Source organism: Narcine bancroftii, chromosome 11 (genome assembly GCF_036971445.1).
Source record: "Narcine bancroftii isolate sNarBan1 chromosome 11, sNarBan1.hap1, whole genome shotgun sequence".
In the NCBI taxonomy this organism is placed as follows: domain Eukaryota; kingdom Metazoa; phylum Chordata; class Chondrichthyes; order Torpediniformes; family Narcinidae; genus Narcine; species Narcine bancroftii.
Genome location: NC_091479.1, coordinates 22,181,023 through 22,253,111, shown reverse-complemented (window position 1 = coordinate 22,253,111; position 72,089 = coordinate 22,181,023). Strand labels below are relative to the sequence as shown.

Here is a 72,089-nt window from a genome sequence, read left to right as displayed (position 1 = left end):
ATGGAATTATGTCTCGTCCTGCTCGTCTTCCCTGGGACCCTGCTCTCGTCGAGTGTTAGAGGGGTGGACATTTCCCTGGGACACTGCTCTCGTCGATAGTTAGAGGGGTGGGGGCCCTTCCCTGGGACCCTGCTCTCATCAAAAGTTAGAGTGGTGGGGGCCCTTTCCTGGGATCCTGCTCTCATTGATATCTACAGGGATGGGGGCCCTTCCCTAGGACCCAGCTCCCGTCAATATCTACAGGGGTGAGCCGTTTCCCTGGGACCCTCCTCTCATCGATGTATACAGGTGTGGGGCCCTTCCCTTGGACCCTGCTCTCATTGATAGAGGGATGCATCTTCCCTGGGACCCTGCTCGCATCGATATCTTCAGGGATGGGGACACTTCCCTGGGACTCTGCTCTCATCGATATCTGGAAGGATGGGGGCCCTTCCCTGGGACCCTGCTCTTGTCGATATCTACAGGGGTGGGGCGTTTCCTTGGGATCCTGCTCTTGTCAATATCTATAGGGGTGGGGGCGTTTCCCTGGGACCCTGCTCGCGTCGATATCTACAGGGGTGGGGTCGCTGTAAGTTCTGCTCCCTCCATTTTCTATCACCCAGCGCAATCTTCTGTAAATTGTGACCTCAACGCAAAAAATAAGTCCGATTTGGGTTTTTGTTTTGGAGAAAATATAATTCCCTCCCAGCCGACGTCTCTGTCCGATTAATCCTTTAGAAGGTTACGATATCGGGACAAGTCGACGCAATAAATGGATTGCCATCATTTGCCTCCGCGCCAGTCTGATTAATGACTCTCCCGCTGTGTCGTGAAATCCTAAATTGTGAATAGGTGCAAGGAGACATTTGATATCCAAGTGGCAGTAAAGTGTGTCCGGGACAGGAGTGTGAGTTGGCCTTGGCAATGGTATGAATATTTAATTAATAATTAGTCATGTAATTTCACCTCAGGAGTGATTATCCCTGAAACTGGTTTGTGAATTTAATTATTATAGCAGCCTTTTTGTTTCCATGTTCCCCTCATTACTGTCAGGATTGATACAACATAAACTTCATTAAAAATTAAAGCTCAAGTCTTAATTACAAGGCTACCCTGACTGAAGTTAGAATTAGCCAACACAGTGATGTGCAAATGAGTGCATTATTTAAGAAGCATGCTGGAAGTAGTTATGTTAATTTGAAAGGTTCACAGTAGCAGACCTCTCCACTTGAAGTTGCATATTCATTAAATGCACTATGCAAATTTAATGTAGCAGCCTTACTAATGCCTTGTTAATTTATTCCGATTTATTGAGTATAACTTGCATCCAGTGCAAATTTAATTACTCTATCTCCTTGGATGTTTTAAGAAGTTAGTTGGGGTTTAGAGTGTGTAAATCTGCATTACTGTGGTTTGATCGAGAATCCGGTATCAAAGGACAAGATTTTTATAACTGTGTTTGAAAGGATGTTTGATTTACCTATGGAGTGATCTAAGAAATCACTAAAATTACACTAGCAGCTTCCCAAAAGGAAAGTAAAAAGCCTCCGTTGCATTACAGTAAAGAGCTGAGTCCACAGTCTAATGGATAATAATAGGCCAGCAGAGATGGGAAGGGTTACACACTGGCAGGCAGGGTCTTGGCTCGATTGCTCAGCGGCCGGGCCACCTTAGGTGGGAGCCCATTGCTTCAGACGCTGTCAGCAACCCTCAAGCCATGAATCCCGGTTCACAATTTGCAAAGTTCTGGGACTACGGGCAACAAACGAGAGGAGAGGTGGCGGATGCGGAAGAATGCCTGCGTGCCAGTGGTGGCGGAACGTGGGCGGAGACGCTAGATTCTTCCACGGCACTCTGACAGTTCTACGAAGAAAATCCAACCTCCGCCCTCGGTGGCTAATGAACCAACAGTCCAAATTTAAATTTAATTTGGGAGTCACTATCTTAGAGGATCTCTCCTGGGCCCAAAACACATCATGAAGAAAGCATGTCAGCGCCTCTACTTCCTCAGGAGTTTGTGGAGGTTTGCTATGACCACCGAAACCCTGGCAAATTTCTACAGAGGTGGGATGGAAAATGTGCTGACCGGCTGCATCATGGCCTGGTATGATGTCCAGGACATCACAGGCAAATCCCTCCCCACCATTGAGAACATCTACGGGGAACGCTGCCATCGGAGGGCAGTAGCAATCATCAAAGACCCACACCTACCTAGCACACGCTCTGTACTCACTGCTGCCATTAGGAAAGATGAAAGACTCGCACCCTCCAGGTTCAAGATTCAATTCATTGTCATGTAATAAAAACAGTGTCCTATTACATGAAATTTCTTTTTGCCTGCTGTAAGGCAGACAGATTCACCATCGGCAGGAATTGCCTGGAGCGCCCCCTGCAGTCAGAGAGAGAGAAGCAAAAGAGAGTTCCACCCAGAGTCACTGAGTGTCTGTAGATTCCCCTCCAGCGCTTCCGCAGCCCCTGCAGTCCACACCATTGGCGACACAAGCTCCAGATCCGAACCTCCAACACGGTCAGGTACTCTTCAGCGCCCTCAGCACCTCCTCGCATCCCAGTTTTGTTACATGGTACCCCTTCAGCGAGTCTCCAGCAGTCCACAGCCCGGTGTGAATCTCAGTCACCAGCACCCTGCAGCCCATGTGGGTTCCTCGCCTCGAGTCACCATCTGGTCCACTGCCATGGGTTGTTTCCTCTGCTTCTCCTTCTAAAATGGGTGGTGGTGTGTGGAAGAATAGTCTCCCCATGTTTTGGTGCCCTACGTCAATCCTCTGCTTCCCCAGTGTCTGCAACCCCTCGTGGCTGCTGCCGATCAGAGGTGCCACCATCTTGGGCGCAGACCCCGTGGTCGCAGGATATTAAATAAAATCACTGTCAGCTCCGTTAATGGGCCATTCAGTAACAGCTGCTACCCTCCCACCCTCAGACTATTCAACCACAAATTTAGTCGCGGACTCTTTTGAGGACTTGCACTTTTACACTTTATTGGGTTTTTTTTTCCCTCTTGGTATTGCACAGTCCACTTGTTTACATGTTTACTCATGTACACTTTTTGTTTGCCCACAGGGAAAAGAATCTCAGGGCCATCTGTGATGTCATATATGTACTCTGACAATAAATCTGAAATCTCTCCACGCTGCTTTGTAAAAGTTAAAACCTTGTGCTTTTTGATTCGTAGTTAATTTTATGCCTATCCCTTTCAGAAAAAAATTATTGTTTGTAGTGTTACCATAGTGACTATGATGTCATATGTCGTAATATCCGAGCAGACCGAGAGCTTGCATCTCGTTCTTCGAAGAATTATGAAGGGGCCGTAAGCTCGAGAAATTTTTCTTTGAATTCATCTTATTTTGTACTATATCTGTTTGAAGTTGAATATCATTATATATGCTTCGCTTATTCATCATTATGAAAATCTCAATGCAAAGTTATGCAAAATGTTTATCCATTTTATCAACGAATTAAAGCTACTTAAAGCTGCATCTGCAAAGTTTGGTTTATTGGATTAATAAGATGGTAATTCGGAATATCGTCACTTACGTTTCCTTGAAGATGAACCATTTTGACATTGGGAAATATTAAAACTTGGAAAGTGTCGTCTACACATTTCTGGGCCTGCAGATAAAAGTTACAGTGCAGCAGGGGGATGATTCAACGGTACTTGGCACAGGAACACGTCGGATGACAGTGCTGAACAGGAGCATTAGGAACGAGTTTCTGCTGGAGCGGTTCTGGCACCATTCTCCCTGAGCACGGACGTGAAGGGACAGAAATTGAACTGCACTCATCCCGGGTGAAAATCTGCTGCCCTGTCCAACCTGCAGATGAAACACTCGCGTGCAAAGGGCGTCTCAGTTAGCACAATGCCTTTACAGCGCCATTGATCGGGACCATGCTGTCTGTAAGGAGTTTATACGTTCTCCTGGTGTCTGTGTGGGTTTTCCCTGGGGCCTCCAGTTTCTTCGCACCGTTCAAAATGTTCTGGGGGTTGTAGGTCAATTGGGTGTAATTGGACGGCATGGACTTGGGGCCCGAAATGACCTGTTACTGTGCTGTAGGTCTAAACATAAAATATACTTTGTAATGTTTTAGTTATCATTTTAATATATTTAGCAATCAATAATCAAAATGTAAAACATCAAGAAAACCCCTTCGCCCATTAAACAGAGAAAGAACGAAGAAAAAGACATGATAATACCGGTGTTAAAACCTTTAAAGAGATCTATGGGCCAGTAGCAATCATAACCCTAAATTGGCGCCGGTGAAGTACCTATATTCTCTAAACAAGGCTGCCAGATTTTTAGGAAGGTGTTATATCCCTTCCTGAGATTGCATATGACCTTTTCAAGTGGGATACTACTATTCATCTCTGAATACCACCTCTCCGTGAGTAGATGAATTTAATTTGAGAATTAGTTAGTGATCTACCCACCATGGTAAAGTTCCCCAGAAGACGAAGCTCTGGATCTACTGGGAAAGTAACTCCTATGCTCTTGGTTAGGGTGTCCCGGAGGTCATACCAGAAGGGCCTCACCTTCGTGCAAAGCCAGGTAGAACATAAAAAGATACCAATCTCTACACCACCTAAACACATCTCTGATCATTTAATTTGATGTAACTTCTGTGGGGTGAGGTACAGTTGATGGAGAAAATTATAATGGACCAATCTATACCTGGCATTGATCTGGCCAGAGTTGTTTATCAATTGTTGTGTCTAAGTCTGACTCCCATCTCACCCTAGACTTGTACAATCCTGGCTTTGGGCTCTCACTCATCAATAAAATATACATTCTAGAAATAAACTTGTATACATTTCCTTCATGGAGCGGTTTCTCCTTCTCAGTGAGTCCCAGTAGAGTCATTTCAGGATCCAAGTTGGCCCTAAGGAAGGATCGTAACTGAAGGTAAGAAAAAAATGGTCTTATTGGAAGATTCATATTTCTTCATCCACTGTTCAAATGACATGAAAAGTCCTTTTTCATAACAATCTTCCAGATGTTGGTATCCCAGGTTTATGATTCCAGGTTTCCAAAATGTTATTGTTCAAAGTCATGGGTATAAGTTCATTTTCCCTTAAAGGTGTCTTCAAAGACAATCCTCTATTCAGCCACAGGTCTCACCCCATATTTTAAAATGGGGTTGTCAGACCTGCTGGCTATTGATCTGGAATTCCATTTATACATGAAATCATTATGCACCTTCTCTTTTAGAGAGTGCAATCCAATTTGTACCCAGGAGGGGGGGGGGCATTGTCCCTCTTAAAAAATTAAGAAATGAATCTTTACCATTCCAAATAAATTCCCCAACCTGCTATTTAAAGGTTTTTAAAAAGGTTTGAGGAGGTGCAATTGGCAAGGACTGAAAAGAGTACTGCAATCTCGGCAATACATTCATCTTTGCACAGTTGACCCTGCCAATTCGAGTGATGGGCAAATTCATCCGCCTACTCAAGTCTTCTTCAATTTGACTAAGTAGCGGGAGGTCATTGAGTTTGTATAAATTCTGAAGATCATCGTCCACCATTATTCCAAGGTGTTTGATGCCACCCGAGGGGCCATTGTTTGTTGGTCCTCAGTGTGCTTAAAATTTGTTCATGGATGATTTCACTTTCCCCCCCAGTTCATCTTGTATCCTGAAACTTCACCGTAGCCTTTTGATAGAATCTGTAATTTAATAAGGGAATTGAACGGATCTGTTAAATACAGGATTCCCTCGTCTGCTGAAAGATTAATTTTGTGGTTTGTCTGACCCACCATAAAATCCTTTATTTCCAGATCTTGTCTAATTGCCTCTGCTCAATAACCAAGACAAAAAAGTCCAGGCTTGATCTGCTCAGAGGAAATGGTGCTGAGAGCTGTCCAAAATATAAATTTTTAAATGTCTGTAAATCCCACCAGAGAGAGGGAAAGCAGGTGGGGGTACTCACAGAGGTGCCAGGGTAAAGGGGAAGACTAGACGGGTAAAGTCCAGCAGACCAGAGTCAGGGGGAGGGCACACCAGTGCCAACCAGAGGGGAGTCTGCAGAAGCCTAAAACCCCTGATTTTTTTAAAAATTCTATTTATTACTGTGCATTTCTGACCTCCAGTGGGTCAGACTCAGTTGGGAATCAGATTTCCAAATAATGGCTATACATTTCCTGGCTACCGCTAAAGCAAGTTTAACAAATTTCAATTGTTATTTCAACAGCCTAATTTTAGGTCTGATATCTGCTAATTTCCCCAACAAAAACAATTCTGGCACCTGAGGGTATCCAATTCTGGTCATTTGTTCCAGGAGGTTCGCCAAATCTTCCCAGAAGGATCTCATTGTAGACCATGATCAGGTCGAGTGCAAAATATCTTGACCACCTCAAAACCATCATTTGAATAATTCAGTTTTCGGGTTATTTAATTTTTGCTAAGGTACATTAAATGGGCAAAAGTTATATTACACCAGCCTATACCTTACCAGCAAAAATGGATCAATTTCTATCTGATTCCCATCTCTCTCTTGACATATCTAGCCCTTATCTCCTGAAAATTTTGACCCCACTTACTCGCCTCATCTACTCATCCACCTCCCCCTCACCCAGCCCCCTTATCCTCTCTCCCCTGCCCACCATCAGCCAGCTCCACCTCACCCATTCCCCTCACCCACCATCACTCAGTTTCCTCCCACCCACTGTACCCCACCCACTGTACCGAGCACCTCCTCACTCACTCCCCTCATCCGCGCCCACCATCACCCATTCTCCCCCTCACCCTCCCCTCATCCTCTTCTCCTCAGCGATAGCCTCCTCACCCCCTCACCCATTCTCCCCTCACCCACCCTTCATCCACTCCCCCTCACGTGCCTTCTCCGCAACCCCTCACTCACTTCCACCTCACCTATCGTCACCCACTCCCACTTACCCACCGTCACTCAATCCCCAACCATCACCTAGTGCCCCTCACCACTGTCGCCCATTGTCTGGAAACCTATTCCTATTACTGATGTTTGTTCATTGTTGTCAATGAAGACCTCGACTCCATTAGTCACTTTAAGACTGGAGGCGGTGCCTGGTCAAGCCAATTCAGGCACGAAATGCCCTAATACGTGTTGGGCAGATGTGTGTGGGCAGGGCAATTGTTGCAGTGGGTGGCTCTCGACTTGCACAGCTCGCCCTTACATTGTGCTTCAGCCATGAGCCTTGCATCATAAACTTGACAGCCCGTGTGGATAAGGCCCCACCAGGTAGGGTGGTTTTGTGCCAGCGTTTCCCAGGTGATCGTGACTATGTCGAGCGACTTCAGGGAGGCCTGTAGTGTGTCTTTGTAACGTTTCTTCTTCCCTCCATGCGAGTGTCTACCAGCTGAGAGATCCCCAAAAATGAGCTGCTGGTGTATGCACTTGTCTGACCCATGGATGACCTACCCACTGGGTCTGGGCTCGCATCAGAGGTGTGTGGACTTGCTCTAGAGGGAACTTCAGTGCCTGGTACTTTGACTTGCCATCTCCTGCTTCTGCTGTCCCTGAAACTGGACCCCCTGCAGTTCGCATATAGATCCAACCGCGGACAATGCCACTACCCTCCATCAAGCCCTCAATCCCCTTCCCCCCCCCCCCAGAAAACCAGAAAATAAGGACTTGTACGTCTGAATGCTGTTTATCGACTTCATTTCGGCCTTCAACACAATCGTACCGGGTCTAAACATTTCCCTCTGCAATTGGATTCTTGACTTCCTGTTGGGAAGCAGCAGTCTGAATTGGTAACAGCACCATCACACTGGGCATGGGGCTGTGTGCATAGCCCACTGTTGTTCACTCTGCTGCTCCAGGATTGTGCAGCTAACCACAGCTCGAACCGCGTCATCAAGTTCACTGACGACACAACCATGGTGGGCCTGATCAGTAAGAATGATGAGTCAGTGTACAGAGATGAGGTGTAGTCACTAACGGACTGGGGCAGAGCCAACAACCTGAATGTGAATGTTAAAAAAAACAAAAGAGATGGCTGTCAACTTCACGCTCCACTAGTTCAGGTCGTCAAGAGTATCAAGTTCCTTGGAGTGAACTTGGCGGAGAATCTCACCTGGTCCCTTAACACCAGCTCCATTGCCAAGAAAGCCCAGCAGTGCCTCTACTTCCTGCGAAGGCTCAGGGAAGTCCATCTCCCACCCTCCATCCTCACTACATTCTACAGAGGATGTATCAAGAGCATCCAGTGCAACTGCATCACCGCCTGGTTTGAAAGTTGAACCTCCCTGGACCGCAAGTCTCTGCAGAAGAGAGTGAAGTCAGTGGAAAAGATCACTGGGGGCTCTCTTCCTACCATGACAGTCATCTACAGCACTCGATGCAGGCGAACGGCAATGAACATTGTGAAGGGCTCCACACACCCCTCGCGTAAACTATTCTCCCCTCTGCCATCTGGTAGGAGGTACTGCAGCGCTCGGGCCTTTACGTCCAGATTGGGCAAGTTTTTTCCCCCAAACCATCAGACCCCTGTAGTCCCAGAATAAATGTGGATAGTGTACCATGGACTTTTACTGTATATTACTTAATATTTTAATATTTCAATGTGTTTAACTTCTATTTATGTAAATATGCTCCATGGTTCTGGAGAAACGTCGTCTTTACCGTAAAAGCATGGTAGGAACGATAAATAAAAGTGACTTGATTTGACTTAATGTCTAATATTCTTCTGTGAGAGGTCTTGTGAGTACCACGGCTCTGTCGCCTTTCGGTTTTGTTGTTGGACTGATTCCTCGATGTTCCCATGCAGTGTGTATCCTCCTTTGCGTGCGCGCATACACAAAACACCCACCCCTCCTGGATCATATCTCAATCCACCATGAATCAAAAAATAAATCAAGAACATTATTATTGGGAATTCGATGAAAGTTAGAGAATTTAGACATCTGAAAGAAATGCCTGTAGGAAGGTCGAATTTAACGGTTAATTGTTCAAATGAAGCAAAATTACCTCAAATTTTGATACGATGGTAAGACAGCAGGACACCAACTCATATTCAGTGGTTACAGGATATTATGTCTTGCTTGAGTATGGAGAAAATTAGATCTAATGTTAAAGAGATCAAGGTTGAATTTGACAAAATGTGGGGCCCATTCATGGGCGATTATCATAATTTGATGACTTAGGCAGGGGGTTTTCTATCTGACGTCCGAGAGCCGATTCTCGATTCTTTACAATTTATTTACTGGTGATCATGTTTAGTATGAGGGGTTAGATTAGAATGGGTTTTTTTCTTTTGTTCTTATTTTGTTTCCTTTTACAGCTAGAAGAGGTCGGTCTATTTAGATAATCAGGATGTATATCTCAGAATTAGAATATGAGGTGAAATTCTTTCTTTTTAAAATATTTTTATTGAGTTTAGCATAATAATCCATAGACCAGGTGTTAATATAGTGAAGCAATATGACAACATGAACACAGTGTATCATTAAACGCACAATATGACACGTTTTAAATTTCATCCCTAATTGTTTCGTGATTGTTTGTTAAAATAATTATGCATAAAAATCAATTAAATAATATTATAACAAACCTCATTATACCTTAATATAGTATCTAAAAAAAGAGATATCGTCCAAGATAATCATAATAAAACCCATTTAACTAAAAGAAAAAGAAAAACCCCTAAAACTAATACTGATTTACCCCCTCCCTCCTAGTCAAGGATACAAGAGAAATTCAGAGATGGATCAAGTCATGACCTCTAAAACTGGCAATTGTGATAAAATTTTATAAATTGGCCTTAAACTCCAACTTTTTATCTTTAATATTATACCTAATATTCTCTAAACTTCGATATGTCATTATATCCTGTGGCCACTGTGCATGAGTCAGTGAGAGTTCATCTTTCCACTTCATTAAAACTGCTCGTCAACATGCTAAAAGCAAAAACTTCCTCTTGAGACGCTGGTAGAAGTTTATCCGGTTCACGCAAAAAACCAAACAGGGCCCGGATCTAATTTAATCTTAAAAATCGTTGATAAATACTGAAAAACATTCTGCCAATATCCTCCTCCTAATTTAGGACATTCCCAAAACACAAGAGGTTTCAAAAAATGTTACACTTTTCACTGGAAATGGGCTAATTTGATTTTAAACGTGTGTATTCTGTGTATCACCTTAAATTGTAGTAAAGAGTGCCGTACACAGAATGAAGATTCATTGATCGAGTCAATCGAGAGAGGAAACCCAATCCTCATCTGGCAAATTTATATTAAGATTACTTTCCCAGTCCTTTTTAATCTTGGCCATTTGGGCTAATCTTAAATCCAATAGATCAATATAAATACATGACAATCAACCCACTGTGAACAAATTACAGATCATTCGAGAAAAGTGCACAATTTAGTCCGAGCAAAATAGCAAACTTGCAAATATCTAAAAACATGTCTATTCAAGGGTTTAAATTTAACTGACAAATTGTTCAAAAGTTATCTTTAAATGTTTTAATACCAATCCTTAAGACAGGATGAGATGGTTATCTATAATACAACTAGGCAGAGAAAAATCATCATCGCTAAAACAGTTCCTAAATTGAGCCCATATATGTCAATTTATGTGAAATTCTCAGAAGGATTTTTCACTTTTTATCGAGAATTATATGACAATGTAGAATTGATACCTGATTCATATTCTGTATTTATAGAAAAGCTATATAATTAATATCTAAACAATATATGCATGTGATATTCCTATCAAATTAATAAATTAGTTTAAAAAGAAAGAATATTTGACTCCTTCCATCCAATTGTAGCCCCATGGCCAGCTTTCCCCGTAATGCTCAATGCTCTCCTGGTACAGCATGTTTCCATGGCCAGCTGGGTCCACAAGCGGCTGAGAGATCAGCAGAAGGGGAAACCGATGTGATGTTTAACATAAAGAGGCCTGTTCACCATCTGTGGCACCTTCATGTTCTCGTGGCAGACGCTTTAGTGTTATCAATTTTTTTCTCAGATCAGGTTGACATAATTTGCACTCAAAGACTCCAAAAAAGCTCTTCCCGCTCTTCGGCGATCTGTCAGTCCGTTTATATTTCACACGGTGACCTAGTCCAATTCAAGGAGAACCTGAAGATCGGGGGGAAATATCCGGCTAAATAGTTTCTTCAATTGGTCAATGAAGCTAATAATTGAACGCGTCTCAGGGAAGGCTCCTGCTTCAGCAATTTAAGAGTAAATTACCCAGAAAAGGTTTAAACTGTATTCATACATTTTAAAATTCCCCGACTTACAACGTACGAGTTATGACTATCCATTCATACGACCGGAGGATACTGTATAAATTAAAAACCGGTATGTAAACATAAAAATTACGTTGGCCGACTAGTGTGGGACACTGACACGAGAGGCATCCGAACTAACGCAACATGTCAGCATCGTAATGCGATTAAACACGTTAAATTCAATCAAAGTTAATTTAATGTTTCTCCAACTTCCTGTGTGATACAGCAAAGTTGTGTTCGGCTTGAAGTTGTCTATCAAATCCCCAATCTTTCAGGAAGGAATAAAAAGGTTGTCCAGTGTAATTAAAAGGGTGGATGGTGCTTCTGTAGCTACACATGCAAGCTGGGGGGTGACACTAGGGCCAAGGTCAAAAATCATGGCTGAAATGGAGGGGTCAGGCTCCAAACCAGTGTCAATAACATGGTTGAAGAGTGACCAGCAGGCGTTGAAGAGTTTGGAGCAGGAGATGTTCATCTCTGGAACACCCCTGATGCTCCACAACAGGAGCCAAGTGCAGATGAAGATGCAGATGAGGATATCAGATAGAAAGCCCCCAGAGCCCCCCTGCCTAAGTAATTATGTGGGCTGGATCAGTGGGGGGTGTTTCAAGGGAAAGGAGGCGCAACTTTCAAAATCTGGGAACTGAGGTTCTGGTGACCTGATGCAGAGGGCAGAGGAGGGCTGAGGGAAATCACCCATGATCCTATGGACTCTTTCTATTCTTCAAATTTTTCGGAAGACTAAGGAAGTTTGCCATGTCCCTCGACAACCGTCAAAAGCAAATGACGCATACATCACCATGTGCGTGGGACGGGAGCTGCTCTGCTCAAGCTCAGAAACAACAGCAAGAAAGTGGCGAATGCGGCTCAGAACATCACGCAAGCTTCCCCTCCCCTCCACGGACTCCCAATAACATTTCCCGCTGCCCAGGAAAGTGAGCCAACCCACTGAAGCACCCATTATGTTTTGGGCATGTCTGTTTTTACGAGTCCCAAAACCCAGCAGCAATAGATATGCAAAGAGTAACTTAAACAAAAGTTGCTTTTAATTATCTTTGAACATGAGAACAGAATCAAACTTTAACTTATCTCTATTGACTTACTTAACCCCCTTCTAATGCTAAGTGCACGTGTGTGTGATGTGTATATAAGTTTTAAAAAGTTCTTTGCTTCACAGTCCAATCTCACTGGTTGCAGGCAATTCTTGTACTGTGCACAGAAGTTAGCATTAATAAAGCCCAGTGAACTTTATTAATGCTAACTTCTGTGCACAGTAGATAGATAACAGGTAAATGGTTCCCACGCAGAAGGGTTCTTGTTGGTTTTCAGAGAGAGAGAGTTTTCTCGTTCCAGGACATCCACAACTGATTCCTTTTTAATCAGCCACTCCGGGGTCTTGCTGACGAAACTTGCCCCATCAGGGTTCTCCAGATGATAACCTCTTTCTTTCAGGTCACCACAGAGTTCCTTTCTGTTTTTCCCATTCCAAGGGAAACACCAGACAGCCAGTCCTCTCCTTTGACCAGGCCGTCTTCTAAAGCTTGCCAGCTTGTCCCTCTTGAACTGAAGTCTGTGTCTCTCCTCTCTCTCACTCCCTCCCACTCTGAGAGCAAAGCTATTCTGCCTCACATGCTCTTCCAGACACCAACCTGTTTTCCCAGACAAAACTGCTGCTGTGTGTTGCTACATTGTTGCCTTTTTGCAAATAGCACTCTGCAAAACTCCTGCAAACATTCTGTTTTAAAGTGTTTGTGTGTGACCTGCTCAAACATATCTTTCCCAATTTATCTCCAAAACACCTCTATATACTCTGTCACACTGTGTACAGCTCAATGTTCTCTCACCTTAAGCAAATTTATCGATTTAACTTTCTCTCTGCTATCACGTCCTTGCAATTGGCCTCACTTAAGTCTTGAACCCATTCGTCTCTGCCTGAAACTGAAGGTCCAGGCACATCATCACCACCTCATTGCACAACATCAGGTCTTTTTTGTAGCCTGCCCTCTGGCTGGCTGCACCTGTGTTGCTGCCAAAGGCACTCTGTGAGCATCTCGGCCAGATGCACGGGATGATTTGGTTCATTGGAAGAGATGCAGAACCTGAGAGCAGGGAGGTTTACGCTCCTACTGAGCACCAGTTCTGACCACCACATTTGCAGGAAAGGCTTCACTTCGCAAAAACAGTTCAGTCTTTCCCCTCAGCTACAGGTTTCCAGTCCTTGCTGTAAACCTCCTGTGACCATCTCCGGTGCAGTCACACCTTTCTTACAACATGGTGACCAGAACTGCTTTTTTTGCAATGCCTGCCTGGATAGCACTGAAACAGAAGTTTTCACTGTCTCTCACTACAAGTGCTCTGTTGGTGGTCTGCGGCCACTTAGAACCATAGAACAGCACAGAAAAACAAGCCCTTCAGCCCTCCTGGTTTGTGCCGCACTATTATTTCTGCCTGGTCCCATTGAGCTGTGCCCAGTCCGTGGCCCTCCATACCCCTCCCATCCATTAAACTGTCTAAATTTTTCTCAACCGTTAAAATTGAACCAGCTCGTTCCACACCCCCACCGCTCACTGCGTGAAGAAAACTTTTCCCCCTTTCACTCTCAACCCAAGTTCTCTGGTTTGTACCTCACTCAATTTCAGTGGATAAAGCCTACTGTCTCTCCTCTCCCTTGGCCTCCAGCAGACGTGATCGACCATGGGAATTGCGCTTCTGGTAGTCACTGGCCTGTTTAGCAGCATCGACAGTGGCTATGAGGCCGATCCTGGAATGGCAGGCTCTGCCACATTTTGTAAACCTCTATCAAATCTCCTCTCATTCGCTCCAGGGAAGAAAGTCCTAACCTGTTTAACCTTTCCCTGGAACTCAGTTCCTCAAGTCCCATCAACATCTCAGTAAATCTTCTCCTAGTAACTCTTTCAGTCTTATTGACATCCTTCCTGTAGTTAGGCGACCAAAACTCCACCCAATACCCCAAATTTGGCCTCAACTTCACCATAATATCTATATAATACTTTGATTTATGAAGGCTAACACGCCTCTTTGCATCCCTGTGACGCCACTTTCAGAAAATGATGTATCTATAATTCCCAGACCCCCCCTGTTCTATTGTACTCTTCAGTGCCCGACCACTCACCGTGTATGTCCTACCTTGGTTTGCCCTTCCAAAATGCAACACTTCGCACTCATCTGCATTAAATTCCAGCTGCCCTTTTGCAGCCCATGTTTCTAGCTGATCCAGATCCCTCTGAAAGCTTTGAAAGTTTTCCTCGCTGTTCACAGCGCCTCCGATCTTAGTGTCATCCACAAACTTTCTGATCCAATTTGGTACAATGTTAGGCATGATGCACCAGGAACCCTCTGAATCTTTACTGGGTATTCTAACCAGTATTTGTATTGTTTCTGGGGGTGGTGAATGGAGGTGGTACAATGGACTTCATTGATTCTAAAGGTGCTTAGATAGGCATGTGGATGTAAGAAAAGCAAAGGATCATGGGTGTGAGGTAGGGAAGGTTAGATTGTTGTGGTGTACGCTTCCATAGGTCGGCACAACATTGTGGGCTGAAAGGCCTGTGGCCTGTACTGTGCTGTAATTTTCTGTGTTATGTTTTGGGCAGCCTACTATGTAAAAGCAATCCAGTTCATCTTTTCTCTGCCTGTCTCTCAGCTCCATGTTGAATCCATTTACACCCCAACCCCTGTGGTTTATTTCCAACCCCGACCACTTGCTGTGCAAGAGAAAGGCTTTCCTCCTGTCAATGTCGGCGCAGCCAACTTCACCCTATGGCCACATTGGAGGAGCGCACACCAGCTGTGGACCAGGATGGCCTTGTCGTCCCCACCCGTGGGCAGATCGTTCTGGAGGACGGGCCAAGTGTGAGGCTTGCGTTTCGGCTCTGGAACCCACTCCTGGCACTGGCAGCAAATGCAGAACGAGGGAAATAGCATTTGAAGGGGAGCTGGATCGTTATCGGAAAGTTGAAAATTTTCAGGATGTTGGGTGGGAACTGAGAAGTGGGCAAACTGGATTGGTCGCACACAGACAGTATTGAGGATAGGCTGAATGGTCTCCTATCAAGTCAAGTTGTAGTGGAACACAGAAGCGCAGGATGTGACCTCGCCAGTCTGTACAGGTTGGCCTGCCTCCAACCCGATAACTCCTCCCCATAGATTCCCAATAAAGGCTGGTAGCCCTAGTCTCCTCCCTCCATAGCAGTCTTGGATCCAGGCCAGCAGCACGTGCCTGATGTTTCTGGATATTAAAGCCTTTAATCACTCGCTTCGTGTCTGCTTGTGGTTATTGATCGCGCCACACAAGTCAGGTCAAGTTTATTGTCATCTGATTGGACAAGTACAACCCGACGAAACATCATTGGTGCAAAACACGCAGACACACAACCAGACAGAACACACAAACAATGCACATGCAGGACAAGTATTCCTGTATAGAAATAAATAACTAAATACTGTTCCATGAATATGAGAGTCTCGGACAGTCAATGTGAGCAGTTCCTTTGGTCGTTCAGCATTCTCACTGCCCGTGGGAAGAAGCTGCTCCTCAGCCTGGTGGTGCTGGCTCCGATCCTCCTGTATCTTTTTCCCCAACGGGAGCAGCTGAAAGATGCTGTGTGTGGGGTGGGTGGAAGAGGTCCTCAATGATCTTGTGCGCCCTCTTCAGCCAACAATCCTGGTAGATCACATCAATGGGCGGGGGGTGGGGGAGACCCCGATGATCCTCTCTTATAGTCCTGTTTTAGATTTGAGAATTTGTTTTCGATTGAATGAATTCACCCAGCAATTGTATCCTTTTGTTTCTTCTATAATGTGTATGCGTTAGATCAACGGTGAATGGTTTATAATGAACAAGCTTTGGGCTAGGATTTGAGAGATGAGTTGGTGACTCTGTTATCAGCAGAGCTTGATGGGGACATGGGGGGTTTACATGAGGATTTCCTCTCCCGAGTCCCATCACTCAGGGATATTAAGAACCTAACACATTGTTATTCTGTTTCTTTAAAGCCTGAGTGGTTCGTCCTTGGGCCTGTCGTGTAATAAACTAGGGCTTTAGCTGCAGTCTCTCGGAGAGGACAGGCACCTTCAGGAGAGCCCTTGACTCTGTCTGTGCAGTCTGTACCTTGCTTGGCCAAAGTGACAAAGCAATTAGTGCGACGACTTGAGCTGAGGTCAAGCAGTAAATCTACAACATTTCCAGGCCTGCGATGAGACTTCTGGGAAAAAGTCTGCAAATTATCATCAGAAATAGCCAATTCCAGGGAAGATTTCAAAGATGTGCTTCAGGCATTCTGGCAGAGCAGATTCTCGTCTGGCTGAAGGTTCAAAGGGATTTAATAAAATCCTGGATAAGACACAAACAAGAAGTTGATTTTTTAGACTGGTAGATGCCACACTCTGCAGAAGGCCTCTTGTAGGCCAAGGAGGGCAAAGCCAGAGGAAATAGCACATGGTCAGAGAGAGGAGGGAGAGCAGGCAATGAGGGAGGGAGGGAGGAGCCAGTGAAGGAGGGAGGGAGCAGAACAGTGAGGGAGGAGGAGAGCAGGCAATGAGGGAGGGAGGGAGCAGATGATGAGGGAGGGAGTGGGCGGTGATGGAGGGGGAGAGGAGGCAATGAGGGAGGGAGGAAGCGGATGATAAGGGAGGGAGTGGGCGGTGATGGAGGGGGAGCGGAGGCAATGGAGGGAGGGAGCAGACAGTGAAGGAGGGAGGGAGGGAGCAGAACAGTGAGGGAGAGGGAGTGGCTAGTGAAGGAGGGAGGGAGCAGAACAGTGAGGGAGGGGGAGTGCAGGCAATGAGGGAGGGAGGGAGCAGACGGTGAGGGAGGGAGTGGGCAGTGAGGGAAGGGGAGGCAATGAGGGAGCAGACAATGAGGGAGGGACTGGGCAGTAAGGGAGGGAGAGAGGAGGGAATGAGGGAGGGAGGGAGCGGATGGTGAGGGAGGGAGGGAGTAGAATGTGAGGGAGGGAGTGAGTGGACAGTAAGGGAGGGGGGAGGGAGCAGACAGTGAGGGAGGGACTGGGCGGAGGGAGGGAGAGAGGAGGCAATGAGGGAGGGAGTGGACGGAGAGGGAGGGAGGGAGTAGATGGTGAAAGAGGGAGGGAGTAGACAATAAGGGAGGGAGGGAGCGGACGGTGAGGGAAGAAGTGAGAGGACAATAAGGGAGGGAGCGATCAGCGAGGGAGGTGGAGATGAGGCAATGAGGGAGGAAGGGAGCAGATGGTGAGGGAGGGAGTGGGCGGTGAGGGAGGGAGGGAGTGGGCGGTGAGGGAGGGAGGGAGCAGAACAGTGAGGGAGGGGGAGAGCAGGCAATGAGGGAGGGAGCAGATGGTGAGGAAGGGAGGGAGGGAGCAGACAGTGGGGGAGGGAGGGAGCAGAGAGTGAGGGAGGGACTGGGCAGAGGGAGGGAGAGAGGAGGCAATGAGGGAGGGAGCGGACGGTAAGGGAAGGAGGGAGTAGATGGTGAGGGAAGAAGTGAGAGGACAATAAGGGAGGGAGCGATCAGCGAGGGAGGTGGAGATGAGGCAATGAGGGAGGAAGGGAGCAGATGGTGAGGGAGGGAGTGGGCGGTGAGGGAGGGAGGGAGTGGGCGGTGAGGGAGGGAGGGAGCAGAACAGTGAGGGAGGGGGAGAGCAGGCAATGAGGGAGGGAGCAGATGGTGAGGAAGGGAGGGAGGGAGCAGACAGTGGGGGAGGGAGGGAGCAGAGAGTGAGGGAGGGACTGGGCAGAGGGAGGGAGAGAGGAGGCAATGAGGGAGGGAGCGGACGGTAAGGGAAGGAGGGAGTAGATGGTGAGGGAGGGAGTGAGAGGACAATAAGGGAGGGAGCGATCAGTGAGGGAGGTGGAGATGAGGCAATGAGGGAAGGAGGGAGGGAGCGGATGGTGAGGGAGGGAGTGGGCGGTGAGGGAGGGAGGGAGTGGGCGGTGAGGGAGGGAGGGAGTGGGTGGTGAGGGAGGGAGGGAGCAGAACAGTGAGGGAGGGGGAGAGGGTGCGGCTAGTGAAGGAGGGAGGGATCAGAACAGTGAGAGAGGGGGAGAGCAGGCAATGAGGGAGGGAGCAGACGGTGAGGGAGGGAGGGAGGGAGCAGACAGTGAGGGAGGGAGCAGACGGTGAGGGAGGGAATGAATGGACAATGAGGGAGGGAGTGGACGGTGAGGGAGGGAGGGAGTGGATGGTGAGGGAGGGAGTGAGTGGACAATAAGGGAGGGAGCGGACAGTGAGGGAGGGAGTGAGTGAAAAGTGAGGAAGGGAGGGAGTGAATAGTGAGGGAGGGAGCGATCAGTGAGGGAGGGGGAGATGAGGCAATGAGGAAGGGAGGGAGCAGACTGTGAGGGAGGAAGGGAGGGAGTGGCCAGTGAGGGAGGGAGCGGCCAGTGAGGGAGGGAGCGGCCAGTGAGGGAGGGAGCGGCCAGTGAGGGAGGGAGCGGCCAGTGAGGGAGGGAGCGGCCAGTGAGGGAGGGGGAGAGGAGGCAATGAGGAAGGGAGGGAGCGGATGGTGAGGGAGGGATCAGACAGTGAAGGAGGGGAGAGCAGGCAATGAGGGAGGGTGGGAGGGATGGAGCAGACAGTGAGGGAGGGAGGGAACAGACTGAGTGAGGGAGGTAGGGAGCAGAACAGTGAGGGAGGGAGTGGACAGTGAGGGAGGAAGGGAGTGTTCGGTGTGGGAGGAAGGCTGGAAGCAGAGAAGATAAAAAACAAAATTCAACAGAAAACTAAATCAGGGAAGTTCTTTGTTTCAAATCAGGCATTTGGAATGGATGAAATGCCTCTTTCCTTGAGTCCTGAGGACGTCTGTTTAAGGTGAGTGGAGGCAAGTTGAGGAGAGATGTCAGAGGTATGTGTTTTACACTGGGAGTGGTGGGGGCCTGGAATACATCACCAAGGGAGGCTGTGGAGATTGATCTAAAAGGGACATTTAAAAGAGATAGGCACATGGATGTAAGAAAAGTGGAGGGTGATAGGTGTGGGAGTAGGTCAGCCCAACATCGTGGGCCAAAGGGCCTGTTCTGTGTTATGATATTCCATGTTATCCCTCAATTTTAAATTTAAATTAGACCTGCAGCACGGTTACGGGTCAATTCGGCCCCACAAATCAGTGCCGCCCAAATGACACCCCATTAACCTACACCCCGGTACGTTTTAGAGGGGGAGAGGAAACTGGGGCCACCAGTCAAAACCTATGCAGACACGAGGAGAACGTGCAAGCTCCTTATGGGCAGCGTGGGATTTGAACCTCAGTCCCGAGCGCTGGCGCTGTAAAGGCGTTGTGCTGACCGCCACGCCACCGGGCCGCCCCTAAAGTCTGAAATGAAAACTCTCGGCAGGTAAGGGTTAAACAAAGGTTGACTCTGTTCAAATTTATTGCGGTGATGGAGGTTGTATTGCCAGCAACCCAGCAGACATCTCAGACATAGTACAAAGAGTAAAACAGTGTAAAAAGTACAAAGTTAGAGAAAGATCGACCGGCACAGAACGAAGGGAGACTCCTCAATCAACAGCAAATATTCTGGGGTCTGATAACAGTAGGAAATACTCTGTCCTTTATTCTGCCTGATCTACTGGGCCTTTACAGCACCCTCACCCTCCGGAACTCTCTGCATGTGGGGTGGCATCCTGCTTCTCAGCTTGGCCCATTTCACTCTCACGGACCAGCAACGGCCATTGGAGCAGGACCATCCTGGCCACGAAATTTCTCCGACACAGTTCCAGAAAATGATCACCCCCTCCCCCACCACTGCCCCCTTAGACAATCCCTCACCTTTGGCTCTTTCCTCAGAAAATATCTCCGATTTAGCCCCAATGCCATTTTTCCACAAAAGTTCTCTGCAGATTTCCAGCTCCAATTTCTTTCAACTTGTGGTCTATCGTTTAATTCACTTAACATTAAACTGATGGATTCTGCCCTTGGCAACACGAGGACATTCTCTCCAGCTGAAAATATCTTCTTTAATCAGCCTGCCACTTTATTTTCCTTCCCCCAGCTTTCATTTATTCATGTGACCATTACCCCCTGCAGATTTTATAACTTTATTTTGTGTTAAGACTATAAGACATAGGAGCAGAAATAGGCTATTCAGCCCATCGAGTCTGCCCCATGAGCTGATCCATTTCCCCACTCAGCCCCTCTGCCCGGCCCTCTCCCTGTAATCTTTGATGCCTCGGCTAATCAAGAACCTGTCGATCTCTGCCTTAAATATACCCAGTGACCCAGCCTCCACAACCAGCTGTGACAACAAATTCCACAGATTTATCACCCTCTGGTTGAAGAAATTCCTCCGCGTCTCAGTTCCATGTTAACATCCTTCAATCCTGAAATTGCGCCCTCTTATCCTAGACTCTCCCACCATGAGAAACTTTTCTACATCTACTCTGTCCACGCCTTTCAACATTCAAAATGATTCAATGAGATTTCCCCACCCCTCACCCATTCTCCTAAATTCCAATGGGTACAGGCCAAGAGCTGTCAAACGCTCCTCATGTGATAACCATTTCATTCCCAGAATCACCCTTGTGAACCTCCTCTGAACCTTCTCCAACGTCAACACATCCTTTTTTAAATGAGCCAAAACTGCTCACAATTCTCCACGTGAGGTCTCATCAGTGCCTTATAAAGCTTCAACATCATATCCCTGCTCTTGTATTCTATTCCTCTTGAAATGAACATCAACGTTGCATTTGCCTTCATCACCACCAACTGAACCTGTGAGTTTACCTTCAGGCCATCTTGCACGAGGACTCCAAGGTCCCTTTGCATCTGGGTGTTTTCAATTACCTCCCATTTTAAAAATAGTTTGCCCGTTTATTATTTCTACCAAAGTGCCCAACCGCACACTTTCCAATATTGTATTTAGGGGTACACCCTCTGAACTTACTTGTCTTTATTCATTCCCTCTGTCTTCTCCCAAATAATACGTTGCCATTGGAATTGAGTGCAACTTGAAGACCAGCGTCCAGACTGCAGTCACAGACGCTACAATGCGACGCCAAACACAATCTACTGAAAGAACTCAGTGAGTTGGCATCTTAAGCTGACACCCTTCATCCAGACTGGGAATGTAGAGAAGAGAGGCTGGTGTAACGAGGACAGGGAGGGGGGAGTGTGCAGAGTCCCAGGATGGGTGACCCAGGGAGAGATGAAGCATGATGGATAGAGTCAGAAGGGGGGGGGGGGGGAAAGGGGGAGCGGTCAGTGCAACACCTTCATAGTGCCAGCAATCAGGACCAGACCGGAGTTCAAATCCCACGCTGTCCGTAAGGAGTTTGTGCGTTCTCCCCGTGTCTGTGTGGGTTTTCTCCAGGGGCTCCGGTTTCCTCCCACTGTTCAAAAATTTACCAGGGTGTAGGTTAATGAGGTGTAATTTGGCTGGGAAGGACTCGTGGGCCGAAAGGACTTGTTACCATGCTGTAGGTCTAAATTTAAATTTAAAGGAAGAGGGATTCATTACCTGAAATGAGCCAATTCTACGTTCATACCATTGGGGGTGGAATCAAAGGTGTTTTCCCTCCGGTTTTCATTGGGCCTCACTCTGGTGATGGAAAGGCCCAGGACAGACAGGCCAGAGAGGAGAGAGCATCCCTGTGGAAGGTGGAAAGGGGTGGGGAAGGGTAGATGTGTGAGGTGGTGGGGTCTAGTTGCCTGCTGGCATAAATGATGAAGGATGTTGTGTTTAATGTGGAGGTTGGTGGGGTGAAAGGCAAGGACAAGAAGAACCTTGTCCCTCTTCTGCTTGGGTGGGGGTGCATGGTGCAGAACTCTGCGAGATGGAAGAAATGTAGGAGACACCTTTATTGTGGAGGAGAAGGTGCGTTGCTTGAGAATGGAGGGCGGCCTGCAGTCGGGACACTCACAAGGGCTGCGGGCCACTGGAGACTGGCTCCTGGGAACCAGGTATGAGATTCGAGAGGGTTTGAGGGCAAGAAGGGGGACCTTGGACACTGGTGGTCGGAGGTTTGGATTTGGAGCTCGGAGTGGCTGATGGATCAAGCAGGAGTCCATGCGGTCGTAGAAGCTGCGGGAGGGCTGGAGACGAATCCACGGACATGCAGTGATTCTGAAAGGACTTCTCTTTCTCTTGCACTGTAAGGGGCACCGGGCGACACGAATGGCGGTTCTTTGTCTGCATTATGACAGGCAGGTGGCAATTTAGTGCAATATTGCATGCTCTGTTCCATTACATGATGAGAAAAGGAATCAGGAACTTGTTTGGCATAGGATGAGATGATTCTGTTAATGGCATGGGAAAGGTAACCAGAGGGTCCACGCGGTCAGAGGGAGACCATGAAAACCCATCACTGGCAGAACTCTAGGACTGGACGTTGGGGCTGTTACGATCTGCCGCACCTTTCTGCTCTCCACCATGTACAGGTGAGAACGCCATTGATGCAGCTCCTGCAGTGGGTCTGCCATGATATCCTCCTTCAACAAGTATTTAATGTGACTTCCATTTCCTTCTTTTCAGTTACACAGATATGGCCATTGTACCAACGTTAAAAGGTAAACATCATTCACTCCTGTTCGTTTCCCACATTTATTTTATACATTTTTTAGAAATTAAATTTAGACATACAGCACGGTACCAGGCCATTTCGCACACCAGTCCATCCTCCCAATTTACTCCCCATTAACCTATAAAATTGTAGCGTGTCGAATGACTCAGACTTGTAGATTCAAACCAAGGCTTTTATTACCAAAAGACTGGAGCGTAGTTCATCGAGGTCAACCAGTCCAGACTGACCTGGATCTGGTTAGGAGTAGCTCCTTGTGACCAGGCCAGTAGGTGTGGCTACAGCTCTCAGCCAATCATTAACACTCTATACAAATATATACAGAGGTGATAGGATCACATACTATCACACACCCCCAGTACTTTTTTGAAGGTTTTAATTTTACATTTTAATATTCCTTCAAAATATTTACTCTCTTTGTGTGGCTATGAATTGCTTTTCCATCTTTGCAGCACCCCCAGGTCTTCCTCCCCTCCATCGACGTGATCTACCCAGATTGTTGTCTGAAGAGGAAGTGCAAAATTATCGAGGACCCCCTTCCGCCCTGCACACGGCATCTTCCAGTTGCTCCGGTCGGGGAAGAGTGATACAGAAGGATCAGAGCCAGCACACCAGGCTGAGGAACAGCTGCTTCCCACGGGTGAGAACGCTGAACAACCAAAGAAACTGCTCACACTAACTGTCCGAGACTCCCATATGAGCACAGCGATATTTATGTATTTATTTGTACAGATGAAATATTTGTCCTGCATATGTACTGTTTGTCTGTATGTGTCTTATTTCTGGTTGTGCGACTGGAGAACATTGTTGTACATGTGCAGTCAGATGACTTGATCAGTGCTTGGTTTCGACATTTGCCTTTCCGTTTTATGTGGTTACGGATGGATAGGGAAGGTTTCGAGGACCAAATAACCAACGGTTGCCAGGACAAGTTGGCTGGAAGGGCCTGCTATGACTTGATTCAGCAGCCCTGATACTTCCACTCCATCTTGGCCCACCTGGAGAAAGATGCCGCATAAGCTCGGCATTCGACACGATCATAACACAGAGGCTGGTGGATAAAATGTGCTCGCCGGTTCCGCTCTCTGCAAACTGGACCTTGATTGAAGACAGCAGCCTGTCCAGGTTGGCAGCAAAAACTTAAGCCCAATGGCACGGAGAACTGGCACACCTCAGGGCTGCTTGCTCAGCCCATGGCTGCTCATGCTGCTGGCTCATGACTGTAGTGCCAGGCTCAGCTCTGTCAGAATCATCGTTTGCCAACGGTAGTTAGCCTCATTGGCAACAATGATGAGTCGGCTCACAGAGACGAGGTTGACAGGCTTGCACAGTGGTGCAAGAACAGCTCCCAAGTCACAAGGTGGACAGGACAAAGGAAAAGACTTCTAGCAACAAAGGACTACACTACGTATAGTCTCCATTGTCGAGAGAGTGAGGAGAGCGTAGTTCTTTGGTGTCCATTTGAAGCTTGGACCCACAATGTCTCCTCATCCATCTGGAAAGTGCAGCAGCGCCTCCACTTCCTAAGGAGGTTGAGGAGGGCAAAGCAATCGACCACCACCCCATCACCATTCTACAGGAGCACAGTGGAGAGTGTGGTAGAGTAGCTGCAAGGCATCAGATTGGAGGTCAGTGCGGAGGGTGAGAGGATCACTGGGGTCATCCTTCCCTCCATCAACAACATCGACAGGGATCAGTGTTTAAAGAGGGCTCAGAGTATCATCGAGGACCCTTGCCATCAGGCCTTTGAGACACTACCTTCAAGGAAGGGGTGCAGGAGCATCAGGCTGGGAAACAGCTTCTTCCCACAGCCGGTGAGAGTGTTAAGCATCCCATATATTGGACTGAGTGGTAGAACCCTGCGGAGGAGTGCTTTGTCTCCTCTCCTCATTCTCTGTGGGTCCACACCAGTACAACTGGTACAATTTAGGTTGGATGCAAGAACAAGAGGTCATTTACACTAATTCTTCAAGGCATGTTGTTAATGAAATACTTAGCTTTGTAAATTAATGCCAAAAAACAATTTCACTTCAGCTCTACTAATCTCCGGTTTTACCCGAAGATTGGAATGGGTGACAACATAGAACATTACTGCTGACAATGTTATCCCGACTTAAGTAAACCTACACCTCAACTTTATAACCCTTCCCAGCTACACACCAATAACCCTCTGTTTTTCTTGCAAACGTGTCCATCTAAGAGTCTTTTAACTATCTCTATTGCACCAGCCTCCACCACTTCCAGGTACCCACCACTCCCTGTGTAAAAAACTTACCTCTGACGTCTTTCCAAAACCGTCCTCCACTCACTTTAAACAGATGTCCTCTGGACATGAAGGATGCGGAATTTCATCTGTTACTAGCACCTGGTTTGAAACGTAAAGCGGTTTCCTGATTTGGTTTACATTTATTGAATTTTCTGTCTTTTTTTTAATATTCCATTGATAATTCAAAGCTTTGAGACAGTGCTTGCAGGTCTTGGCCCACTGGCTGACCTTTTATGGAGGCCATGCCAGACAAACCTGTTGGCCACCATTTTGACTGTGGCACCGATGGCATGGTGCGCCAGGTTGTGGATAGCCTCGAAAACCCAGTGTCTCATGCGGCTGGGACGATGGAACGGTAGAAACGTCACACAGCAGTGTCAGGTTACCTGGGCTGACAGGGACGACCCCCACCCTAGGACCAGAGACAGCTGTCCTGTAAGCAGGGATCTCAGGGTCTTGTTGCTATGCTTTGACGAGGGCCATGTAACTGACCCCTTGGGTCAGGGCGTCTATCAACTCAATCGCGGGGCGTGACAGAGTGTCAGCCACCACGTTGTTTTTCCCTAAGATATGTTGAATGTCAGTGGTAAATTCGGACACATGGGACAAGTGACTCTGCTGTCAGGCAGACCATGGGTCCAATACCTTATGGAAGGTGAAAGTCAGTGGCTTGTGGTCAGCGAACACCCTGAATTGCTGGCCTTCTAAAAAGTAACATAAATGTCTCACCACCAGGTACAGCCTGGTTGAAACCGCTGTATTTGAGCTCTGGGGGGCTAGAGGTGCCTTCTGAAAAAAGCCAGGGTTGCCACTGGCCCTCGATGCTTTTCTAGCATGCCCCTTGCAGTTAGAGAGGTAGGTGCCTCCGAACTGGGTGGATCAGAAGGGTGGCACTGGCCAGCTCATCTTTGGCCCTCTGGAACGCCCTGGAAGCTTCCTCATCCCAAGCAATGTCTTTTGCCTTGCTGGTCATCAGCGCAAAGAGCATCAGTGTATGATGCGTGCCACTGCTGTTATGAACCTGTGGTAAAAGTTTATCATACTGGCAAATTTCTTTTACCATGCGTGGCATAGTGAAGGGCCAGACCACTTCAACCTCCTCGGGGAGAGGTGTAGCCCCCTGTCTGTTTATCCTGTGCCCCAGGAACTCGATAGACTCCAGATTGAACAAGCACTTAGCGGGGTTGATGGTCAGCCAAACTCGCTCAGCCAGGTGTACAACCGTCTCGGGGGTGGTGTGGTCCTTGCGGCTGTGGCTGGCGATGAGGATATCATCCATATAGGTGAAGGCAAATGGGAGGTCCCAGTCCACTGCCTCCATCAGCCGCTGGAAAGTTTGTGCCGCGTTCTTTAGACTATGGGGCATGCGGAGGAATTCAAACCAAAGGGGGTAAGCATTGTGGTCTTGGGGACATCCTGGGGGTAAACTGGGATTCGGTGGTGTAGAGCACGTCAAAAGAACCAAAAACTTGTTGATCCAAACCAAGGCTTTTATTAACTAAAAGACTGGAGCACATCACAAGTAGGTTGACCAGTCCAGAATGACCTGGTCAGGCTAGGATCAATCCTTTAAGACCTGGCTACGCTCTCAGCCAATCACAGTCATCCTACACTACCATCTGTACATATACACATTGGTGATAGAATCTGAGGTCGACCTTGGACAACACCCCTGCAGGTTAGCAGCAAATTCTTGGATGTGGGGCACGGGAAATCTGTTGGGCGTGGTGGCCTCATTGAGGCAGTGGTAGTTCCTGCATGATCTCCACCCACCCCACCCCCCTGCTGATTTGGGAACTAGGTGGAGGGAAGAGGCCCAGGGACTGACAGAGCTTCACACGATCCCCAGCTGCTCCACCATTTTGAACTCCTCCTTCGTCAGGCAGAGCTTTTAGGGCAGGAGTCGGCGTGCCCTGGCGTGGAGCAGGGGCCCTTGGTCAAATGTGGTGCCTTACCCCGTGCTTTGGTTCAGCTGCGGAGAACGATGGCAGCACTATTGAGGGGAATTCCACCAGGATGTGGGCAAACTCATTGAGAATGTTATAGAGTCTGGTGGCGCTGTCCCTTGAGGTCAACCAGCAAGCAGTGGGCCCGAAGGAAATTAGCCCCCAGGAGCAGTTGCGCCACTGCTGCGAGGGTAAAGGCCCACGAAAGCAGCTGTTGCCGAAACAAAGGGGGATGGTTTGGGTCCCGAAAGTTCAAATACAAGAGCTGTTGGCTGCCCTCAGTGTTGGGCCTTGCTTGACACTGCGGGTGTGGAGGCCTGCAGGGGGTAGGATGCTAATCTCGGCGCCAGTGTCAACCAGGAAACACCAGCTTGACAAGGAGTCCCAGACGTACCACATGGGTTAGGCCCAACCGCCGCATCCATCCACAACGGTTGGTCAGGGAGTTTCCAGAAAACCCACAGGGTGGACGGCATCGTCAGGCCCCCAGCCCATCACTGGTGGCAGTAGCAGAATTGGCCCAGAGTGTTCACCTGCCTCTCCGCTGGCCTTGATCTCACCAGGGGATGTTCATGGGGCTCGCTGATGTGGTCTACGACGGTGCTGGGGTCCTTCTTTGCTCTCCAGAGCTTGTCCGCCAAGGGTTGCTGAAGTCCTCGTCCGCGAGTAAGAGCCATATATCCTCAGGCAGCTGCTGCAGGAAGATCTGCTCAAAGAGCAGGCATGGCTTGCAGCCCTTGGTTGACGCAAGCCTCTCGCTCATTAGAGCGGACGGGGCCATGTCCCCCAGTCCGTCCATATGGAGCCATCGGGCGGTGCGCTCGGGCCAAGAGAGCCCGAAAGTGTGGGTTAACAGCTCTTTGAGGGCTGATATTTGCCTTGCTCCGGAGGCTGCTGTAGGAAATCTATGACCTTTACTGCTGTGCCTTTATTGAGGGTGCTCATGACATAGAAGTAGCAGTGCCGGTGGCGGCGATGTGGTGAAGCTGGAACTGGGCCTCGGCCTGCTCAAACCACACGTGTGGCTGCAACACCCAGAACATTGGGAGCCTGAGAGAGACCGCATGGATGGTCGTTGACTCTGTTTGATCTGTCTGTCTGGACCTGCTGTTGGGTCACCAATGTACCTTTCGCACTACGGTGAGTGTGGAAGACACGCACACACGAGGAGTTGAAGTCGAAGACTGCTTTACTGAATCAGTAGCTCCACTTGTATGGGCCCCTGGCACTGACGTCAGGGCCTTGGTTCATCTCAGTGTCGACCTCGGGTTGGCCAGCGTTCCAGCCAGAGTTCCCTATCTTCCGACCATGAAGAGGTCACCTGGAGCGACAGCCAGTATCAATCACACCCCTCCCCCCCCCACAGGTCTGCGCGGTTGCCACGTTCGTCAGCCATTTTGCAGGCCGGATCGCATCTCCGTGTGCACGCCGCTACAGGGTCTTCATTTCAGTACAACCGAGAGGAGGAATATCTTCAGAAATTCAAGAACCGATGGGTGGCATGGTCAGTGTAGCGGTAAGTGCAACACCATTACAGTGCCACCGACTGGGGCTCGACTCCGCTGTCTGTAAGGAGTTTGTACAATCAACTTCTCCCCATGTCTGTGTGGGTTTCCTCCAGGACCTTCAGTTTCCTCCCACCTTCCAAAACGTATGGGGGGAGGTGGCGGCTATAGGTTAATAGATGTATTTGGGCAGCGCAGGTTCATGGGACTGTAACTGCGCTATGTCTAAAAAAAACATTGTCACCAGATCCAGATCTTGGAACTCCCTCAACAACTATAAGTTCTGCAGGGGTTCCACAACAACCCAGCAATTACCCTCCTCAAGGGTAATTAGGTGTGAACACTCATTTGCCACAGGCACCTCCACCCACTCCCGCAAATGATGAATGGAGATCCAGAGGATGGATTTCCAAATTATATCTGGAAAGGACGGCACATTGAAGTTCCAAAGCAAAGTAAGTAAACAATAGAGGTAAAATACAGAATTCTGCAGACACCGTGGTTGAAGTAAAAACACACAAGGGTAGAAAATCAAGTGAACAATAAAAGTTTGCATTCAGTGAGTCTGCAAATTGATTACACGAGTGGATAAAAGAATTGGCCAATGAAGAACAAGTTATAAATAGGAGTTTCTCCACTGTGTGTCGTTCAAATAGAATGCTGCAGTGGAGAGAGATCTGGGTAGCGTCACAAAACCATTGGCGCACAGATTGGCGCAAACAAAAATGGCAGCACTGCTGTCACGGCATCACTGCTCCGGACCTGCGGAGAGTGAAGACACAGTGCTTCCCCCCGCAGGGTCCAACCGCGTGTAGGTTTTAAACAGCCTGTTTACTTTAAAAATCCGCGACCGTAGGGTCTGGCCCCAAGATGGTGGCACCAGTGGCCACGAGGGGTTGCAGACACTGGGGAAGCAGAGGGCTGGGGCGGGGCCCCAGAGGAGACGACCCACGGTACTGTGACCACGGCATTGGACCAGTGAGGGGCTGAGGGTGAGGGGCACAAAGGCCGAGGTGAGGAACCCGCTTAGGCCACAGGCGACTGTGGTCAAAAGGCTCACACCAGGCTGGTGAGTGCCAGGTACCTGAACCAAGATGAGAGGGGGTGCTGGAGGCTTCCTGGTCGGAGGTGTGCATCTGAAGCTCAGGTTCGGACTGGACTCTGTGCTGTGGCGAGAGCGCTGGAGGTGAATCCACAGACACTCAGCGACTCTGGGGGTAGGCTCTTTTGCTTCCCTTTCTCTGGCGTAAAGGGACGCTGGGAAATTTCTTCTAATAGCGAATTCTTGTATGCCTTACAGTGGACTAAAGGAAATTTTAAATCACATTTTCTCTTTTATTCCATGACAATAAAATAATTTTGAATGTTGAAAAGGAAGGTGTCCTTTGCTGCGGGAGATAAAGTACAAACTGTACAGGGCAAGGCTGCAAACCCATTGGTGGTTGGTCAGAGAAGATTCTTGGGGTGGAGTTGATTTACTGTGGACGATTGAACAACTTGAGCCTATACCCATTGGCATTTAGGATGAGGCTGGCTCAGTGAAAAATTAGATGAGGAGACTTGGCAGGGTGCTCACCGATAGGAAGTTTGCCCTTTTGGGGATATCGAAAGCAAGGATTCTTCATTTCAGAATAACACCAAGAGAAGGAAATGCATCTTCCAAGGTTCAGGAATCTTTCTAGTACTCCACCCCAGAGTGGAACCAACAGGGCAGCATGGTTAGTGCCACACTATTACAGGGCCAGTGACCCAGGTTCAATTCTGGCATTGTCCGTAAGGAGTTTGCACTTTCTCCCTGTGGGTTTCCTCAAAACATACAGGGGTTGTAGGTCAACTGGGTGCCATTGGGCAGCAGAGGTTTATGGGGCAGAAGGGACCGTTACTGTTCTGCATCCCTAAATTTAAAATTGAATATATTCAGTTAAGTTAGATTTTACTGGGAAGAGAAATGAAGGCAGAGATGAAGTCCAGGCCTCAACAACCATGATCTTTGGATAAAGCAGCTCGATGGGCTGCAATGTACAATTATTCTGAGATCTTGCATCCAAGTCCTTTGGCCCTTAGAGGCCAAATCTTAGAGGGAGATTTCCATTCTGACCCGGCTTGGGCATCCGAATCACACACATCTTCTGAGGAGGATTTGAAGCCTCCTCACTCCAGAGGGCACAAAATGAGCTGTGCGAGATGGGCAGCAAACAGTTACTTCAAACTTTATTACAGATATGCCTTCCAAACATTTATTTTTAAAAAGTCACCGTCTATAAAAAGTAATATTCTCACTGATATTGTACACCCTGGGGATACACTTAAGCCCAATTATTTGTTCCACGTTGGATGAAACTGTTCAGGATCAGAATCACTCAGAATCCACCTGCTCAGCTTGCTGCTTCAGTCAAATGGCTTCACTCAGTCATGGATCATTCTGTCGCATTTGAGCCAGTGTCTGTAATCAAAAACATGTAAAGACTAACATTTGAAATAGATTAAAAGGTGCGGCGCTGCAGGCACAATTCTAATCAGATTGCCATCTCGTGCAGTGGTTTATATCAGCCATCCTCAGTGGCGGTCCCCACTTGGGGGGTTGGGGGGGCCACCACATTTAAGGGGGAACGGACCACGGACTGAAATCCTTAATGAGGGGAGGGGCAAGGTGTAGCACAGGGAAGGAGAGACAATTTGACTTGACAACTTCACAGGGAAGGGGGCCCATACACTTCAAGCACAGTTCTAAGGTGGCCATAGCCAAAAAAACCAGTTGGGAATGGCTGGATCACATAATTCTGCGCGGTTCCATGCCTCAGCCGATAATAAGAAAAACTGGAGAATTTTAACCACCATACCCACCTGTCTTGATCCGTACGTACAGACCTATGCACGTCCAATCTCTTACACAGTAGTGTAATGGAATATTTGGGAGATAAATTGGTAAAATTAGAGTAGGTTACATACACACACACACACACACACACACACACACACACTTTAAAACAGATCTTATTTGAAATATTGAAGAATTCATATTCAGTGAATTTACAGAAACTATGGAGGATGCTGTGCACATTTCACAAGTAGGTGCTAATTGAAATGATGTCATTAAAACAACAAGCAGGAAATGCACTGGCTGTTGAAAGCTCTTTGAAAGGGTTTTGACAGAGTGCGAAGAAAGGTCACCCCTGGGTTTTTGTTTACCTAAAGTCAACAGCTTGACCAAGAAGACTAACTCCTATTGTTTGCTGGAGAAGGTCAGGGGTTTGGCAAGTGAGAGAGTCACAGGGGCTTTCTGGCAGTTGTGGGAGAGGGAGGGAGAGAGGAGAGAGAGAGAGAGAGAGAGAGAGAGAGAGACAAAGAAAGAGAGAGAGAGAGAATCAAACAGCTGAAACAAGCAGGAGAAGCTGGTTGGAACTGAAACAGAAAACTCCAGAGTGGCGGATGGCTGGAAGTGCTATCTGTCTGATGTTTCTCTTGGAATAAGGGGAACAGAAAGGAACTCTGTGGTGACCTTAAAGAAAGAGGTTATCATCTGGAGAACCCTGATGGGGCAAGTTTCATCAGCGAGACATTGAGGTGACTAATGGTGGAATTTCAGTTGTGGAAATCCTGGAACAACAAATCTCTCTCTGCAAACCCTACAAGAACCTTCCTGAGTGGTAAACATTAACCTTTTGAGCACCAAAGCCTGGTGAACTTTATCCATGTTAAATTCTGTGCACAGTATAAGAATGGCCTGCAACCAGAGAACTTGGAAGAAGGAGAAGTGAGATTGAACTGTGAACCAAAGAACTTTTCTTACATTTACACACACATTACATACACATGCGCTTAGGGAGTTTAGTTAAGTGTTAGGTCTGCTTTGTTCATGAATGAGTGAGACAAACACCAGGCTGAGTCGAAATCAGGGTTCTTTGTTCTTTATTACCGGATTGTAACACTTGCGACTAACAAAGTTAGTCGGAGAATGCATTCTGCCGTTATCAGCAAAATGGTGATTTTTTATACCCTTGGATATGTGCTTAGAACATCATCATATCATTACTTGTCCAATGACTAAAACTGTTGCTATCCTTTCCCTGCTAGCTTCCTGCCTCTCAATCCATCAATGTCTCTCTTATCTTGTAAGTACAAGGATGCATTCACATCTTGTTACTGCCCCGTACATTCCCATCTCATGATGTTTTACCTAACAGGAGTACAAGGACACCTCCCCTTCTTGTTACTGCCCTGTACAGGGTAACTCCCTACACATTCCCATCTCATGATGTTTTACCTTACAAAAGTCAATAGTGATAAGTTAAAGTTTGATTCTGTTTTCATATTTAAAGATAATTAAAAACAATTTTTGTTTATGTAACAACTTGTCTTGGTGAATGCCTATTGCTGCTGGGGTTTGGGGTCCTTTGGGCTCTTAACAATTGTCATAAGCACTGAACAATATGCATTTTCTGCAGCTCAACAAGTACTTAGTAAAAAAAAACTACAAAACATCTAAAATAAACTACAATCATATACTTAATTGAATTAAAAAGAGATTTTGCAGTGGAGTGGAGGTGATCAAGGATTCCCTAACCATCACCCCACCTCCCCCCCCCCCCCCCCACCATACCACTCCATTCCATGCCATTCACAGTATCTTCCACCTCTCTCTGCCTCAGGTTGAAGTACCCACCTGCTTCAAGAAGGCCACTATCACCCTGGTGGCAAAGAAGGCGATGGGTTTAAATGACCAGTGGCCAGTGGAGCTTGATGTCCACCATCATGAAGTGCTTCTAGAGATTGGCTCACATCAACCCCAGCCTCCCAGCCACATTCCAGTTCACACACTGCTGAAGCAGATGCCATTTCCCTGACCTTGCACTCAACCCTACTGCATTAAACAAGGAGTACATCTACTATTCACTGACTACAGCTCTGCCTTCAATACTGCACTCCCCTAGAAAACAAGGCCTTTTCTAGCTTATAGCGAAATGTTTAAATTATTAAAAACAGTCGGGGAACAATCAAAAACAAGGGCCTTTGGTAAATGATAACGATATATTTATTATATTTTCAACGCCAGGCGTTCAGTGAGTGGGGCGAGGAGTTGGGTGAGTGCCAAACAGTGGGTGCCAAAATATCAGAAGGGCTACAAAACTTCGCCAAAATCTCTGTCGTCAGAATGTGGGCGCCAAACTGCAGGTGCCAAAATGACCAATTCCAACCAGTTACACCAGGAAACTGAACAATGGAGTTTCTCCTAAACAGGTCCAAATGGACTCCATTTCATCTGGAATGAAAGGGAGCAAGGAAAAGAATTATAATTCATTTCTTAGTTCTTTTATTAAACATTAAATATTCTATTGTAAATATTAGTTGCTTCTGGGTTGTTTGGCAAGAAGTTCAGTGTGGGAGGTGCTTCACCAATGTCAAGAGCTCCTGTACTGAGCACTGTCTTGTTGATCAGGTTATTAGCTCTGTCCTTGAAGTTCTCACCAGGAAACCTGCTCGAGGTACACGAGGTGAAACGCAAGAGTCTGCAGACAGTGTGACTGAAGTGAGAACACACTGCCGGAGAAACTCAGCAGGTCAAAAGTGTACTTTACATAGCAAAGATACATGACCAACGTTTCAGGCCTGAGTCCTTCATCAGAGCTTGAGATAATTCAGCAATTGGCTAAGGGGCAATCTGATGATGGAGAGTACTCTTATGCCAAGGGGTGCTCTGTACAAAGATAGATGCAAAATATTGTATTAATATTTCAGCTGGTTACAGCCACTTCTGACTGTTGCCTTCGGCCAGAAGGTATAGAAGCCTGCAAACCAACTCTAGGTTCAAGAACAATTTCTTTCCAACAGCAGTCTGACTCTTGAACTTCCCCTTGGTACAGTAATCAGGGACCATCTGCAATATTACTTCTCACTTGTCAGGAAGGTGCAACAGTGATTCAAAATGTACCAGGGGTGTAGGTTAGTTGGGTAGCACAGACTCGTGGGCCAAAATGGCCTGCTACCCTTTGAAGTGGGCAAGGCCACCGGCCACCATTGTGTCAACCCATTACAGGAGTTCCATTGAGAGTGTCCTGGCGGGCTACATCACAGTGTGTTACGGTTGCTGCAGAGAAATGGATCAGAGGTTAATCCACAAGTCCATAAGAGTGGGAGGGAGGATCACTGGAGTCTACCCCCTCCCCCTCCAACTGACAGGATCTATTAGGATCACTGTCTGAAGAGGACGTGTAAAATTGTTGAGGACACACAGCATCTTTCAGCTGCTACCGTTTTGGGGGGGGGGGGAGGGGGGAAGAGATATAGGAGGATCAAAGCCAGCACCACCAGGCTGAGGAACAGCTTCTTCCCATGGGCTGAACGACCAAAGGATCTGCTCACGGTAAACATCTGAGACTCTCAGATTCATGATACAATGTGTTATTTATTCATATACACAAACACTTGTTCTAAGTATGTATTGTTTGTCTGTATGAGGTATGTCTGGTTGTGGGACTGCATGTTTCACATCGAAGACCGAAGAATGCTGCTTTGGCGGGTTCAGATGACAATAAGCCTGACTATTACAAGTCACTCCTTTTTTTTGCTGTAGGATGACTGTGAATATTTATATTTTACTTATGTGATTATATTTTGTCTCTTTCAATTGAATTCAATTAGTTTATCTTTGCAAGTTGTATCAAGTAAGAATTTCAGAACACATACATATTGTACAATGTATATGGCGATAAACTCATTTATCTTAATCCCAAAAAATTCCTCATGAAATTTATTTTTGGAATCCAAGTTTAAATATTGATCTGTCATCATTGCAGAAACTGTGAGATTTTTTAAATATATTTCTTACTAATTTGCCCTCACTTTTCCCCATTAGCAGTTTTCTGGTAATTGACTCCAAAAATTCCCAATTCACAAACTTGTTTCCCTTCTCAGCAACATGACATGCTTTGTTTGATGTAAAAAAGGTCTTTAACTTTAATTGGCCACAAATGGATCACTTGTGGAAATTTCTCTCTCGATGAGACTTGTTGAGAATTCTGAGATTCCTTTAAATGCTATCCATTGCTGGCGCAAGAACAAAAAGTGACATGAATGGATTTTTTTTAATGCAGCAAGTAGTTAGGCCTGAAATGCACTGCCGGGGGTAGCATTAGAAGCCAGCTCTTTCATCTAATTTCCTCATCTATCTCTCTGCTATCTACACAACTGTTCAAGACTGGCTTCCCGGTGAACAACATCTCTTCAATTCATTTGTTCTTTGTTTCCCCACCCCAGAGGGTCAATTACCACAATTATTAACCCTGCTTCATTACTCAAGGAACAGTCATATAGCCGGTTCCCTAGTTGTTTGTCTAACAATATTCCAAAAAGCTCTGCCTCGAACATTTTCCAAATTACTTTTGCCAACAGGATTCGCCAAGTCTATATGAAGATTAAAGTCTCCCATGATTACCGTTGCCATAAGCATCTCTTATTTCTTGATTCATTCTCTCATTACAATTAGGGAGCCTGTTAACCATTCGACCCCGTGTTACTGCATCCCTTCTCATCTCCTGCCACTTGCAATGATTGTAATTGCTGTCCTTTCATGTCAAGATCCTGCCTCACTGATGTCCACACGGCAGCCTCTGTTAGGAGGGCTGCACTTCACCCACTTCCTTTACTGTTTTAGCTGCCAAATATGGTGCTTGAGCTAGTTAATTCCCAACTTTTGTCATCTCTGCAATACCTGGTCCCAGTTATTTGTTGCAGCCAATCAAGTACTTCATTGTAGTGAAACACAAAAGTCTGAGAACCCTGTGATTGTGGCAAAAACACAGAAATGCTGGAGGATCTCAGCTGGTGTCGCAGCGTCCGTAGGATGTGAAGGTATATTACTGACATTTCAGGCCTGAGCCCTTCAAGGTACAAGCAAAAAGCAGACAGGTGTCTGAATTAAAGACCGAGCCAAAATCAATTCTCACCTTTCCTCTTATCATATCGAATTAACACCTTTTGTCTGCTGGACTCCTCCCCTCCCATTCTTCCCACTTTCTCTCCATTCATTTCTCTGCCTATTGTTTGCTTGCATCAGTGGTTCTCAACCATTTTTCCCCACTCACATACGACCTTAAGTTATCCCTTACTAACTACAAAGCACCTATAAGCATCAAGAAAGGCTGAGAACCACTTGCTTATACCTTGAAGAAGGGCTCAGGCCTGAAACGTTGGTCATATATCTGTGAGACTGGCTGAGTTCGACTGTGTGTTTGCATTTTATTGTGAATACTTAATTCATAGATACACAGTTACTTTAACTTTTTAACCATTTTTCTTGAACACCGATACACTGCCTTTTGCTTTTCTGTATGTTCTTTCCTTTTAAATGTACAATTTCTCCCTCTAGAACCCACGCCACTCTCTCTCTCTCTCCATTCCATTCATCAGGAGCCTGTTTCACTGCAACTCATCCCAAGGGAATTTCGAACAGCACAGTTTGCACAACACTATTACAGCGCTGCGACCCAGTTCAAATGCAGCTCTGCTTGTGAGGAGTGTGTACGTTCTCCCCATGACCTGCGTGGGTTTCCTCAGGGTGCTCCAGCTTCCTTTCATGTTCCAAAGATACACGAAGTTAATAGGTTAATTAGTCACATGGGTGTATTTGGGCTTGTGGGCAGGAAGGGCCCGTCACCATGCTGTATTTCCAAATGAATTAATAAATATTTGGAGTGAGAAACAATGTAGAAAACTTAAAGAAAGCCAGAGTTATCTTGAGTGAACTATAGATCAAAAGGTATACTCCCACGAGAAACAAAGGCTTTACAAGGATGACTCATTGATGGCAAAGTTAGTTAAGGATGGAGCAATGAAAATTAAGATATTGCTGCAAAGATTAGAAAGCTGGCATGATGGGGAAATTAAATCAGCCAGGGGGGGAAAAATTAAATTTGGCGCTTTAAATAAAATGTGAAAAGGGTTTTGAAAAACTAAGAGCAGCTTTAGAAAATGCAAACCTTGGAAGAAATTGTGAAAAATATGGGAATGGCAGTGACTTCATCAAACAGGCTCAATCTTAGCAATTCTAGGGTAGAAGGGAAGGTAGAAAATTTAAAAAATCACCGTTACCAGATAAAAGATAGAATCTGGAAACCCACAACTCAAAAGTTTGCCTTTCAGCCCACCAGTCAATCACAGTCCACCGCAACCGGCCAATCATGGTCCACACTTGGAACATTGCCCCACAGGTTCTACCGTACAGCCAAGTACTGATGGAGCTCTCTGGCTCTCCCACCTTTTCAAGCCAGACCATCACCTGCCTCAGCTCTAATCCTGCCAACTAATTTACATCTGATCTTTGGCTTCACCTTTTGCCTGCTCTCCCTCTTTACCCCCACCCCTCCCCAATTCAATCCAGGCCCCTCACTTCTTTATTCACCACAATAAATCTCCCCTGGATTCAGACAGTTCCAAAAACTGGAGCTCATCTACTCTTTCTTCAGAGCCACTATTTTCCAATCCATGGGGTAGAATGATCAACGTTTCAGGTCTGAACCTTTTATCGTTCAAAATTACATAGACAATGAGAAAGAAGAGAGCCCATGGAATATAGGAGAGAAGGTGTGAAAGGTGAAGAGACAGAGAGAGGGAGAAACCATTAGAAAGTGTGGGGGGGGTGGGAAGAGAACAGTTAGAGTGAGAGCAAAAATTAAGGGGAATGCACTGAAGGGAAGGAAACAGTGGAATCAGTACTGGAACACCACAGGGTTATGTTCTTAGCCCCCTGCTCTACTCACTTTACACCTACAACTGTGACTCGGTATGACAACAACACCATTTAGAAATATGATGATGATACCACGATAGGGAGTTGTATAAAAGGGGGTGATACATCAGTATACAGGAGGGAGATTGAAAACTTGGCTGAAGGGTGCCCCAACAACCACCTTGCACTCAAGATCACCAAATCAAAGGAGCTGATGGTTGACTTCAGTAAGGGAAAACCAGAGGTGATCAATAGAGGGCCAGAATTGGAGTGGGCAAATTTAAAGTCCTGAGAGTCACTATCTCGGAAATCTTTGCTGGACAAGCGTTATCGTGAAGAAAGCACCTCAGCGCCCCTACTTTCTCAGGAGTTTTTGGACAGGGCAAACTTCTACCAAGTACTGATGGAGTACCAGGGCAAACTTCTACACGTGTCGTGGAAAATGAGCTGACCGGCTGCATCACAGCCTGGTATAGGAGTGGAAAGCCCTGCAAAAGGTAGGGAAGACAGTCCAGTACATCACAGGCAAAAATCTCCCCTCCGTCAAGAAATTCTACATTAAATGCTGGCAACGGAGAGCAGCAGCGATCATCAAGGATCCACACTACCCAGAACCACTGCTAAGAGGTATAGGTGCCACAAGTCATAGCACCAGGTCAGGAACGGTCACTACCCCACTACCATCAGACATCTAGACAACAACAAACTTAATCAGAGACTCATTTCAGACCTTTTACTTTGCACATTATTTATTAGTGAATATTTATTTCTTGCATTGCACACTTTGTTCGCACTTCCTTGTTCACATTTCTCTTTTATTTTTAAATCTTTTCTGGAGTACATTTTATTTTTGCACTCCTGCTAAGTAGCAATTCTGTCTGGCCCTCAGGAAAAAAAATCTCAGGGTTGTATGTGATCTGACAATAAATCTGAACTTCAAACTTTGAAATGAAAATGAGGATTCCCTAAAATTAGAAGCATCGATATTGTCATGTTTAAGAAGAAATTGATGAGATATTCCTCAAGTTTACATTTGGCCTCACCCTAACAATGGGGTGAGCCAGAGGACAGACACGTCGTAGTCGGAATGGTTGGCGAGAGGAAGTTCAGGTTTAGACCTACAAGTAGGGCATTGGTGTTCAACGATACAAAACAAATTCTTGGAATACACAAGTCTATGCTCAAGTGGAGTTTGAATAAACATGATTGGATGGGAATTTGCAAGTAAGATGGTAAGAAAACATTCCCCCTCAAGGAGGAGATTGGAAGCATGATACATGGTTTCAGAATAAGATGTTCATTTGATACAATGAGGAGTATCTGCAGTGGATCATGAACACTTAGAATTCTCTGACCCACTAGAATCAAAGGTATTTCATACATTCAAGGTTGAGGCAGATTTTGACTACAGGGGGAGAGTCAAGGGTGATGGAGAGCAACTGGGATGGTGACAAGTTCAGATAAGCCATGGTCTCATCGAATAGCAAAGAGGCTCAATGTGCCATTCCAGCTCTTATTCCTTCTGGTATTTTAAGAACAGCTCTACAAACCTAGAGTCCTGTTATTTGGATACCACAGAAGCACAAGAAAAACCATCTATACTGCCATCGAAGAGGTACCGTTTTCCTAAATCCTTCAGAACTAATCCCCTCAGTGACTTTTCTTTTCAGCATTGGTACTAAAAATATATAAATAGCAGGTCATTCATCCTCTCGATCATGCGTCATTCAATAAGAGCTCAGTTCAGAAACCCTTGCAGAATTATTTAACTCCTGCAGAATTCTGCCTTTTGATTTGTATTCGCCCACTTCTGTATCAAGTTCAATATGCCACTAGCCTGATCAGTCTGCCGGCCTAGTTTTATGCAATCTGTCCTCATCGTTTACTAAATTTTGAAGTTTTACCCTCGGCGCCCACATCCAACTCGAGACACAGCTTAAGAAAACTGTAGTCTGAGCACTGATTTATTGGGAATGCCTTCCAGTTTACAACTCTTTCTCTCACATTGTATGAGACGGTGCGAGGCAAATTACAAGTTCGAGGACAGATAAAATCTCTAGCCATCTCCAATCTTGGGTTCCTAAAAAGGTAACTCATGGGAGAATTGATTGGCATGGTCCAAATTTCACTCAATTCTACGTGGGTTCAAGAGCACATTAACCAGCAAATATTATACTTATTTAAAAGACATCGGGAGAAAGCAAGGAACTGTGCGCTGTTAACCTGATTCCCGTTGCCAGGGAAAATCTTATGACAAGGACGACAAATATCATATATACCCATTTAATGGTCAAATTTTGTGGACCAATTTTTAGGGTAAAATTAAGTGGGGTGGTTGACTATTACACACATGCAATTTTTAATCTAGTAAGTACCTGCATCGTTTGTGGTGTTGGAAGCTCTGATGGGCGGGTGGCCAGGGCCAGAAATGGCCGGGGTCGGGGTGTCAACTTTTACATGGAATCGACAATTATGCAATTATATATGACAATTAAAACTCAGTTACCCAGCACACACATACAGATATTTCATATTAGAAATTAAGTTTCAGTACCTGTGAACTTGAGCAAAAAATGTAATTTAAATCACAAGTTGCATTATACTAAATCACAACATAGTTACTTTTAAAATAAAATTAAAGTATTCAAAACAGGTAAAGCTTTGTCATCAAAGCCCAACTCACTTTTGCCATCACAAGCTACAATCTTCACTTTGTCCACTTTCACGAGTTCCGTAACCTCTCGAAATTCAACATCATTTAAGACAAATGTCCATACGTTATCACAGAATCGGTACGTGTTCAAGGAGCCCTTTGAAATAAAAACCACAAAACAGTTCACATATTACAATTTAGAGTAATAAACCACTGGCCCAAAATAAATTATTTTAATCTGAGTGATTGACAAGAACATTTTAAATGGGAGCAGGAGTCGGCCATCCAGCCAAATCAAGCCTGCTCCACCATTCAATGAGATCATGGCTAATATGATGACAGGCTCACCTCCACCTCCCTGCCTTTTCCCCATATCCCTTAATTCTCCTACTATGTAAAATAAAATTATCCAACCTTGTCGTAAATGTATTTACTGAGGTCGCATCAACTGCTTCAATGGGCAGCGAATTCCAGAGACCACCCTTTGGGAAGCAGTTCCTCCTAATATCTGCCCTAAGTTTACTACCCTGAATCTTGAGGCTGTCCTCTGGTTCTAGTCTCCCCCACCAATGGAAACTTACCTACCTTATCATAATGTACCTGAGCTTTCATAATTTTTATACATTTCTATAAGATTCTCTCTCATTCTTCTAATTTCCAGCGAGTACAGTCCTAGACGGCTCAATCTCTCCTCGCAGGCTAACCCCCTCAATTCTGAAATCAACCTGGTGAACCTCCTCTGCACCACCTCCAAAGCCAGTAAGGAGATCAGAACTGCATGCAGTACTCCAGATGTGGCCTCACCAGTACCTTGTACAGTTGCAGCAGAGCCTCCCTACTCCCAACTTCCAATCCTCTAGCAATGAAGGTCAACATTCCTTTCGCCTTCTTGATTGCCTGCTGCACCTACAAACCAACCCTTAGCAATCCATTGTCAAAACCAAAATAAAAATGGTTAATAATGGCATCGAAGGTTATGGGCAGAAAACCAGGCAGTGGGGCTGAGCGGTAAAATGAATTAGTGGCAGGGCCGACACGACAGGCTGAATCACCTGTTTCTGCTCCAATGTCTTGCCATCTTATGATCAAACAATTAAGATCTTGGTGCAAGGATTGAATTGGCTGTGGAAAAGGACAGGCAGTAGATTTAAATTTAGACAGCTAGCATGACCATGAGCCTGTGCCACCTAATTATGCCCAATTAACTTACAACCCCTCCCACCCCCAGTACAATTTGAAAGGTGGGAGGAAACCGGAGCACCCAGAGGAAAGCCATTCAGACACAGGGAGAACATAGAAGCTCCTGTGTCAAAGTATTTAGAGGTGGCTTGGGAAGAATTGTTAGACCAGGTTGCACACAAACACTTTAAAAACACAGAATTTTTGCAGGACTTTTGCAGAGGCTTTTTTTTTTGCAGAAAGCAACAAAGTAACATTCAGTGCCAGGGAGAGCATGTGATCTTTGGAGGCGGGGAGACCAGCTTTGTTTTGGGAGAGGGAGGGAGCTGAGAGAGAAGGAGAGACAGAGAAATCGGTTGCAGAGGGACAAGCTGGCAAAATTTGGAAGGCTGCCTGGTCAAAGGAGAAGACTGGCGGTCTGAAAGAAAGAAGATCATCTGGAGAACCCTGAAGGGGGCAAGTTTCGTCAGCAAGACTGATTAGAAAGGAATCAGGTGCGGATGTCCTGGAACAAAAGGAATCTCTCAAAGAAAACCAACCAGAACCCTCTTGAGTGGTAACCATTTGCCTGTTAAGCATCAAAGCCTGGTGAACTTTATTAATGCTAACTTCTGTGCACAGTACAAGAATTGCCTGCAAGCAGTGAGATTGGACTGTGAACCAAAGAACTTTTCCAAACTTATATACACATTACACACATCTGTGCTTAGTATTAGAGTGGTAAAATTAATTTGTAAAATTAATTAAAAACTACTTTTGTTTAAGTAACCCTGTGTTGTGGTGCATATCTATTACTGCTGGTGTTTGGGGTCCTCTGGACTCCGTAACACTCCTTACAGACAGCTGTAACAGCATTGCACTAAACACTATGCTAACTTGTGTCACCCCATTGAAAGTGAAATTAAAGACTTCAGGAGTTTTCAATGTGCCGGCCCAATGTCAAGTGGAATTAAGGACTGACGGGCAAGACGGTTCAAACAAGATTGACTGGGAACATCCTGAGAACATGCGAAATGAGCTTAAAAACCCAATCTCAATACAGAAAGATCAACAGAGATATCAACGAGGAGCAAAGAATCAGAAACAAACTGCCAGCAACTAAAAAAGCGAGTCCAAAGGTCTTCGATTGGAATGAGCAAGCAGGCAGTGAGAGGAGGGCTGAGCAACAGCAGAGTACTTTATACATCCAGTCACATGAAGAACAATGGCATACAAATTCAAGCGATTTGCCGCATGGCCTCGCAATCACGTTCTTCCTTTCAATAAGATCATAACTGATCTAATCTACTTTTTTTATTACTCCCCACGACACTCAGCTCGACTAGTTTCAGATTTATTGTCATAGAGTACAAACGTGACATCACATACAACCCTGAGATTCTTTTTCCTGTGGGCAAAGCAGAGTCACCACTTACTGGTCATGCAAAAAAACCTAAACAAATAAAGATATGTAAACAAACTGAACTGGCAAATCAGAGAGGAAAAGATAAAGTGCAAGAGAGAGTCCTTAAATAATTCAACTCATCCTCCAGAAATATTGTGCAGTGATTTCCAAAAAAAGGATTCAGCTGAGAGAAGTTCTCATCCAGAATAAGAATTTATTGTCATGAACAAGTCCCGTTGTTTTGCAGCAACATCACAGTGTAAAAATACATATAAAACCACCTTACAACAATACCTTTTTTTTAATACAGTGCACCAAAAGTAAGGCAGTGACTTTGGTTCATTGATCATTCAGGAATCGGATGGCAGCGGGGAAGCCTCTGAGTGCTCGTCTTTAGGCTCCTGTACACTTTTCCCGATGGCAGCAGAGTGAAGAGGGCAACACTGGGTGATTGGGGGGTCTTTGAGGATAGAGGCTGCTTTAGTAGGACACCGCCTCATGTAAATGTCCACAATGGAGTGAAGTCTGGTGCCTGTGACGTTGCAGGCTGAGTTAACAACCCTCTGGAGTTTATTCTTGTCCTGAGAGTTGGCGCCTCCATATTAGACAGTGATGGAACCAGCCAGAATGCTCTCCACGGTCCACCTGTAGAAGTTGACGAGAGTCTTCAGTGATATACGGAATCTCCTCAAACACCTCACAAAGTATAGCCTGCTTGCGAGCCTTCTTTATGATCTCATACACATGAAGGCTCCAGGACAGATCCTCAAAGATGTTAATACCCAAAAATTTGAATTTCTTGCCCCTCTCCATGATTGAGCCCTCAATGAGGACTGGGTCGGGTTCCCCTGACTTCCTCCTTAAGTCCACAATCATCTCCCTGGTTTCACTAATAATGAGCGCAAGGTTGTTGGCGTGACACCACTTAAAATTGATCTATCTTCCTCCTGTACGCTTCCTCATTGCCATTTGTGATTTTGCTGACAACTGTGGTGTCATCGGCAAATTTGTACACAGCATTGGAATTGTGCCTGGCCACACAGTCGTGGGTGTAAAATGAGTAGAGCAGTGGGCTAAGCACTCATCCTTGTGTTGATAATCAGAGAGGAGGGACTTTTTTTTCCCCAATTCATACTGACTATGATCTTCCAAAGAGGAAGCCAAGAATCCAGTTGCAAGGGGGGGGGGGGGGGGGGGAGGGTACAGAGGCCTAGAATTTGTACCTTTTTGACCAGCTCTGAAGGAATAATGGTATTGAAGGCTGAGCTGTAGTCGATGAAGTGCAGTCGTTATGTATGAGCCATTCAGGAATTCCTGCACAAGGAGTAATTTCTTATCTATCTGTTTGAGCCACCTTCAAATCTTAATTTTCAAGAAGGTCCCTCTCATTTCCCTCTTTTGCACCGAGTGCATCTACACAACTTTTCTTCGTGGGCCAGCTTCATTCAAGGGATTGTTCTTGCGAACTTTCTCAGCAGTGCTGCCAAATTCAAGTGCATTCCATCTTAAATTCAATTGGTAACTGAATAAATGGCTGCGAGAAACCATTTTCACAAAGCAAGCTGTCAAGACCTGGAGTTTGTTGCCAGAAAGCATGGTGGAAGCAGATTATGAGAGGCAGGGTATGTTGCCTCAAGATGCGGTGCTGGAGATTTAAGCAGATATCACGAGGAGCTGCTTCTCCTAGAGTTGTGAAGCTGTGGAATTCTCTGCTTGAGGCCACGGTGAAGGCCACCACATTGAATGTATCTGAGATAAGGATAGTCTTGGAGAATACGAGTCCACGGCCGGATCAACAACGATCTGAATGACTGAGCAGTCTTGATGGGCCAGAAGGCCTGCTTCTATGTTCTAAATTATGCTCTGTTTAAAAGAAATAGACTCCTACTCCATTTCTGTTGTTCTGAAAAATATTTAAAGTAGAGATAAACAATTACCAGAATAAAGAAAATTAAGTTAGAAAGAATTACAAAAAAATTATAAAATTAAACTTTTATCCGAAATAAAATTTGAACCAGCGCCATAAACACAAGGAAGGTTCAGAAATATACTTGCCAATGGGTGGACATTCTTCTTTACCAAGGATGTTGTGGAATTTGCAAGCTAGGCACAAATGAAGGAGAAAATCATCGATGTCCAGGATGATGAGACCCTGACGTCTGGTTGGCAGGGTGGGGAATGCCTTACGTACAGCAGGATCTTGGCGTGAAAACAAAAGCAAAGACAAAGGAGATGCTTGTGGGCTGCAGGAGGATGAAGGTCGACCACTCTCCAATACACACCGATGGCTCCGCCGCAGAGAGCACAAAGTTCCTTGGAGTGTATAATGGACAATATAAAAATCAGGATCCTTTCTGCAGGATGTGAGATTGATGACCTTGGGTCTCATACAAGTGGAACAAGTAAATTATTCCAAACTATGTAGATGCATTTATTTTATATCCTGATGTATACATGTATTATGTGTTGTGTATTGTGTGCACATCAATAAACTTTCTACATGCCTTTCAACATTCAAAACCTTTCAATGAGATCCCCCTCCCATTCTCTTAAATTCCAACAAGAATAGGCCAAGATGATAATCAACAAAGCAAGATGGAAAAACACAGAAAGAACTGCACATGAGCTCACCCTGAAGTTAACACGATTGCGTACTCTCTGGGCCAAGGCGTTGTTGATTGCTTTGTCAAACTGTAACAGGACCTGGAGGGCCAAATGAGGGGTGATCTGCTGGGACTGAAGAGAAAAACCTCAAAAAAAATCAATACGTGTTTTTTTTTTGTTTTTTTTTTAAAAACACAGTAATCAAAAGGAACAACAGACTGGAGAAAATAGGAGATCGGGAAAGGAGGAGAAACAAGAGAAAGCAAGGAACGTAGAAGCAGGGAAAGAGATGGGAGAGAAGAGGGGATGGTTGGGGAATAATAAATACTAGATAGCTGGCGTTCAGGCATAGGAATGGGGAAGGCAACTGAGAGTGGGTGGCACTGGAAGAAAAAGAGAGGAGGGTGGAGAAAGCAAGGGTGCCATGCGTTGAGAAGAGCTAGAGGTGGGGGAGCGGGGTAGAGGATGAGAATGAGATGGATCTTTCGGCAGGTTTGGGCAGTATGAGGGTAAGAGAGGACAAGGGTTGGGGGGGGTGCGAAGTAATGGTGGTGGGAGTAAAGCAGGGGGAGGGAATGGGAGAGGGGGAGGGGTTTGGGGGGAGGGATAGAGGGGGGACGGGTATGGGGGGAGGGATAGAGGGGGGGAGGGATAGAGGGGGGGAGGGATAGAGGGGGGGAGGGATAGAGGGGGGGAGGGATAGAGGGGGGGAGGGATAGAGGGGGGGAGGGATAGAGGGGGGAGGGGGGAGGGATAGAGGGGGGAGGGATAGAGGGGGGAGGGATAGAGGGGGGAGGGATAGAGGGGGGAGGGATAGAGGGGGGAGGGATAGAGGGGGGAGGGATAGAGGGGGGAGGGATAGAGGGGGGAGGGATAGAGGGGGGAGGGATAGAGGGGGGAGGGATAGAGGGGGGAGGGATAGAGGGGGGAGGGATAGAGGGGGGAGGGATAGAGGGGGGAGGGATAGAGGGGGGAGGGATAGAGGGGGGAGGGATAGAGGGGGGAGGGATAGAGGGGGGAGGGATAGAGGGGGGAGGGATAGAGGGGGGAGGGATAGAGGGGGGAGGGATAGAGGGGGGAGGGATAGAGGGGGGAGGGATAGAGGGGGGAGGGATAGAGGGGGGAGGGATAGAGGGGGGAGGGATAGAGGGGGGAGGGATAGAGGGGGGAGGGATAGAGGGGGGAGGGATAGAGGGGGGAGGGATAGAGGGGGGAGGGATAGAGGGGGGAGGGATAGAGGGGGGAGGGATAGAGGGGGGAGGGATAGAGGGGGGAGGGATAGAGGGGGGAGGGATAGAGGGGGGAGGGATAGAGGGGGGAGGGATAGAGGGGGGAGGGATAGAGGGGGGAGGGATAGAGGGGGGAGGGATAGAGGGGGGAGGGATAGAGGGGGGAGGGATAGAGGGGGGAGGGATAGAGGGGGGAGGGATAGAGGGGGGAGGGATAGAGGGGGGAGGGATAGAGGGGGGAGGGATAGAGGGGGGAGGGATAGAGGGGGGAGGGGGGAGGGATAGAGGGGGGAGGGGGGAGGGATAGAGGGGGGAGGGGGGAGGGATAGAGGGGGGAGGGGGGAGGGATAGAGGGGGGAGGGGGGAGGGATAGAGGAAGTCGTCACCCTGGGCCTGGGGTGGTGGGCGATGCATCATGCGCAGGCGTCAGGCATGAGGCGGCAAGGTGTGGTGGGCCGGAGTCGGCAATTCATAGCCACGGACTCGGCCGATGTCACAGCCGGTACCTGGATCAGCTCGTCCAGACTCTCCTGCAGGCTGTTGCCCAGGGTCGTGTTCCGGTACAGCTGATACGCCATCACCCCGCTGCACGGCAACTCTGCGCAGGCGCCAGCACGCTCAGCCCGCCCACCCTGCGCAAGCGCACTCCGCTCAGCGGCACGGGAGGCGCGCGCCGCTCGGCGACTCTGCGCAGGCGCCGTGATGAACGGTCCCTGGCTCGCGAGCGGGGAAGGACAAATGGCCTCCATTTCTGCTCTGAGGTAACCGAGGAGGCCCAGAATATTTCCCCCCCCCCCCCCTCACATTGTGTGGGGCTGCCGTGCCCAAAACGGAGGACCCGCAGGTCTCTGGGTGGGCGGGCGACCTGCCGTGCGCCGTCGTCACCCCTTACCGCGCATGCGCTGACACCCGCGTATGCGCGCCCGAAGCAACATGGCCGCCCTCAGACCCTGGGCCAAATGGCTCCTGGTGGCACCGGCCTCAAACCGACATCTTGTGAAAATAGGACAGCCACTGAATTAAAAGCTGTGGATCGCCCAGTAGCCACCCCTTTCTGTCTATGCACTGACAAACTCAGACCACCCGCAGACCCCCCTCCCCCAAAACCGTCGCCGTATCGCCTTTCCTCTGCAGGGCATTTCAGGCCTGGAGGCCGGCTACAAGGCTGCTCCAGCATCGCATTCGTGTCGAGCGTCGCCCTCCGGATCGAAGGGAGATGGGGCGATGGTGCCGTCGCGCCACCCGTCGTAGGTACGCTGCAGAGCAATGGCCGCCTTCCCTGCCCGTGACCCCACCAGGCAGCTGGAACCGCTCTATGTTGCCCAGAACGGTTCCAGCTGCGTGGGGGATTATGGGTAGGGAAGACAGCCATCGCTCTGCTGCATTTTGAGCCCGAGAGAGCAGAGCTGAAGGCCGAAGCGGCCCGGTGAGGCTGTCACAGCCCGCATCGGCCCCTGTCCTGACGGCTCTCTTGCCTTGATGATTGCACCCCCCCCCCCCCCATAGCTCCCGCCCGCTGCCCCTGGCTTGATGGAGGGTGAGTGGGGAGATGGGTTGGCGTCATCAGCCCACCCCTAACCAGAGCTTGCAGCGGCATTCAAGCAAGGCGGCGAAGTGCGGCTCTCCGCTGATTATCCTTCCCTGAGAAGGGTTGGATTCAGTGCCTCAGAGCCGGCCACAGCGCATTCTGAAAGGGAAGTCTCAAGGAGAAAGGCCGGTCTTTACAGTCCTTGCTTGAAAGGGCCTTACTGTCACATTTGTGGCCCGAAATGTGAAGTTAATAAAACATTAAACACACGTTTTATCAGGTAAACTTCTCTGAGTCTTTATTCTCCAGTTTCCTTTGTTCTCCTGCTTGTGCTCTTATCTCTCTCTCATACCACGTGACTTCCAGTGCATCTCATTATCATGACATCCCTCCTTTAATCAGAAATAAACTTTACCTTCACTTACCAATATCCCTCGGAAACCTACAAACATCGTAACTAATGGTAATACTATAACTCAACTACATAAAATTTACTTCCTACAGCACTCATACATGCACTTTATGATATAAGATTAAAATACTGTCCCAAAGTTCTTATTAAAACTATGGCACAAAGTCTTTGTTTCGTTTGGGCACTTTCCGGTTTCGTTTCGGCCTGCCTGCGATATTGTCGTCGCTTCTCGGTTGTTCACTCTCAGCGTCGGAAATACTGCTCGCCATGGCTTCGGGTGTTTCTGGCGCTCTAGTCACTTCATCAGGAGTGCTGGTAACTGCCTCTGGAACATCATCAGGTCTCTCAGTTTCAGCATCTCGTATTGGCCTTTCAACCTCTTCGCTCGATATATCTCTGGACTGGTACCTTTTTACACTTGATACATTTCTCTTATACAGGACTCCAGTCGGAGACTTGACTGTCACCATACTGCCACTTCTGGATACGACAGTATAGGGTTGATGGTAATAAGGTGTGTCTAGCTTACCACCAGTTTCATGCCTCACTAGAACATTATCTCCTGGCATGATGTCTGAGTACTTGGCTCCACGTTTCGAATCTGTGTACAGCTTTGCTGCACCTTTCTTTTCAGCATCGTGGTCCCTCATCTCCTGGTCGTCTCGGATTTCCTTATTTCTGGCATTTTTGTACGGATTTTTCTCCCAAAAAATGCTTCTGCAGGTCTTTTCCCAGTGGTTGCATGAGGTGTTGCTCGATAGACAGCCACATAAGATAGCAATGCTTCTCGCCAATTTTGTCCTTCTGCGTGTGCAATCCTCAATCATTTTTCAATGGACTGATTTTGTCTCTCTACTTCTCCGTTGGCTTGCGGCCATTTCGGAGTTACTTTATGATGGTGGATACCTGTGGTCCTCATGTATTCCGCAAATGTCTCTGAAATGAATTGTGGACCATTGTCAGAGTATAATGTAACAGGTAATCCATATCTTGTGAATATCTCTGCTAATGCTTGTATTGTTTTTTCAGTGGTTGTGGACTTCAACACCACGTACTCATAGTATCTGCTGTAGTAATCTATCACTACCATAATTGATTCACCCGTCGGTAAAGGTCCAAGAAAATCAACAGCTACGTCGATCCATGGTCCTGTCGGGAGTTGCGTACTCCGGATCGGTTCTGGCGGATTACTCCTACTTGTGATTTGACATCCGTGACAAGTTTTAACAAATTTCTCTGCGTCTTTATCACAACCTGGCCACCATACCTTGGTTCTGAGGTTTTGCTTGGTACCAACAATACCTAGGTGTCCTTCATGCGCTAAGGATACGATCTTCGGTCTCAATCTTTGCGGTATCACCAATCCGCAACCTCTTAATACACACTGTCCGATGCAACAAAGTTCATCTCTAATGGGAATGTAAGCTTTGTGAGTACACTTGTCCCATTGTCCACTCTGTATGCATTCTCTTACTTCCATGAGTTCTGGATCACGTTTGGATTCTCTCTCGACTTCCTTCGTAGTCACAGCTTTCGGTGTCGACTGAATAGCTACGAAGCATACAAAGCTCTCTGTTTCTGTTCCCAATTCTGACTTGGATTGTGGACCACCATCCTTCACCAATCTGGACAGCGGATCTGCAATGTTTGTTTTCCCTGCAATGTGGATTACTTTATATTTGTAGGGTTGTAGTCTGAGTACCCATCTCTCTATTCTGGCACATGGTTTGGATCTAGGTGCATAGATCACCTCTAATGGCTTATGATCTGTGATGAGTTCAAATTCAATGCCGTATAAATATGCATGGAACCTCTCACAGGCCCATACAAGTCTGAGTGCTTCTTTCTCTGTCTGAGAGTATCTTCTTTCCACATCTGATAACGATCTGCTGGCATAGGCAATGATTCTTGGTCTTCCATCATGCATCTGGACCAACACGGCTCCTAAACCAACCGGGCTGGCATCCGCTATGACTTTGGTTGATGCCGCCGGATCGTAATATCCAAGAGTTTTTGCATCTGTCAGGCTTTGCTTCAGCGCTGTGAACGCTTTCTTCTGCTCAGATCCAAAATGAAAAAACTGGTTAGTTTCCTTAGTGGTTCTGCCACTGTAGCGAAATTAGGAATGAACTTTGCACAAAAATTGACCAATCCCAGGAAACTCCTCACCTCTGTTGCGTTCTGAGGTGCACGTGCCTCTTCAATAGCTTTCACCTTGGCCTCTACAGGGTTTAGTCCTTCCCGTGTAAGTCTGTGTCCCATGAAGTCCATTTCTGACACACCGAACTGGCACTTGTTTCCATTCACGGTAAGGCCTGCCTCCTGTAGTCTAGATAGTACACGCCTCAACTGTTTGTCATGCTCTTCCTTCGTTGGTGCATGGACTATGATGTCGTCAGAAATGTTGGCAACTCCAGGAATGCCTTGAATCACTCGATGGATTTCATACTGGTAGATCTCCGAAGCTGCATTAATTCCAAATGATAGTCTCTTGTAACGATACAATCCACAGTGAGTCACAAATGTTGTTACATCTCGGGAACCTGGATCCAGCTCTAATTGATGATAGCCCCATTTCAGATCAATTTTTGAGAATACCTTGCTGGTAGTTAGTTCTTGAAGTATTTCCTCCACTGTTGGTATAGGGTGTCGTTCTCTAATTATAGCTTCATTGGCCATTCTCATGTCAACACATAGTCTTATGTCACCCTTTGGTTTGGGCACAATCACTACGGGACTGACCCATTGTGTTGAATGTTCCACCGGTTCAATAATGTCTTGTTCGATCAATTCTTTAATTTTGGCTTCGACTTTCCCACGAAGTTCAAACGGAGTTCGGCGCATTGGTTGTGCCTTGGGTTTGACCGTTTCATCTACCGCTAGCTTCAATTGTCGACCTTTCAGCTTTCCTACTCCTTGGAAGACTGCGGGGAATTCTTGCTTCATATCCTCATATGACTGAATTGAATTGACACAAGCTCCAATATGAAGTATTGCCAGGTCTTGCGCTGTGCTTCTACTCAACAATGGTTCTCCCCTCTCTTCTATGTCCATAAACTCTGCTTTGGTGTACTTATCTCCAGCTTCAACAGTTGCAGTAAAACATCCAATGGTCTGCAATGGCTTGGTTGCTGTGTATGGATACAGTTTCTTGGAACACTTCTTTGAGGTACAGATGATCTTTTTCTTTTTCAACTTCTCCCATAAATGTCGATCAATCACATTACTGTCACTGCCTGAGTCTACAATGACCTGCACTGTCACTCCACCAATGATCACTGGGACCTTCTCATGATGTACTTCATTCAACGTAAATTGGTAACAACTCTGTCCCTCCTGGGTATCATCATCGTCACCGTCTATCTGGCGAATGGAATCTTTCTTTCCAGGATACTTTCCTTTCCCCCAGGCTTTGCCTTTGGAAGTTGTACTCTTCCTCTTCTGGTCTGCATTGGACTTGCTTTTGCACTTCTTTGCAAAGTGGTCCTTACCTCCACACTTTCCGCAAACTTTGCCTTTGGCCGGGCAATATGGGTCTTTTCCAAAGTGACCTCGGTTTCCACATCGATAACACTCCACGTCCTGTGTCGACGTATATCTTGGCTGGTTATGGCGATGTGAGAGCCTCTTAATTTGCTGGCTTGAATTGTCTTTCAGGGTCATGGTATGAAATTGCCCTTCAACAGCCTCTAATGCAGCAGCAATGGTTAAAGCATCGGTGAGTTCCAACTCACTCCCTCTTTCCAGTAGACGTCTTCTGAGTTTATCTGATCTGCAGTGCTGTACGACTTGATCCAATAATTGGTTGTCCAAATCAGCTGCCATGTAATTGCATCCAACAGCTAGCTGGCGTAGTCTCGTCACGTACTGAGCAATTGTCTGGCCATCTTCTTGTCTCGTTCTCCGAAACAAATGGCGTTGAAATGTAGCATTCGGTGTCACTACATAGTGTGCATTTAATGCATCTACCGCTTTCCGGTACTCATCCTTTCTTCCAGTATTCAAAAGTGTCTTAAATGTTTCCCGAACTGCAGGTCCCGCCGTGAAAAGAAGTAACGCCCTTCTCTGCGCTTTTTGTTCAACTGTACCGATATCTAGAAATAGGCCACGACTGTCGGCGTAGGATTCAAATTCTTCCAGCCATGCCTTCCACTTCACACTTACAGTGCTTGCATCACCCGTCGGGTCAAAATGAGCAATTCCACTATGTGTTAGAAAGTCTGCCCCACCCATGAGGAAATATTCCAGCCCCAAAAGTACTGAGTCAAAGAGAAAATTCTTATCACCTTGAAGTTGTCTGTAATCCTCTGTAATCTTGTTTAGTCTTTAATTTTCTTCAAGCTTCTTTCACCCTCGTCGCCAATGTCACATTTGTGGCCCGAAATGTGAAGTTAATAAAACATCAAACACAAGTTTTATCAGGTAAACTTCTCCGAGTCTTTATTCTCCAGTTTCCTTTGTTCTCCTGCTTGTGCTCTTATCTCTCTCTCATACCACGAGACTTCCGGTACATCTAATACATATTCATTATCATGACGCTTACTACTCACACTTTTCACAGAGCTAAAATCAATTCTTACCTTTCCTCTTATCTAGCCTTTTGTCTGTTGGCCTGTACTCCTCCTCCTTTCTCAGCCCAGCCTTTAATTTTTCGAGCTGAAGCCCAAAATGTCAGTAATATATCGTTTCCTCCTGGATGCTGCGAGACCGGCTGAGTTCCTCCTGTCTTTTGAAAGACTTAAAGTTCCCAATCTCATCCCAACGACAGCCCTAAGGGGAGGTTGTGCACATGGAGGAGTAGAAGTTGCAATTGGTCTTAGCTACTCATTTTCAATTGACAAACACAAAAGGATCTCTTGTGCTTTAACTTTTCCAGGGTTCCAACACAGGCCCCTTGACTTTACACATACAAAATATCACTAACATCTTATTGTTCTTTGCTGCATGTTTTTCCAATCCTGGCAACAAATTCAATTCTTCTGGGGTTTTTCCAGTGCACTGATAGTTTGCCTGTATTGTGATGACAAGAACCCAAGTGTAAAGCACAAAAGTCTGCAGACACTGTGATTGAAGTTAAAAACACAATACTGGAGAAAGTCAGCAGGTCAAACAGTGTACGTTATGTAGCAAATACATAACCAACATTTTGGGCTTCAGCCCTTTATCGAGGTATGGAAGATAACTGAATAAAACAGTGGGTGGAGGGGCGGAGAAGAGCACTGTCCCACAGGCAGGAGGTAAAAGTAGATAAGGGAAGGAAGGCACAAGTAGGGGGTGATGGTTCGGTGAATGGAGAGGGAAAAGGGTGGAGAGCTGGAGGAAAGAAGCCACTCTAATGCACATGTTTTGGTCTTGCTCTTTATTGGAGAAGTATTGGACAGATATTTTCAAGATTTTGTCAATTATACTGGGTGTTAGATTGCAACTGAATCCACTGACGGCCATTTTTGGAATTATAGTTCAAGAGGCAAGTCGAGTTCCCACCTCCGCACATCGGGTTGTACCCTTTACTACACTGTTGACCAGGAGAGCCATTTTATGTAAATGGAAAGATCCTACTTTGATGCAATGGCTCTCTCAAATTATGTCATGTTTAAGTTTAGAAAAAAATAGCACTTTTGATACCTCTATTGAGTTTGAAGAGACGGCGTCATTTTACATGAGTTCATCTATATTTTGACTTTACTTTCCAGACTGTTCTGGATTTCTGTTGTTTTTTCCATTGGCAAGGACCAGATAAATAGTTTGTATTGATCTGTTGTAGTGAACTCTCAGTTAGACTGCCCAGTCTTTTTTTTTTTCTTTTGTTGTTGTTTCTTTTTTGTTTATGGGTTTGGTGGGGTTTTAACATAAAAAGTTTTTTTTCTCATTGAGAAGAAAGGGACAATATTGTTCAATATGTTATAATGTTATACGTTGTATTATGTATTGCAATATATTGACGTTTCTGTTTTTACTATTTGATTCGTATTCTCTCCTCGTGTATTGTTTATTATAATATGTTTAATAAAAAAATTGAAAAAGAGACAGAGGGATGGGTAAGAGGGAGAGCAGGGTGTGGGTTAGCACAAACTGGAGAAGTCAATGCCGATGCTATCCGGTTGGGCAGTGCCCAAACAGAATGTTAGGTGTTGCTCCTCCAATTTAAGAGTGGGCTTGGTTTGACCGTACGAGGCCATAGACAAACACGTCAGCACAGGAGTACAGTGCAGAAAAATGTTTGGCCACTGGGAGATCCCTGTCTTCTACTGCATCCAGTGCTCCCGTTGAAGCCTGCTCTACATTGCAGAGATTGGATGCAGACTCAGAGATCGCTTCATTGAGCATTTTCGCTCTGTCCGCATCAGTGACAGGGATCACCCAGTGGTCAACCATTTCAATTCTGCACCCCCCTCTTGCGCTGACCTGTCCGTCCGTGACCTCGCACTGTCAAACCAAGGCTGCCCGTAAATTGAAGGAGCAACACCTACTAATATTCGGTCTGGGCTCTCTCCAACCAGATGGCATTAACATGGACTTCTCCGGTTTCTGCTAGCCTACTCCCTTCTCATTCCTTTGCCTTCTTTCCTCCACCCCCTTCACTCTCTTCATGTTTGCCCTTCCTCCCTTATCCCCCTATTACCTCCTGCCGAAGGGACTGCACTCCTCCACCTGCCCCTCCCATCCATCATTTTGTTCGGACGCCTGCCAACATTTTGCTCATTCCTTGATGAAGGGCTCAGGCCCAAAAAGTTGATTATGTATCTTGAACTTGGATTATGTATAATGTACATTGTCTGACCTGCTGAGTTTCTCCAGCAATGTGTTTTTACCAGAAACCAAATATCCTGTGTGCCTTTTGATGCAATTTATTGAACTATTGACCACCGCCCGCCCCCCCCCCCCCATCCTTAAAGATTTGTGGATGGTATATTCCAAAGTCACTCAATTCCTCCACACCACTCAACATTCTTCCAGATATACAAACACATTACAGAAGCATGCCCTTCAGCCACCTTATCCATGGCCTCATTTATAATGCAGTTCCTCTGCATCATGGCCTGGTACGGGGACTCCAATACCCCTGAGCCTAGAGCTCTGCAGAAGGCAGTGGACGCAGGCCAGGACATCACAGGAAAAATACTCCCCAACATCTCGGGGGAATGCTGCCGCCAAGTAGCAGCAAGAATCCACACCACCCACATATTCTGTTCTTGCTGCTGCCATCAGGAAAGAGGTCTCGGGGCCATTGGGTTCAGGAACAGCTGCACCCCCTCCACCATCAGACTCCTCAACAACAGACTCAATCAGGGACCCATTTAGGGGCCTTTATATACTATAATGATTTTTTTCTCCCTTTCTGTATCGCAGTCGATCTCTTTTGCATTTCTTTATTTGTTACGTTTACTTTGAGTAGAGTTTTTTTTTTCCACTACCAATAAGTGGTCATTCTGCCTGGCCCAGAGAAAAAAGAATCTCAGGATTGTATGTGATGTCATGTATGTCCTCTGACAATAAATCTGAAATCTGAGTTCCTCTTGGATTAAGTTCCATTTTTCCTTTGTCCATCCAACTAAACCTGAGAGTGATACTCTGAGCATAAGGCTGTTCTGATGGAGTTGAAATTGACTGAGGCAAGAAGTTGGAAAGAGGTGAAAAGAGCTGGATGAACTCCATGGGTCAAGCAGTATCTGCATATGAGCAGATCAGGAAACTAAAGGAGAGATGGTGGCTGTGAAATGAGGTAGAGGGAGGATGGAGGGCTCCCACTGCAGCTGCCACAAATGTAAAAGAGTGTAGGAACCATGTGGAGTGTGGATGAACAGAGGGAGAAATCCTTGGGGTCCAAATCCATGCATCTCAAAGTTGCCGCATAGATCGACAGGACAATTAACCTATGCTGGGATTAGTTGGGGGAGTGAGTTCAAGAGATGAGAGGGCATGCTGCAACTCTGCAAACCTCTGGTGAGACCACACTTAGAGCATTGGAAGGATGTAGAAGCTAGGGAGAGGGTGCAGAGGAGATTTACCAGGATGTTGCCTGGATTGGAAAATAAGTCTTTATTTTTTTTTGTTTGCTTTTTTTAAAAATTTTTATTTTCCACACCATAAACCACATTGACCATGATACATACATTTTCCTTTTCAAATATATACAGTGTCATTTTCTCCCCCCACCCTCCTCCCATCCCACCCTCCCCCCCCCCATCCATTTAAAGTACAAAATCTAAGATACATTAAACCAGTCAAACAATGTTGTCATTCAATAAAAATAAACAAGAAATTCCACTGAGTCAATTCTTTTCATTTCCTTCTCCTTTCGTTAATTTAGGTAGTGAATGTCCCCGGTAGGTTTTCTCTATTGTGTTTCATGTAAGGCTCCCATATTTGTTCAAATATTTCAATATTATTTCTTAAACTATGTTATTTTTTCTAATGGAATACATTTATTCATTTCTATATACCATTGTTGTATTTTCAAATTATCTTCCAATTTCCAGGTTGACATAATAGATTTTTTTGCTACGGCTAGAGCTATCTTAACAAATCTTTTTTGTGCACCATTCAAATCAATTCCAAATTCTTTGTTTTTTATGTTACTTAGGAGGAAGATCTCTGGATTTTTTGGTATATTGTTTTCTGTAATTTTATTTAATATTTGGTTTAGATCTTCCCAAAATTTTTCTACTTTCTCACATGTCCAGATTGCATGAATTGTTGTTCCCATTTCTTTTTTACAACGAAAACATCTGTCAGATACTGTTGGGTCCCATTTATTAAACTTTTGAGGTGTAATGTATAGCCTGTGTATCCAGTTATATTGTATCATACGTAACCTCGTATTTATTGTATTTCTCATCCTTTTTTATCTTTATATTTAAATCTTGTTCTCATTTTTGTTTAGTTTTACCATTTGTTTCCTCATTCTCCTTTTCTTGCAGTTTAATATACATATTTGTTATAAATCTTTTGATTATCATTGTATCTGTAATCACATATTCAAAGTTACTTCCCTCTGGTAACCTCAGACTGCTTCCTAATTTGTCCTTCAAGTAGGATCTCAATTGGTAATATGCCAGCACTGTATCTTGAGTTATATTGCATTTATCTTTCATTTGTTCAAAGGATAATAATCTATTTCCTGAAAAACAATTTTCTATTCTTTTAATCCCTTTTTTCTCCCATTCTCTAAAGGAAAGGTTATCTATTGTAAAAGGGAGTAACTGATTTTGCGTCAATATTAGTTTTGGTAATTTGTTTTATTCCTTTCTACATGAATCTTCTTTCAAATATTGAGTAGATGATGTAATACTGGAGAACTCCTACGTTGTACCAATTTTTTATCCCATGGAGTTCAGGTATCTTTTCCCCTATTTTATCTAGTTCTAATCTAGTCCAATCTGGCTTTTCCCTTGTTTGATAAAAATCTGATAGGTATCTTAATTGTGCGGCTCTATAATAATTTTTAAAGTTTGGCAGTTGTAAGCCTCCTTGTTTATACCATTCTGTTAATTTATCTAGTGCTATCCTCGGTTTCCCCCCTTTCCATAAAAATTTCCTTATTATTTTCTTTAACTCCTTGAAGAATTTCTCTGTCAAGTGTATTGGCAATGCCTGAAATCGGTATAATATCCTTGGGAAAATGTTCATTTTAATACAGTTTAACATTCCTATTAGTGTTAATGGTAAATCTTTCCAATGCTCTAAATCGTCCTGTAATTTTTTCATTAGTGGATAATAATTGAGTTTATATAGATGGCCGAGATTTTTATTTATTTGTATACCTAGGTATCTTATTGCTTGCATTTGCCATCTGAATGGTGATTCCTTCTTAAATTTTGTGAAATCCGCATTATTCATTGGCATTGCTTCACTTTTATTTACATTAATCTTGTAACCCGACACTTCTCCATATTCCTTCAATTTCTTATATAATTCTTTTATTGATAGTTCTGGATCTGTTAAGTATACTATAACATCATCCGCAAATAAACTGATTTTATATTCCTTGTCTTTTATTATCAATTCTGCTAGTGGTTCTATAGCTAACACGAACAATAAGGGTGATAGTGGGCATCCCTGCCGTGTTGACCTGCTTAAGTTAAATTGCTTTGATATATATCCATTTATTATCACTTTCGCCAATGGCCCTTTATATAATGCTTTAATCCAATTAATATACTTCTCTGGTAAACTGAATTTTTGCAATACTTTGAATAAATAATTCCATTCTACTCTGTCAAAGGCCTTCTCTGCGTCTAAAGCAACTGCTACTGTTGGCGCTTTACTCCCTTCTACTGCATGAATTAAGTTAATAAATTTACAAATATTGTCTGTTGTGCGTCTTTTTTTAATAAATCCAGTTTGGTCTAGATTTACCATTTTAGGTACATACTCTGCTAATCTGTTTGCTAATAGTTTAGCTATTATCTTATAATCTGTGTTAAGTAATGATATTGGTCTATATGACGCTGGTGCGAGTGGATCTTTCCCTTGCTTAGTATTACTGTAATTATTGCTGTTTTACATGAATCTGGTAAGCTTTGTGTTTTATCAATCTGGTTGATTACTTCCAGGAGGGGAGGAATTAATAAATCTTTAAATGTTTTATAGAATGAAAATAAGTCTTTATGAAGTAAGGTTAGCAGAGCTAGGACTTTTCTCTTTGGAGCACAGAAGGATGAGAGGAGACTTAATAGAGGTCTACAAGATTCTGAAAGGCATAGGTAGGGTTGAGAACCAGCGTTTGTTTCCCAGGACAGGAATAGCAAACACCAGAGGACATCTGTACAAAGTGAAGGGAGGAAAGTTTAGGAGAGACAACATTATCTGTTTCAAGCTTCTTTTTTTGCATTTCAAATTAAAAAATAGACATTACTAAATAACGTGAATATGTCACTGTACCCAAATAACACTTTTATTGACTTTGAAAATGTTTGAAAATCCTTACAGTGATTTGTTAATTTATTCTTTTCCCCCTCCATGCCATTTTGTTACCTTCATGCTGTGTTCACTGCTTTATTCCACCTTGTTCCCAGTTATAATGATCACCACTGCTTTATTCCACCTTGTTCTCGACTTTCAAAAAAATGATGGCTGTTGCCAATCACTGACACCTCCCCATCGAGGAGTCCAAGGACCATTGCTTGACAGTAGCAGTGAGAAGACTGACGGGCCCTGATCCGAGCTCCTGAATGCAGAAATCATTCAAAAACATGGAAAATGGATTTTAAAAACTTGGAAATACCTGGAAAATTCATGTCCAAGCACAGGCCCTTCAGCCCTTGATGTTGTGCGGACTTATATATTCCTATCAAAAATAAGCACTAAACCCTTCTTACTTCATAACCCTCCTTTCATCCATGTGTCTCTCTGCGAGTTTCTTAAATGTCCTTAATGTTTCAGCCTCCTCCACCACCACCATCACCTGGCATTCCAAGTGCCCACCATTCTCTGCATTTTTTCTCTCATATGTTTACATTTCTTTATTTGTTTACATGTGTACATTGAGTAGTTTTTCTTGCACTACCAATAAGTGGAAATTCTGCCTGGCCCGCATGTTGTGTGATGTTATGTATGTTCTCTGACAATAAATCTGAATTTGGTGGAGGACACGCTTTGCTCTGCCCGAAACCTGTTGGTCTTTCAGTAACTGGAAATTTCGGTGAGGGAATGCTGACAACTGGCACGTTCCAGGCTGCAGGAGTACGTGCTAAAGGACGTATTGAGGCTTGGTGCAGCCAATGCAACGACACTGCAGTGAAGGACCACAATCTAGAGTCCTTCCGTTATTGGGCATGGAGAGGCTGAGACCAAGGGGAAGTCCCTCAAACAACAGAAGGGGGAGAAGCAACAAGATGCTACAAGGATCATAATGGTGTATTTAGAGAATAAATGTAACATTGATGAAAATCTATAGATTTGATACACTTTATTCACAATATATTATTTACAATAAAGAATTTGAACCTGGGTTGTAATAGTGTCACTCCAACCTCTACTCTAACCATGCCATTAATTACACAGGACAACAAATTTTTTCAAAAGGTTTGCTTCCTGAAAATAAATTGAGTATTATGAAAGACAACATCAAGCTCAACCCAAAGATAATTTCAGATTTGCTGTATCAAGTGGGAAATTGGAGAAACAGTAACTTTTATCAAATTTAGCAAGCTTCGTCGCATAATGACGCTGACATATTGTGCAAGTTCAACTGATCTAAAAATGTTTTGCTGCTAATTTTCATTTGTACTTAGCATCTGGTGCCTCTCAGATTTGCTGTATCAAGTGGGAAATTGGAGAAACAGTAACTTTTATCAAATTTATCAAGCTTCGTCGCATAATGACGCTGACACATTGTGCGAGTTCAACTGATCTAAAAATGTTTTGCTGTTAATTTTCATTTGTATTTAGCATCTGGTGCCTCTCAGATTTGCTGTATCAAGTGGGAAATTGGAGAAACATTAACTTTTATCAAATTTAGCAAGCTTCGTCGCATACTGACGCTGACACATTGTGCGAGTTCAACTAATCTAAAAATGTTTTGCTGCTAATTTTCATTTGTACTTAGCATCTGATGCCTTTCATATCAGTGTCTAACAATAGTCAGCCCTCTTTGGTGGATTCCAGTTGCCCTGATACCACTTTTCCATGGTCGCCATGTCCTGGTAAAACCTTTCACTGACTGCACCAAGATCAGTTGCAAATGCAGAAAATGAATCGGACTGACCAAAACAATTTGCTATGTGGGCAATGTACTAGTATAACAGGTTTGTATGTTTTCCTCGTGACTGCTTGATTTCCTCCAGATCCTCTGGTTTCCTCCCGGATCCCAAAGATGTGCAGATCAGTAGATTCATTGGTTGCTGTAAATTGCTCCTTGTGCATAGGTCAGTGGTATGTGAATAGGGGAATAAAATTGGATCAGTAAATGGGCAGTTAATCATTGGTACAAAAGATCTGTTTCATGCTGTGCATTAGGGTCAACGCAAACTGTGCGCAGAGCCAAGTGGTTGGTTAACCAAACTGGAATGTTGCACTTGGCAGAGGGTGCAAATACAAGAGCAAAGGTCTATAGGACACCTATGGGTGGTATAGTGGTGCAACAGAGTTGTTCCCTCACTCCTCTAGTGACAGTTTTGAAATGATGCTGGAGTGTAGCAACATATTGCTATGCATGGTTGAATGCTTTGGTAGAAGAAATAGATGGGGAGCCTATTATTTAGATGGGGAGTAAATTCAAAATTCTTAGGTGCAAAGGGATTTGGGAATCCTAATGCAGGATGCCCTAAAGGTTAGCCTCCAGGTTGAGAAGATGAATGTAATGTTGCATTCTTATCTAGAAGAATAGCATATAAGAGCAGGGATGTAATGTTGAGACTCTATGAAGCACTGGTGAGACCTCACTTGTCATATTGTCTACAGTTTTGGGCACCTTATTTGAGAAAAGATGTACTGGTGTTGGAGAGGATTCAGAGAAGATTTAGTAGAATGATACCAGAAATGAAAGCATATGAGGAACATTTGTCGGCTCTTGGAGTACAGAAAGATGGGGGGGGGGGGGGGGGAACACCTCATAGAGGCATTTTGAATGCCAAAAGGATTGGACAGAGTAGATGTGGCAAGGTTGTTTCCCAGGGGTCGGGATTCTCAGACAAGATTCAGGATAAAAGGCCATCAATTTAAAACAGACACGGAAAAATTTCTTTAGTCAGAGGGTCATGAGTCTGTGGAACCTGATGCCTCAGGTGGCTGTGGAAGCGAGGTCGTTGGGTGTACTGAAGGCATTTGATTAGTCAGGGCATCAAGGGCTATGGGGAGAAAGCCAGGGAGTGGGGCTGAGTGGGAGGATGGATCAGCTCATGATTGGAATGCTGGAGTAGACTCAATGGGCCTACTTCTGCTCTATCTGATCTATTTCAGTACACATCGCCAAAAGACCAAACCTGACCTTGAGTGCTGTCAAAAATGTGGAGTTTGCAGATCTCCTGTTCTTCTGTGGTAGCAAGGGGATTTAGTAATAATATTGCAAGGGCAAGGACAGACTCTGTCTTGATGTATGGCCTGATATTTATGTGGTGTGATTGTTACTTGGCACTAAATGACCCGTGTCTGAGTGTTGTCCAGGTCTTGCTTCCTTATCTAATGAGTTGTGAAGATTGCACAATCATCAATAAACATCTCTTCTGATCTCCGTAGAGGGAAGGTCATCATGAGAGCAGCTGAAAATGGCTGGGCTAAGGACAGGTCCCTGAGGAGAGATTGTTTGGGATTGATTCAAGATAATGATATGGCAAGGAATTAATGAGATAAAATGAGTTAGTGGGATTAATTTAATATTGATGCAGTGCTAAGCGGAGAGAAGAGGCACTAAGATAATTTGATTGGGGCAGAGCTGCATCAATTCCAAGATCAGTACTAACATCTCTCTATCTGAGGCAGAGGGGAAAACATGCTCTATTTGATTATTTAAATTTCCAGGCAAGAAATGTTGGATTTGTTGAGTCCGTCACTTCAGAATGGAATATCTGACAACAGCTCAGAAGCCTTCCCTCACCTTACATCAGTGGCACAAAGAATTGTCATTTTAAAGAGAATGAAAACCAGAGGAGCCTTCAGGAGTCAAGTTAAATCCACCTTTGTAGAAACCGATTGCATCTTAACCATTCACTAAACCTCACTGACTTAGGGCAGTACGGTGAGTGCGGGTTGGAATCGGCCACTGTCCGTTAGGAGTTTGTATGTTCCACCCATGTGTGTGTGGGTTTCCTTGTGTTGCCATGGGACCAGAAACATTCAGATTGTTCTCTTGAAAATATTCTTTCGAATCTTTTAATCTGCAATTTTAAAAAAATGTTTCATATTCTTTTTCACAGAGAGAATTTTCTACATTTTCTTATTGATCACATTGCAAATTTTCAAATATTTTTCTCATATTTCAAATATTCTTTGAAATGATTTACATTTCCTTATTTTAGCAGATTTTTTCACATTTCCCTTGTTGGACTTTTCTCAATTGTATTATCACATTTTTTACTATTTGCATTTTTAAGTTTTTGTTATTTTTCAAACATTCTTTTCTCATTTTCACTAGAACTGATCATTCAGGTTTTCTCGTATTTCATTTTGTGCCATTCTCCCAATTTTCTTTCAAAGTTTCCAACGAATTTGCACAATTTTGAATCTGATTTTTTTCCCCCTGTCAATTGGCAGGCCTTTGCTTTGCATCATTTAAATAAGATAGTCGGGTTTATTTTGATAATACTGCAGTGCCATCGAGTGGTCCAGTCATGTGCCTGCAGTTTGTATTGGAGATGTGCACGGTTACGGGCAGAGGGTTTCTTGCCTGTCTCAGCACTTCCCCAAAATAACAGGAAATGGCGGCAGGGTTAAGCTTCCTCTGTCATTCATTTAACTTACCTTTTAACTCAGCAACATTTTCCAGTACAAACCCATGTACCTTAATAACTGAAAATCTATTGATAACTACAGTAAAAACCCCGGTATCAGGCATCTATGGGGATTGGTAGATGCTGGATGTGTATCTTCCAGTTGCTTGAGACATGCTCTTACAAAGCCTGCATTAAGAATAAACAGTTTAAAAGACAAAAATACTCTACTGTACTTGCACTGAACAAACTTCACTTGTATGAATATATAAACCATAAAGCATTTAACTTTATTTTCAGTCACATTCTTTGAAAACATCTAACTGTCGCTGCATCAGGGCCTCCTGAAAGCTGAACAATAACATTATAAATAATTAACGCCCCCCCCCCCCACAAGTTTACAAATAAGGCCTCTGACCAGGGAGACTCTTACTAAGCAGGGATAAGGAGACACTTTAAGAAAGTCACCCCAACGGCGAGCGGCATCAACCAGTTCTTCATCCTGGGCGCACAACTTTACTCAAACAACTGATACAAGAAAAGCACGATCAAAGGCATTCCGCTGGCTGAATATTTGCTTCCATCTTAACTAAAGGTTTATGTGTTATTTCAGAGAACACTTACTTTTACAATTTTAAACCTACATATTTTTAACCTATTATTTTATTCTTATTTAGTTTCATTTTTAAAATTTACTTTCCTCGATTTTTTTTTTGCTTAAGGCTGCCAGTTGCTTGAAATCTGGATACCAGGGTTTTACTGTATATTAAACATACAGTCTCTTCTTTGGCTTGGCTTCGCGGACGAAGATTTATGGAGGGGGTAAAAAGTCCACGTCAGCTGCAGGCTCGTTTGTGGCTGACCAGTCCGATGCGGGACAGGCAGACACGATTGCAGCGGTTGCAAGGGAAAATTGGTTGGTTGGGGTTGGGTGTTGGGTTTTTCCTCCTTTGCCTTTTGTCAGTGAGGTGGGCTCTGCGGTCTTCTTCAAAGGAGGCTGCTGCCCGCCAAACTGTGAGGCGCCAAGATGCACGGTTTGAGGCGTTATCAGCCCACTGGCGGTGGTCAATGTGGCAGGCACCAAGAGATTTCTTTAGGCACTTCAACAATCCTCCATCCAGTCTTTCTAAAGTCTCAATGGCTTGGTTCACTGGATGCACTCCCCTTGAACTGACCTAGTCCCCATGCCCTTTTAAAACACCAGAGTGGCTGACGAATGCCCTTAGTCATATTTCCTCAGCTTTCTGATTATTACACCCCCCACTTCCAGACAGCATGGAAATGGAGTTCCCTTAGTCCACATTTTTTGCCCCTTGACCCACTACATCCAGCACTTCACCATTTCCACCAGCTACAATGGAATCCCACCCATTGCATCTTCCACTCTCCCCTTTCCTTTCTGCCTTCTGCAGAGACCCTGTTCAATGCTCCACATCTACCTGTTTCTGACCCCTAGTGCATTCCCCTGCAACCGCAGGAGATTCAACACATGGCCATATTTCACCCCCCTCACCATCATCCCAAGACTTAAACAACCCTTCCAGGAGAGGCAAAGATTTGCATGCACCTCCTCCAGCCCCATCCACTGCATTTAGGGCTCCTCTACGTCAGTGAGATCAAGCTTAGACTAGGTGATTGTTTTGGAGAACCCCCACCCTTTGGCCACAAATGGCCACCCTGACCTTCTGATTGCATGCAATTTCAACCACCTTCCCATTCCCACATTGATCTGTCTATCCTCAGCCTTCTCTGCAGCCACAAACTATTGGAACAGCTCATTCCAATATCAGGTAACTCGGTACCCTTGTGCTCCTTTCAATGTATTTGTGATCTGCACAGAAGTTCCCAGCGTCCCTGTCACCAGTTTCGTGCCCCTTTCCTACCTGATTCATCTGCCTATCACCCACACACCATACTTAGTGGGTTGGAGTTAAACAGGAAAGTCTGCAGATGCTGGGATTGTAGTGCAATACACAAGAGTGCTAGAAAAACTCACCAGATCATGCAGTGCCTGTAGGAAGTAAAGGATAGCCAACCTTTCTGGCCTGAGCCATTTGTATGAGCTAAAAGCAGGCAGATGCCTGAATAATAAGGTGGGGGAGAAGAAGAGAGGAGGGTGGAAGAGGCAGCAAATGGAACAAAATGGCTGCTCTTATGATTGTCCAGCATGTCAATGACCTGTAAGTTTAATGAATGAAGTATATTCTTAGAAAAAAACACCAAAAGGCTCATAAGGATCTGCAAGAGGATATGTGGCTTGGCTATTGGTTTAAGTTTCTGACTTGTTTCTCACTATCATTTTCGAACCATGTGTCTTCCTGACCACAAATGATATATCACATAGACACACAGCATGGATGCAGGCCCTTCAGCCCAATAAGTCTGTACCAGCCATCAAACATCTCTTTACTCCCGCACTGATCCAATTGTTTTATCTTCATTGCAAGTTCACTCCCAAGGTTTCCCTCATAATCAGCCCACAAGGCTGCCAACAAGAGCTCAGTGACCAATTTAAACAGAGTCTTAGTAAATGTTTCAGTTGGTACTTATCAGAGATGCTTATTTTAATTTAAGCTTCCTCCCCACTTCCATCTTCCCTTTTTTATTCCCCTTTGTCTGTTTCCACCTATCGCTTTCCAGCCTCTCTCCCAACTCCACCCCTTCTACTCCCCCATCTGCCCCCATATGTCCATTATCCTTCACTCTTCCTTGATCCACTGACCCGCCCCTATCGCTCTCCTTGCAGTCCTGAAGCAGCAGTTCGATCTAACTGTCAATTGTCCAGGGCTGTTGCCTGACCTGCTGAAGCCGCCAGCATTTTTTGTCTCTAGATTCCAGCATCTGCAGTCTCTTATGTCCATTCATTTTAATTTGTGTTCTCTGGGACAAATTAAATAAACCATATCAAAACATATTACAGAAGAACCCCTTGAATCTGGAAATCAAGCAACTGGCAGCCTCACGCAACCAGCAAAAAAATCAAGGAAAATACATTTTAAAAATTAAAATAAATAAGAATAAAATAATAGGTTAAAAAATACAAGCTTAAAATTATAAAAGTATTCTCTGAAGTAACACATTAACTTTTGGTAAAGATGGGAGCAAATATTCAGCCAGTGGAGAGCCTTGGTTGTATTTTACTCATAGCAGCTGTTTGAGTAAAGCTGTGTGAAACACCAATGGCGTCGCCCAGGATGAAGAGCTGGTTAATGCCGCTAGCCATTGGGGATGGGAGGGGGGATCTCTCTTAAAGTGTCTCCTTATCCCTACTTTGTAAGAGTTGCCCCAATCAGAGGCTTTATCTGAAAACTTGGGGGACAGTGGGGTTAATTATCTATAATGTTATTGATCATCTTTCAAGCAGCTCCATGGAGGGGGTGGAGTTGGGAGAGAGGCTGGAAAGCGATAGGTGGAAACAGACAAAGGGGAATAAAAAAGGGAAGATGGAGGTGGGGAGGAAGCTTAAATTAAAATAAGCATCTCTGATAAGTACCAACTGAAATATTTACTAAGACTCTGTTTAAATTGGTCACTGAGCCCTTGTTGGCAGAGATAGTTAAATGTTTTCAAAGAATGTGACTGAAAATAAAGTAAAATGCTTTAAGGTTTATTTATTCATGCAAGTGAAGCTTGTTCAGTTTAAGTACAGTATAGTATTTTTGTCTTATAAACTTATTCTTAATACAAATGTATTAGTAAGAATAAGCCTCGAGCAACCGGAAAACACATTTATCTGGCATCCCCACAGGTGCTGGCAAACAGGAGTTTTATGGTATATTTATAAAACATGACAATACAGACCAGTCACTCATCCACAACTATTATTTTTTTTTAAATAGAAACTGGTCTTTGAAATGCACACTTTAAATTCTTGACATGGTTGTATAAGAAAATCCTTCAGTCAAATTATTTCAGAGAGCGTACATGAGCAGTTGTCGGAATGAGCAGTGTGGAATTGAAGGCACACAGAGGAGACCTTTTTCAACCCATTCACCTTTTACATTTTTTGTACTTGCATAAAATTTGCAGAGATTTTGTGAATTGTAAAAGTGGGGCGAAACAAGTAAAACAGTCCGACCAATAAAAATACGAGCAAGATCAGGATTAAAAATTTGAAGAATAAAGATTGACACCATTTAAGGTTACCACCAATTATTTGCAAGCGATTTTCCAATATCTTAATTTAAAATTCCAAGTTACCAATCTTAATTCACTTTTAATTTCGTTTGAAGCTTAACATTTTGAAATAACCCAGACTTGACTGGAATGTGGAATTCAAATTAGTATTTCTTCCAGTCCTAATTCAGATCATGAATCTTATTTTAAAATGTAAGCGAAAGGAAAAGGAAGTAAAATGGGAAAGAACTGCTGAAAGTGGGAAAAATCCAGGCTTGCGTTTTCTTTAGGAACTTTTCCAATTAACTGTGAAAGTTTTTTTTTAAAAAAACTGTTAATTTACCACAGTGAAATGAACCTTTAGCACTCATACCAAAATACCAACGGGTAACTGGGGGTGGATCTTCACACACTTTCACAATCTACATGCGCCTTCTTAAAACCCTGGCTCCTCAAGCAAAGGTAGTTCGGAGATTTTATTTCACATTAAATTGGTTCATTTAAATGAGAATTAAAGTACCCACAGTATTGCATTTTGAAACTTTCTCTTCATCACATCCTATTCCCTGGCTCTTAATGAAATAGAATAAATTCAAAATAAAACCTGTGATTTATTGTGCATCGTGGTCCGGAGAAATTCTCTTTTGTCTGTACAGTCATGAACTTGAAAACCACACACTGAACAACACTGAACAACTGGTTCATTTCCTCCCCCACTCTTTTAACTTAAAAAAGGAACTTAAGAGTTGCCAAACTTTTAATGCAGTGTTTAAAAGCTCAGAGCACGTTCACACACTTCAAATCGGTTCAAAACCAAGTTATTATTGGAGTCCATTCAAAGCAGAGACCGAGTCCATTCTTCTCCATGGACCTTATTGAGTGACTTTTATTCTTTTAGAGTTTTGTAGTGTCTGTTTCAGTGTCCAGGGGTGTCCATCTGAGTGTCTCGTTTTTGCCGCTTCTAATCTTGCTTCTTTGTTTCAGTATCTTTCAGTGTTCTTTTTGACAATTTTCTTCCCGATTCTTGTGTCCTATTTGTGTCTTTGACACTTCTGTCCTTTTTTAAAGAGTTTGTCTTTTTAATTGACCTTTCCTTTCATTTTTTTTAACCAACCAGTTCTCCTTTTGTCACCCTCTTTTGATATAGTTTTACATATTTTTCAGTCTTATTTTGTCTTGCTCTGATGTATCTTTTTTTAAATTTCAGTAAGATCACCCGAATTCTTCTAACTCCAAGGAAATGCACCAGAGATGTAGGTCAATCATTAGGTGTAATTGGGTGGCACGGGCTCCTGGGCCAAAAGGGCCTGTCACTGTACTGTATATCTAAATTTACAAATAAAATAGATTCAACTTCTTTACCTGCTTGTGATAAGACACTCTAATCCCAGGATTAGCCAAATGAATTTCTTAACCTCCAATGCTTGGGTGTGCTGGGCTTGCCCTACAGCCTCACTGTTGCCAGCACATTTCCTTAATGTCTTTCGAACTAACTTCCCCATTAATCCATTTGGGACTCAGCCTTCTCCACCTTCTGTGAGACTGAAAACCTGCATGTTCTTCTCTCTTTTTCCAGTTCTGAAGAAGAATTCTGGACCTGAAATGTTGACTGCTTCGTTTTCCGTGGATGACTCCTGACCTGCTGAGTGGTTTGTTTTAGATTTCAGTATCTTTGAACTGCAGTTTTTTGGTTTATTTTGTCCATTAAGATTCCTTTACTGTCATATAATACACAAAATGCAATAATACACAAAATTAGTCAACTTTGGACTGCCGCCAAGGCACTCAAAGAGGTGCCACTAGTACAGCCTGGCACCCCCAATCGTAAGAGAAAGAGAAGCAGGAGAGAGTCACTCCATAGACACGTTTCAGGTTCCTTGTCAGAGTCTTCTTCTTGGCCTTCGCCGGTTGTGATCAGCCATGGATTTTGCGGCTCAGGTAGTCACTGCTTTGTTTAGCAGCGTCGACTGTGGCTGTGGAGGCCGATTCTGGAACAGCAGGCTCTGCCACAGTTGCTGCAAATATTAAGGCTCTGTTGAATTGTTGCCTGCTGTCCGCTGTGCTCTTTGCTTAGCTCCTCAAACTGACTCAAGATTACTGTTTTGCCTTACTCTAGGTGTTGATGAAGAGTACCTTGCCATTTGTTGCGGCCATCTGCTGAAACCTCCCAGCATTCTGTGCTGATTTTTAAGACTTTCATGTCGCGCTTGCAGAGGTCCTTGAAGAGAAGCTGGGGTCTACCAACATTCCCCTTGTTTATTGCTAGTTTAGAGGAGGTCCTTTGGCAGTCATGCAATGGACATGGCCCAACCAGTACTGTCTGCATTGTCAGAGTACGTACATGCCATCACATACAACCCTGAGACTCTTTTTCCTTTGGACGAGGCAGATTTACACTTCTTGTTAGTGCAAAAAAAAACTTTACACAGCATACACCTGTAAACAAATAAAGAAATATGAACATACTGTCTGCAATGCAGAGGGAAAAAACTGACTCAGCATACACATGTAAACACAAAGAAATAAGAAAATGTGAACAAACTGTGCAATGCAGAGCGAAAAATAAAGTGCACAAGTAAAATCTCTAAATGAGTCCCTGATTGAGTCTGTTGTTGAGGAGTCTGATGGTGGAGGGGGAGTGGCTGTTCCTGAACCTGGTGGTGCGAGTCTTGTGGCACCGATACCCCTTTCCTCATGGCTGCAGCGAGAACAGAGCTGGGTGGTGTGGATCCTTGATGGTTGCTGCTGCCCTCCGCCGGCAACATTCCCTATAGATGATGGTGGGGAGGGCTTTACCCATGATGTCCTGGACTGTGTCCATTATCTATTGCAGAGCTTTCTGCTTATTGGTGCCCCCAAACCAGACCATGATGCAGCCAGTCAGCACACTTTTCACCACATATCTGTAGAAATTTGCCAAAGTTTCCAATGCCATTCCAAACCTCTGTGTGTTGGGTCCGGGATGGTTCCTTCAAGAACTTAAATTTGCTCCCCCTTTCCACCTGATCTCCCAATGATTATCAAGTGTCCTTGAATTTGCCTCCGCAGCTGCATTGCCTGCAACGGCTTACTGCTGCTGCCCACTGCTAGCAGGAGTGATGATGGGGGAAGAACCTATGAGACTTGACCTTCTGGGGACACCACAGGGTTTAGGCAGGGGCTGAGGCCTTGATTCCAAGGTCACACACGATTCCAGCAAACCAGTCCCTCCTCTGGGATGACTCCCACTGTCTTCCTGTGTAATTGCCGTCACGATATTTTGCCTTTACATTACAGACAGGCATGTCTTCCTACTTCAATTTCTAGCCCAAAGAACTCCCTGAACTACATCAGGGTTTGAATCAAGTTGCGCAGATCACACGCAAGTATTTAAATCTGTTTAAGCCGAGCTTATGTGCATTCCTTAATAGTTTAACATTCATAACAGGCCAAAGCACTCTGACCTTGACAAAC

The 72,089-nt window shown here is 45.1% G+C and overlaps 1 protein-coding gene and 1 long non-coding RNA gene across 4 annotated transcripts; one reads left to right on the top strand and one right to left on the bottom strand.

Annotated features, from left to right (window-relative positions):
• Positions 1–30,633: 30,633 nt before the first annotated feature.
• On the bottom strand, positions 30,634–47,959 carry gtf2a2 (general transcription factor IIA, 2). 3 transcript variants are annotated; one of them, XM_069902915.1, is made up of 4 exons: positions 47,719–47,860; positions 46,011–46,115; positions 40,847–40,973; positions 30,634–30,882 (listed from the first exon to the last, which is right to left on the bottom strand). In XM_069902915.1, exons 1-4 carry the CDS (start codon positions 47,788–47,790, stop codon positions 30,857–30,859), a joined length of 330 nt encoding a protein of 109 aa, XP_069759016.1. In that variant the 5' UTR covers positions 47,791–47,860; the 3' UTR covers positions 30,634–30,856. The 3 variants fall into 3 exon arrangements, with proteins under 3 accessions (XP_069759016.1, XP_069759015.1, XP_069759014.1); XM_069902914.1 differs by lacking the exon at positions 30,634–30,882 and adding an exon at positions 33,449–33,699 and having other exon boundaries at positions 46,011–46,082; positions 47,719–47,959; XM_069902913.1 differs by lacking the exon at positions 30,634–30,882 and adding an exon at positions 33,449–33,699 and having other exon boundaries at positions 47,719–47,890.
• On the top strand, positions 47,672–71,217 carry LOC138745662 (uncharacterized). The gene is made up of 3 exons (XR_011346396.1): positions 47,672–47,973; positions 70,213–70,285; positions 70,753–71,217. It is a non-coding gene; the product is annotated as an uncharacterized lncRNA (long non-coding RNA).
• Positions 71,218–72,089: the final 872 nt, after the last annotated feature.

Coding starts and splice junctions, on each gene's coding strand:
- gtf2a2 (XM_069902913.1), bottom strand. CDS start 47,790: ATGGCGTATCAGCTGTACCGGAACACGACCCTGGGCAACAGCCTGCAG. Junction 46,116..47,718: donor GTCTGGACGAGCTGATCCAG/GTACCGGCTGTG, acceptor TTTTCTCTTCAG/TCCCAGCAGATCACCCCTCA. Junction 40,974..46,010: donor GCAATCGTGTTAACTTCAGG/GTGAGCTCATGT, acceptor TTTATTTCAAAG/GGCTCCTTGAACACGTACCG.